A 72,089-nucleotide genomic window follows, 5' to 3' on the forward strand; every position below is an offset into this window, starting at 1 on the left:
TGTAACTCTACACAATTACATTTCTGGTGTTCAACAAATAGATCTAATTGTTTCTTTGATTTCTTTGACTGTTCAATTACTATTTGTCCAAGATTTTGTTACTCATATTTCCTCTTCCATTCATTCACCCTTTAGTTCCTATGTCCCTTTTCATATTTTAACCACTATTTTAACTGGGGTCTTTGGTAGGAAAATGATACATGCATCTGTTTAATTGACAGAAGCCCCCGTTTAATTTTGATGACAATTTATGTGTTTATATTTGGATGGTCAATTTGAACACAATTTTATCTATATATTGTTTGAATAGAATGCTTACACTATTTCCATTCTTCATTAATGTCAGTCCATTTCCATTGTTCATCCCTCCATGAGCTCTATGATTTTCAGACTGAGAACAAAATTTCGTGACCAAATTCTCAGCATTTACCTTACATTTCCATTCTTTCACTTAAACTTGTCTTTTCCTTGACCTTGTTATCCAATTTCGAGGCACGAATTCCCAGCAAGTGTGGCTTTTTTGTCATATATTTCTTGTTACTGGGAAATGTAAGAGTCAGTGTTTTATATTCTCTACTGAAGTCCATGTCATTTGCTTATACCACCCTTCCCCAATAACCATTGCTGTGGTTCATCAACAGACAGGCTACTGTCCTATTGTTGGTGATTCAAATCTTGAGTAACAGTCATCCTCTTCACTCATTAATTACCAATAATGAGAGACAAAGCAAATTGGTATTAAGGCCAGGCCGATCAGGATTGAATTTTAACTGTGATAGTTACCTAATATACTATGATCGATTATTTGCATTGATGGCTGTGATCAATTACCTTTATGTTGATGTTCTTTGCAATGTGACTTTGCTGCTCTTTCCAACAAGTAGTTAACTATTTATAGTGAACTTAAAAAGACTACAGGAGTTACCCAAAGCACGTAGTCTAAAGGCTGGCATAGAGAGTAGGTATTTAATAAATGGACTTATTAGTCTTGTTATTATTCCTCGCAAAACCCCTGTAGCAAATTTGATACTTTTTTGACACCTTGGCCTAATTGTTTGTATCTTAAACACTTCATAACTTCAAATATTCCAATCTTTTTTCTACTTCAACCATTTATCAAAACAATTCTATCTCTCCTTGAAAATTTTCACCTGTAAGCCTCTGTAGTACATTCTCATAATTTCGGGTTGCTTTGGTATCCATTTTGAATACAAGTTTAACTTTCTCATACCAGAAGTGAGATTCAGTCATCCTTGACACAGTTTCCAGTTTTATACCACACCTAAATGATTCAAGCTGGTGTCCAGAGATAATAATTTAGCAGTAGCTCTCCCACCAAGAGTGAGCTCCCTGCTTTCCTGCAGCTTTTTTAGAGGAACAATTCAGATATTTGCCTGTGAACTTAAAGTGGCCCACATCTTACTCCCTTATATATACTGTTAGTTGCCATGTTCTCTCTCTCTCTCTGTCTCTCTCTCTCTCTCTTTCTCTCTCTGTCTGCCTGATTCTTTGTTGCTGTTTTGTATGACCTCCCTACTCATTATACACTCCTTGCTCATTTTCTGTAGGTAAAAATCTTTGAACTTGTCTTCTGTTGTGGTGATGTATTGAATGTGTGGCTTCCATGTGAAGAATGAGAGGCTGCTATAGGCTGGTTTCTCTAGGACACTGGGAAAAAATAAGGCCAGGTTCCCATCACCAGAGCAATAGTCCAGTGGGCCATGGGTCAGACAAGAGCAACGAGTGCATCTGCCAGCATAAACAAGTTTTCCATGTGAGGGTACCCCTCGTTTTGGGTTGGACAACTAGACAGACTGTCTTCCGAGTAGAAGAAGTAACAAGTGAAAGTCACAATGTAAACACCCATGTTCAATTCCCTTTCATTTCCTGTTAGGGCAGGTTGCACCTTTGTCAAAGATCGGTTGACCATAGATATGTGGATTTATTTCTAGGCTCTCTATTTTGTTTCTATTTATCTACATTTGTTTTCATACCAGTACCATATTAATTTTATTATTGTAGCTTTGTAATATATTTTGAAATCAGGAAAGGCGATGCCTTCAGCTTTGTTCTTCTTGCTCAAAATTGATTTGGCTATTCAGGGTCTTTTTTAGATCCGTATTACTTTTAGAATTTTTTTCTTACTTTTTGTAAAGAATGCCACAGGGATTTTTATAGGGACTGTATTAAAACTGTGGATCACTTTGAATATTCTGGACATTTCAACAATATTAAGTCTTTCCATTCAGGAATATGGATATATTTTTATTCATCTGATTCTTCTTTAATTTCTCTCATCAATGTTTTATAATTTTCAGTGTACTTAATTGATGAAGTAAAACTTGAGATAATTCTGCATTCATTTATAATAAAAAGTATCAGCAAGATAGGCATTGAAGTTAGTTACTTCAATATGAAAAAGGCCATCTATGAACAGCCTACAACTTACATCACAATCAATAAGGAAAAACGAAAAGCTTTTTCTTTACGATCTAGTACAAGGTGAGGATGCTCACTCTTGCCACTTGCCTCCAACATAATACTAGAAGTCATATTCAGAGCAATTAGACAAAAAATAAAAACCAAAGGCTTCCAAATCAGAAGAGAAGAAGCAAAAATTTTCTCTGCATGCAAATGACATGATCTTATATGTAGAAAACCCTGAAGACTAAACAAAAAACTGTTAGAACAAATAAATAAATTTGCAGAGTACAGAATTCAGTTTTCTTTCTATACACAAGCAATGAACTACCTGAAGAGGAAAATAATAAAAGAATTCTAATCCCAACAGAAGCCAAAATAATAAAATATGTTGAAATAAACTTGTTTAAAGAGGTGACCTCCCTTGTTCATGCACTTATGCTATTTATGTCTTTTTAGCTGATACATATACATAATCTTAAATCATTGTTTTATTCTCTTTTTCATTTACTTTTCTTGCTTTGAGTCCTTAGGAGACTCCTGAAAGCCTGGAGGAATCCTTTGAATTCTGTGGTTCTACTATAGCTGCAGTTCAGCATTCATCTGTGATACCAACTCCCAGAGGTTACCTAAGAGCCTTAGAGTCTTTTCACTCTCACAACAGTTGCTGCACACCCACTCCTGCTGTCCGTGGCCCAGGTAGGGAGCAGAGAGGCTGGGCACTTTCATACACCCCCCAAGAGAGATACCACAGCCTCCAAATAGAGGAGCAGGCAAACTACATACCACATGACTCCTTGCCTCCACTGCTCCCCGCCAAATGGACTTGCTTGCATCAATGACAGGCACCTTGCAGCCTCCCTACGCCTGCCTGAACACAGAGTACCTCTAACAGCACAACCTTTAGAGACCACCAGTAAGTGTTTCTGCTCTACCTGCTGTATTAGTTGTCATCACCACTGCTGCCTCCCCCTCTGCTAGCCCCAGGTCAAGGAAGTAGCAGAAAGGCTGGACACTTTTACATGTCCCCAACAGTGAAATCAAGCACCACTTCTGTGGGAGAGGAATGTGAGCAGACCACACGCCTCACAGCTGCCACTCTCCATTGCCCCAGCTGAGAAGGCCTGCCCTCCCTTGTAAAAGACTCACAGTCACATGGCTCCCACCAGACTATTTCGGCTGCAGCCTGGAACCTATCAGAGATCCCAGGGCTGTGATCTGCCTTTGGGTTCCCACTGCCTGAGTGCTCTGCTTACCCCAACTTGACAGTTTTGCTAGTGACCCAGGGATGACCACCCTGCCCCTCTCCATCACAACCAGCACCTGAATTCTCTGCTGGCTCAATCCTGTTCCAGCCCCTTCAGAACTCACATGCCATCCAGTGGGCCATCTGGGGCCTGGGACTGGGGAATTATCTAGCCCAGTCAACACTGCTGGCACCTGACTGCTCCCCTGAGTACTGAGATCGGGCCAACCTCATCAGCTAACACCGTGACACCTGACACACACCCGTATAAGCCAACAGGCAGAGCCCTTCCCTTCTCTAAACAAAGCAGTAGCATTACCGCATTAGAAAATAGGTGAGCCATAAAGTTGTATGTGTTGCCCTGAGTAAAGGGGTTCTTCCTCAGAATGACTCCCATGGAAAGCCATGGGACAGGCATTTTCCATGGCTGTCAGCTACACTATGGCCTAGAGACAGAAAATAATTGTACATGGACTGAGATGCCCCAGAACAGAGATGTGAAAGAGAAATAAACTGTGTTCCTGACTATCTAGGACATGGGGCTGGTTCAGCCCCCTCACTCCCTCAGAGAACATGGTGCATTTCACTAGGAGATCCCCTAGTCACCCCCATCAGGGTTGGTGTCTGTGCTCGTCACTGGGGTATTAATGGGAAAGTCACAGGGTCCAGCACTGCCCAGCTGTCTCCCATACTTCTTTGCTGAATAGGAAGCTCAGGTCAACAAGCACTCCATTGTCCAGCCCATCATTTGAAACATAGAATACCTCACAGTAAACAAAGATCAAGTACACACCCATCTGCTTGTGCCACAGCTGGCTCGTATCCATAAGCACTACATACTGGCCTTCAGATTAAACTTCACTGACCAATATAAAACCTCCCAACAAAAGTGTACAGGGCTATAGAAGCAAAACCAAAAGACCCTACCCAACATATTCTACAATCACAGCCTCAAGGTGGGAAATAACAGAGAAAAGAAAATCCCATATGAATGAAAATAAATTCAAAATAAGAAGTGTCAGTTTCTCCAGATGATCAGGAAACATAAAAATGCAGGTACCTTGACAAATCTGAATGTTGTGAAATCACCAAAGGATCACACTAGCTCTTTAGCAAAGGACCAAAATGAGAACTCAGAAATAGCAAATGAAGAATTAAAAGTATGGATTGCAATGAAGCTCAATGAGATCCAAGGGAAGGTTGAAAATCAACACAAAAGCAACCCAGGAAATAAAGGAAGAGGGAAGAGGTATATCTCTTAGGGGAAAAAAAGACTTTCAGAAATAAATAATTACTTAAGGAATTTCAAAATACAGTATAATGGACTGGACCAAAAAAAAGAGAAAGAATTTCAGAGCTTGAAGGCTGGTCTTTTGAATTAATCCGGTCAGACAAAAATAAAGAAAAAAGAATTTTTTAAAAAATGCACAAAGCCTTTGAGAAATATGAGATTTACTATGTAAAATGACAAAACCTATGACTTACAGGCGTTCCAGAGAAAGAAGAAAAAACAAGCAACCTGGAAAACATTTGAGAGAATAATTAACTATAATTTCACACAATACAAGATGAACATCATCAAAGTATACAGTCACCAGACCATCCAAGCTAAATGCGAAAAAAATAAAAATAAAAATCTGAAAGGTAGCTGAAGAAAAGGGTCAAATCACTAAAGAAAAAACTCATCAAACAACAAACTTTTCAGCAGAAAGCATACAAGCCAGGAAAGATTGAGGGCCTATTTTTCGCCTCCGTAAAGAAAAAAAGATAATGGCCAAGAAGTTCATATCGTGCCAAAATAAGCTTCATAAATGAAGGAGAAATTAAGTATTTTCCAGACAAGTAAATGTTGATGGAATTTGTCACCAGTAGACTGAACCTACAAGAAATGATTAAAGAAGTTCAACAATGGAAATTGAAATATGATGTTCACCATCGTAAAAGGACACATAAGTACAAAGCTCTTAGATCTTATAAAGCAATTACACAATTAACACTCTAAAACACCTAGCTAACAACACTGTAACAGGAACTAAACCCCACGTAACAATATTAACCTTGAATAGAAATGGCCCAAATCAAGCTTGTTTAACCTGCAGCCTAACACAAATTTGTAAACTTTTTAAAACATGAAAATTTTTTTTTGCAATTTTTTTAGGTCATCAGCTATCATTAGTGTTCGTATATTTTATGTGTGGCCTAAGACAACTGTTTTTCTTCCATTTTGGCCAAGGGAAGCCAAATGATTGGGCATCCCTGGCCTAAATGATCCACTTAAAAGATACACAGTGGAAAATTTGATTAAAATAATATCCAACCACCAGTTGCCTACAGAGACACATCTATTGGCGAGACACATCTATTGGCTAGACACATCTATTGGCTAATAACACCTCACACTCAAAATAAAAGAGTCCAAAATGATATATCACACAATTGAAAAACAGAAGAGAGGTAGCCATTATCATATAAACAAACCTTAAACCAACAATAGTAAGAACAGAAAAAGAACAATATATAATAAGCATCTTAATACAACAAGAATATTTAACTATCCTAAATATATATGTACTCATCACTGAAGCACCCAGATTCATAAAAAAGAAAAATGCTGCTAGCCCTAGAACAGAGACTGATGGAAATACAATAATAGTAGGGGACTTTAATATTCCACTAATATTACTACAAAGATGACTGAGGCAGAGAATAAACAAACAAATAAACAAAAAACCTCGACATAAATTGGAATTTAGACCAAATGGAGCTAATAGACATTTACAGAACTTTCTACTCAACAATTGCAAAATATACATTCTTCTCATATGTTCATTGAACATTCTTCAAATTTGACCATATATGTGGCTATAAAGCAAGTCTAATACGTTTTAAAAGATAAAAATAATATTAAGTATCTTCTTGGACCACAATGAAATAAAATTAGAAATCAATGCCAAGAGGAACTCTAAAAACTACACTAATACATGGAAACTAAACAACTTGCTCCAGAATGACTGTTGAGTAAATAATAAAATCAAGGCAGAATTTAAAATACTATTTTTTCACCAACCCAAATAATATGAGAAAAAAAGAAAAATTAAAAAATTATTTAAAACTAATGAAAATAGAGACACAGTATACCAAACCACTGGAATACAGCAAAAACAATGCTAAGAGAAGTTTATAACATTAAATGTCTACATAAAAAAGATATAAAAGTCTCAACCACCTAATGTCACATCTCAAAGACATACAAAAACAAAAATAAACCAAGTCCAAAGCTAGCAAAAGGAAAGAGAGAACAAATATCATAGCAGAACTAAAGGAGATTGAGATGAAAAGCCACAAAGGATCAATAGAACAAAAAGTTGTTTCTCCAAAAAGGATAAACACAGTTGACAGACCACCAGCAAGATTAATCAAAAGAAAAAGACAATTCAAACAAATACAATCAGAAATGATAAAGGTGACATTACAACTGACACTACAGTAATTTATACTATCATCAGAGTCTACTATGAACACCTCTATATGTACAAACTAGAAAACCTGGAGAAAATTAATAAAATTGTGGATATATACAATCTCCCAAGATTGAACCAGAAAGAAATAGAAATTGTGAATAGACCAATAATGTGTAATAAAATCAAATTAGTAGTAAAAACTTCCAACAACAACAAAGAAATCTCGGAACCAGACAGATTCATAGCCGAATTCCACCAGATGTACAACAACGAGCTGGTATCCATGTACTAAAATTATTCCAAAAAATTGAGGACCAGGCATTCCTCCTTAACTCATTGAATGAATCTTATATCACTCTGATATGAAAATCATACAGAAACATTAAAAAAGGAGAAAAGAACCAGTCAGTATCCCAATGATCATAGATACAAAGTTGCTCAACAAAATATTAGCAAATGAAATCCAATAGCACATCAAAAAGATAGTTCATCATGATCAAGTGGGTTTTCTTTAGTGGGGAGATGCAAGGATATTTCAACATAAATGAATCAATAAACAGGATTCACCATATAAATAGAACTAAGAACAAAAACCATATGATCATCTCAATAGATGCAGAAAAAGCATTCAATAAAATTGAATATTTCTTCATTATAAAAGCCCTCAACAAACTATGCATCAATGGAATATCCTTCAAAATAATAAGAGCCATAATTGACAAACCCACAGTCAATATCATACTGAATGAGCAAAAACTGAAAGCCTTTCTCCTGTTAACTGGGACAAGATAATAGTGTCCATTCTCGTCCCTCCTATTCTGCATAGTACTACAAGTACTCACCAGAACAATTAGGCAAGAAAAAGAAATTAAAGACATTCGACTTGGAAAAGAGGAAGTCAAATGGTGTCTGTTTGCTGATAACATTATTATATACCAAGAAACCGTAAACACTCCTCCAAAAGACTCCTCCACTTTATAAAGAACTTCAGTAAAGTTTCAAGATACAAAATCAATGCACAAAATCAGTATCATTACTATACACCAAATCAAGAACTTTATCCCATTTACAGTAGCCACAGTGAAAAAAAATACCAAGGAATATATTTAATCAAGGAGATGAAAGATCTCTATGAGGAGAACTATGAAACACTGATGAAAGAAATCAGAGATGACACAAACAAATGAAAAAACATCCCATGCTAATGGTTTGGAAGATTCAGTATTGTTAAAATAACCATATTGCTCAAAGCAAGCTACAGATTTAACACAAATTCTATTAAATTACGAATGTCATTTTTCACATAATTAGAAAAAATAATCCTAAAGTTCATTTGCCACAAAAAAAGCCTGACTAGTCAAAGCAATCCTAAGCAAAAAGAACAAATCTGGAGGTATCACATTGCCTTACTTCAAATTATACTGTAAGGTTATATTAACTAAAACAGCATGGTAACTGGTATAAAAATAGAAACATGGATCAATGGAACAGAGTAGAAAACCCAGAAATAAGACTACATACCTATAACAAACTGATCTTCAACAGAGTCAACAAAAATTAACAATGAGGAAAGGACACTCTATCTGACAAATTATGATGGGAAAACTGGATAATCATATGCAGAAGAATGAAACTTGACCTGTATCTCTCATCATATACAAAAATTACCTCAAGATTGATTAAAGAACTAAATGTAATAACTGAAACTATAAAAATTCTAGAAGAAAACCTAGAAAAAACTCTTCTGTACATTGTCTTGGGCAAATAATTTATGACAAAGACACCAAAAGCAAATTAAAAACCATAAAAAAATAGGCAAATGGGACTCAATTAAACAAAAGAGCTCCTCCACAGCAAAAGCAATAATCAAAAGTGAAAAAAGACAACCTACATACTGAGAGAAAATATTTGCAAATTAGGCCTCTTGGCAAAGGACTAATATTTAGAATCTACAAGAAACTCAAACAACTCACCAGGAAAAAAACAAATAACTTCATTAAAAATTGGGCAAAGGACATGACAAGATACTTCTCAGAAGACGACTAACATACATACATATGAAAAAAATGCTCATCATCAGTAATCGTGAGAGAAATGCAAATTTAAGTCACACTGAGATATTTTATAGCAGTCAGAGTGGCCATTATTAAAAAGTCAAAAAACAACAGATGTTGGCATGAATGTAGAGAAAAAAGAATGCTTATACACTGTTGGTGGGAATGTAAATTAGTTCAACCTCTTGTGAAAACAGTATGGAGATATTTCAAACTGCTGAAAATAGAACTACAATTTAAGCCAGAAATATCACCGCTGAGTGTCAATCAAAAAGAAAATAAGGAGGGTGGATGGCAAGATGGCTGAATAGGAACAGCTCCGGTCTGCAGCTCCCAACAAGATCAATGCAGAAAGTGGGTGATTTCTGCATTTCCAACTGAGGTACCTGGCTCATCTCATAAGGACTGGTTAGATAGTGGGTGCAGCCCTCAGTGGGTGAGCCAAAGCCGGGTGGGGTCATTGCCTCACCCAGGAAGTGCAAGTGTTTGGGGAACTCCTTCCCCTAGTCAAGGGAAGCTGTGAGAGACTTTGCCATGAGGAAGGGTGCATTCCAGCCCAGATACTATGCTTTTCCCATGGTCTTCACAACTCTCAGACCAGGAGATTCCCTTGGGTGCCTATACCACCAGGGCCCTGGGTTCCAAGCACAAAACTGTATGGCCATTTGGGCAGACACCCAGTTAGCTGCAGGAGTTTTTTTCCATACCCCAGTGGTGCCTGGAACACCAGTGAGACAGAACCATTCACTCCCCTCGAAAGGGGACTGAAGCTAGGGAACCAAGTGATCTTGCTCAGCGGATCCCACCCCCATGGAGCCCAGCAAGCTAAGATCCACTGGCTTTAAATTCTCGTTGCCAGTACAGCAGTCTGTAGTCGACCTGGGACACTGAAGCTTGGTGGGGAGAAGGGCGTCTGCCATTACTGAAGCTTGAGTATGTGGTTTTCCCCTTACAGTGTAAACAAAGCCACTGGGAAGTTCAAACTGGGTGGAGCCCACCTCAGCACAGCACAGCCATTGTAGCCAGATTGCCTCTCTAGATTCCTCCTCTTTGGGCAGGGCAGCAGCCCCAGTCAGGGGCTGAGTTAAAACTCCCATCTCCCTGGGAGAGAGCACCTGGGGGAAGGGGTGACTGTGGGTGCAGCTTCAGCAGACTTAAATGTTCCCGCTTGCTGGCTCTGAAGAGAGCAGCAGATCTCTCAGCACAGCCCTCGAGCTCTGCTAAGGGACAGACTGCCTCTTTAAGTGGGTCCCTGACCCCTGTGCCTCCTGACTCAGACACACTGCCCAGTAGGGGTCAATAGACACCTCATACAGGAGACCTCTGGTTGGCATCTAGTGGGTGCCCTTTTGGAATAAAGCCACTAGAGGAAGGAACAGGTAGCAATCTTTGCTGTTTTGCAGCCTCCGCTGGTGATACCCAGGCATCTGGGTCTGGAGTGGACCTCCAGCAAACTCCAGCAGACGTGCAGGAGAGGGGCCTATTAGAAAGAAAACTAACAAACAGGAATAGCATCAACATCAACAAAAGGGACGTCCACTCAAAAACTCCATCTGAAGGTCACCAACGTCAAAGATCAAAGGTAGATAAATCCATGAAGATGAGGAAAAACTAGCGAAAAGGCTGAAAATTCCAAAAACCAGAATGCCTCTTCTCCTCCGAAAGATCACAACTCCTCACCAGCAAGGGAACAAAACTGGAGGGAGAATGAGTTTGATGAATTGACAGAAGTAGGCTTCAGAAGGTGGGTAATAGCAAACTCCTCTGAGCTAAAGGAGCATGTTCCAACCCAATGCAAGGAAGCTAAGAACCTTGAGAAACAATTAGAGGAATTGCTAACTAGAATAACCAGTTTAAAGAACATAAATGACCTGATGGAGCTGAAAAAACAGCTCAAGAACTTCATGAAGCATACACAAGTACCAATAGCTGAATCGACCAAGTGGAAGAAAGGATATCAGAGGTTGAAGATAAACTCAATAAAATAAACCGTGAAGACAAGATTAGAGAAAAAAGAATGAAAAGGAAAGAACAAGCCTCCAAAAAGTATGGGACTATGTGAAAAGACCAAATCTATGTTTGATTGGTGTATCTGAAAGTGAGGGAGAGAATGCAACCTAATTGGAAAACACTCTTCAGGATATTATCCAGGAGAACTTCCCCAGCCTAGCAAGACAGGCCACAGTTCAAATTCAGGAAATACAGAGAACAATGCAAAGATGCTCCTTGAGAAGATCAACCCCAAGACACATAATCATCAAATTCACCAACGTTGAAACAAAGGAAAAAATGTTAAGGGCAGCCAGAGAGAAAGGTTGGGTTACCCCAAAGGGAAGCCCATCAGACTAACAGTGAATCTCTCTGCAGAAACCCTACAAGCCAGAAAAGAGTGGGGGCCAATATTCAACATTCTTAAAGAAAATAATTTTCAACCCAGAATTTCATATCCAGCCAAACTATGCTTCATAAGCAAAGGAGAAATAAAATCCTTTATAGAGAAGCAAATGCTGAGAGATTTTGTCAGCACCAGGCCTGCCTTATAAGAGCTCCTGAAAGAAGCATTAAATATGGAAAACAAAAACCAGTACCAGCCACTATGAAAACATACCAAATAGTAAAGACCATGACACTATAAAGAAAATGCAACAACTAATGGGCAAAATAACCAGCTAACATCATCATAACAGGATCAAATTCACACATAACAATATTAACCTTAAATGTAAATGGGCTAAATGCCCCAATTAAAAGACAAAGACTAGCAAATTGGCTAAAAAGTCAAGACCCATCAGTGTACTGTATTCAGGAGACACATCTCACGTGCAAAGACACACATAGGCTCAAAATAAAGGAATGGAGGAACACTTACCAAGCAAATGGAAGGCAATAATAAAAAAGCAGGGGTTGCAATCCTAGTCTCTGATAAAACAGACTTTAAACCAACAAAGATAAAAAAAGACAAAGAAAGGCATTACATAGTGGTAAAGGGATCAATGCACCAAGGAGAGCTAACTATCCTAAATATATATGCACCCAATACAGGAGCACCCAGATTCATAAACCAAATTCTTAAAGACCTACAATGAGACCTAGACTCCCACACAATAATAATGGGAGACTTTAACACCCCACTGTCAATATTAGACAGATAAATGAGATGGAAAATTAAGAAAGATATTCAGGACTTGAACTCAGCTCTGGGTGAAGTGGACCTAATAGACATCTACAGAACTCTCCACCCCAAATCAACAGAATATACATTCTTCTCAGCACCACATTACACTTATTCTAATAAGTGGCATCATGCTACCTGACTTCCACATACTGGAAGTAGAACAATCCTTAGCAAATGCAAAAGAATGGAAATTATAACAAACAGTCTTTCAGACCAGTGCAATCAAGTGAGAACTCAGTATTAAGAAATTCACTCAAAACTGCACAATTACATGGAAACTGAACAACTGGCTCCTGAATTACTAATGAGTAAATAACAAAATTAAGGCAGAAATAAAATAAGTTCTTTGAAACTAGGGAGAACAAAGACACAATGCACTAGAATATCTGGGACACAGCTAAAGCAGTGGTTAGAGGGAAATTTATAGCACTAAATGTCCACAGGAAAAAGCGAGAAACATCCAAAATCAACACCCTGACATCACAATTAAAAGAATTAGAGAAGCAAGAGCAAACAAATTCAATAGCTAGCAGAAGATAGAACATAATTAAGATCAGAGCAGAACTGAAGGAGATAGAGACAAAAATCCCTTCAAAAAATCAATGAATCCAGGAGTTGTTTTTTTTCAAAAACATAAACAAAATAGATAGAACACTAGCCAGACTAATAAAGAAGAAAAGAGAGAAGAATCAAATAAACACAATAAAAAATGATAAAGGGGATATCACCACTCATCGCACAGAAATACAAACTATCATCAGAGAATACTATAAACACCTCTATGCAAATAAGCTAGAAAAATCTAAAAGAAATGGACAAATTCCTGAGCACATACACCCTCCCAAGGCTAAACCAGGAAGAAGTCAAATCCCTGAACAGACGAATAACAAGTTCTGAAATTGAGGCAGTAATTAATAGCCTACCAACCAAAAAAAGCTCAGGACCAGACGGATTCAAATTTGAATTCTTCCAGAGGTTCACAGAGGGGCTGGTACCGTTCCTTCTGAGATTATTCCAAACAATAGAAAAAGAGGGACTCTTCCCTAACTCATTTTTTGAGGCCAGCATCATCCTGATGCCAAAACCTGGCAGAGACACAACAAAAAAAGAAAATTTCAGGCCAATATCCATGATGAACATCGATGAAAAAATCCTTAATAAAATAGTGGCAAACAGAATCCAGCAGCACATCAAAAAGCGTATCCATCATGAGCAAGTTGGCTTCATCCATGGGATGCAAGGCTGGTTCAACATATGCAAATCAATAAATATAATCCATCACACAAACAGAACCAATGACAAAACCACATGATTATCTCAATGAATGCAGAAAAGCTGTTCGATAAAATTCAATACCCCTTCCTGCTAGAAACTCTGAATAAACTAGGTATTGATGGAACATATCTGAAAATAATAAGAGCTATTAATGACAAACCCACAGTCAATATCATACTGAATGGGCAAAAGCTGGAAGCATTCCCTTTGAAAACCAGCACAAGACAAGGCTGCCCTTTCTCACAACTCCTATTCAACATGCTATTGGAAGTTCTGGCCAGGGCAATCAGGCAAGAGAAAGAAATAAAGGATAGTCAAATAGGAAGAGAGAATGTCAAATTGTCTCTGTTTGCAGTTGACATGATTGTATATTTAGAAAACCCCATCATCTCAGCCCAAAATCTCCTTAAGCTGATAAGCAACTTCAGCAAAGTCTCAGGATACAAAATCAATGTGCAAAAATCACAAGCATTCCTATAAACCAATAATAGACAAACAGAGAGCCAAATCATGAGTGAACTCCCATTCACAATACCTAAGAATATAACTTACAAAGGATGTGAAGGACCACTTCAAGGAGAACTACAAACCACTGCTCAAGGAAATAAGAGAGGACACAAACAAATGGAAGAACATTCCATGCTTATGGATAGAAAGAATCATTATTGTGAAAATGGCCATACTGCTCAAAGTAATTTATAGATTTAATGCTTTCTCTATCAAGCTACCATTGACTTTCTTCACAGGATTAGAAAAAACTACTCTAACTTTTATGTGGAACCAAAAAAGAGTCCGCATTGCCAAGAAAATCCTAAGCAAAAAGAGCAAAGCCAGAGGCATCACGCTACCTGACTTCAAACTATACTACAAGACTAGAGTAACTAAAACAGCATGGTACTGGTACCAAAACAGATCTATAGACCAATGGAACAGAGCAGAAGCCTCAGAAATAATGCTACACATCTACAATCATCTGATCTTTGATGAACCTGACGAAAACAAGCAGTGGGGAAAGGATTCCCTATTTAATAAATGTTGTTGGGAAAACTGGCTAGCCATATGCAGAATACTGAAACTGAACCCCTTCCTTACACTTTATATGAAAATTAACTCAAGATGGACTAAAGACTTAAACATAAGACCTCAAACCATAGAAACCCTAGAAAAAAAAACTTGGGCAATACCATTCAGGACATAGGCATGGGCAGACTTCATGACTAAAACACCAAAAGCAATGGCAACAAAAGCCAAAATTGACAAAATGGGATCTAATTACCTAAAGAGCTTCTGCACAGCAAAAGAAAGTATCACCAGAGTGAATAGGCAACCTCCAGAATGGGAGAAAATTTTTGCAATCTATCCATCTGACAAACGGCTAATATTCAGAATCTACAAGGAACTTAAACAAATTTAAAAGAAAAAAACAACCCCATCAAAAAGTAGGTGGAGGATATTAACGGATGCTTCTCAAAAAAAGACATTTTTGTGGCCAACAAACATACGAAGAAAAGCTCATAATCACTGGTCATTACAGAAATACAAATGCAAATCACAATGAGATTCCATCTCACACTGGTTAGAATGGTGATCATTAAAAAGTCAGGAAGGGCAGACGCGGTGGCTCACGTCTGCAATCCTAGCACTTTGGGAGGCTGAGGTGGGTGGATTGCCTGAGCTCAGGAGTTCAAGACCAGCCTGGGCAATATGGTGAAACCCCATCTCCACTAAAAATACAAAAAATTAGCCGGGCATTGCGGCGTGCACCTGTAGTCCCAGCTACTTGGGAGACTGAAGCAGGAGAATCGCTTGAACCTGAGAGGTGGAAGTTGCAGTGAGCCGAGATCACGCCACTGCACTCCAGCCTGGGTGAAGAACGAGACTCGGTCCACCCCCGCCAAAAAAAAAAAAAAAAAAAAAAAAGTCAGGAAATAACAGATGCTGGAGAGGATATGGAGAAATAGGAACACTTTTACACTGTTGATGGGAGAGTAAATTTGTTCAACCATTGTGGAAGACAGTGTGGTGATTTCTTCAGGATCTAGAACCAGAAAACCATTTGACCCAGCCATCCCATTACTGGGTATATATCCAAAGGGTTATAAATTATTCTACTATAAAGACACATGCACAAATATCTTTACTGCAGCACTATGTACAATAGCAAAGACTTGGAACCAACTCAAAAGCCCATTAATGATAAACTGGATAAAATGTGGCACATATACAACATGGAATACTATGCAGCCTTAAAAAGGATAAGTTCATGTCCTTTGCAGAGACATGGATGTAGCTGTAAACCATCATTCTCAGCAAACTAACACAGAAAAGCAAACACCGCATGTTCTCACTTATAAGTGGGAGTTGAACAATGAGAACACATGGACACAGAGAGAGGAATATCACACACCGGGGCCTGTTGTGGGGTGGGGGGCTAGGAGAGGGATAGTATTGGGAAAAATACCTAATATAGATGATGGGTTGATGGGTGCAGCAAACCATCATGGCACGTGTATACCTATGTAACAAACCTGCACGTTCTGCACATGTATCCCAGAACTTAAAGTACAATAAAAAAAAAAGGAAAATAAATCATTATGTGAAAAAGACACCTGCCCTTGTATGTTTATTACAGCACTATTCACAACAGCAGTTATGGAACCAATTAAGTGTTCATCAGTTGTTGATGAACAGAGAAAATATGGTTTATATACACCATAGAATACAATGCAGCTATAAAAAAGAATGAAATCATGTCCTCTGCAGCAACATGGATGAAACTAAAAGCCATTATCCTAAGTGACCTAACTCACAAACTGAAAATCAAATATTGCATGTTCTTACTTATAAATGTGAACTAAACAATGGACACACATAGACATAAAGATGGAAATAACAGAAACTGAAGTTTCCAAAATGAGGGAGAGTAAGAGGGGTTTGAGGGTTAAAACTTTACCTATTAGATACAATGTTCAATATTTGGGTGATGGGCACACTAGAAGCCCATTCTCCATCATTACCCATATAACAAACATGCACTTGTAACCCCTGAATCTAAACTAAAAAAATAAACTCTGACTCTTTATTCATTAATTCATTAATTTAAAAATAATCCTCAAATACCTGCTATATGTCACATACTTTCCTAGCCTGGAGACATGTAACTGTGAACAGGAGAGAAAAGTTCTATATTTCTTTCAGGTTTGTCTTACATTGGACATAAACAATGTAACAGAGAATGCCAAAACGTGATAGGATTATAACAGGAATTTCCCAGAGGCCCACGCGAGTATACAAAAAAATACATATCCCATACTAGAGGGATGGAAATGATCAAAGAAAAGTGTATGATTTGCGGCATGGCCATAAGATAAAATCCCCTCAGATAGCTTAAAGAGAGTTAGTGAGGTGACTGCTTCCAGAGATAAGTTCGATTTTAGAGACATCAAGAGGCTAACAACAGAAACAAGTCATTATTATCCCCAAGGTTGAGGAGAAAAGAAAGAAATAGTGTTACTAAAGTCCAGAAGGAACTGGGGCACTGAAAGGTCAGCCGTTTGGGAGCTATGGTCATAAGGGTCACAACTGCAGTACTGAGAGGAAAAATACCTAGAACTCTTGTTTCCCCACTTTTCAGTCTCCTGCCCATGCTTGTCATTGACCAAACTTAACTAGAAGTAAACTTTTAGAGAGTACACGTGATACATATTATGCTATCAACCACTTGGAGTACAGAACAAAACAGAGAATGAATGGGTTAGGGTGGGAAAGCATGAAATACAACCAGTATAGATTACATCTCTTGCTACTCAGCATTTGTTCTTGCCATTTAATCAAATGAAGGAATTCTCATTGACAACATAGGTGAGGCATAACTTCCATCAGACTAAATAATGAGGGATGATGTTGGATTGCTTTATTTTCATGCAGAACCCAAATGATAATAATACATATCACCATTATTCTTCATGTTGGTTGGCCTGAAAAATGAGGCAAACAAATAATCAGAAATGATAAGTTTAATTTCTGTAGACCCTGATGCTTGCTGGTTATGGGGTCAATATTAAGATTCATAACTTAACTTTACTATCGTTTATTTTGTATCCTTCTTTTCCTCTATCACTTTGTAGAGTTTCCTCATGAGATAGGTGACCTAATTTATTACTCTCATGTAGTCTGGGTAGCAAGTCATTCTGTCTTTATTGGATTGTCCCATTTTTCCATTTACTATTATTAATGAACTTAGAAGCTCTAGAAGGCACACAAGTGGATTTCCTAGGTTCCAGGTACAACATTCCTACTTTCCAATGTGTAGCCATGACCCAATTTTCCCTTGTTAATGGGGAATAATTTCCACAACCAGTAAAATAATCTTGATGCCTGTTGATTCTAGAAGATGTATAAAGCCGAAAGACCTGTAAACATGCTCAGCATCCATGAATGTGCTCTCTGGCAAAAGTGTTTCTCCATTAAGACCTCCAAACCTGTTGTATTATTCTGCTATTTTTTTTTTATAAGCACATGTGACAGAAAATCCTAACACCTCTTTAGATTACAACAAATGTGGCTTCTCACTGGTGAATTTTCAGTCTGTATGTTGTATTCAGGTATCCTCTACATGTGTCTCCTGTAAATAGCAGCGAACCATAGCATACACTTATCCTAGTGGTGGACATAAGACCCACAACTGCCACAGAGATGCATTTTACATTGGGCCCAGTTAAAACTGACAGACTTGTTGCTTACCAAATAAGTAGACAGAATAGCAGACATCAAACATAAATAGGCTCACCATATGTTGTAGCAGTGCAAGATGTTGCAAATTATCACTCATTTCAGAGAAACATCTTGACATTCTAAGAGCATTGGAACCCTAAAACTTCACTAATGTGATAGACCTCTAAATTTGTGTTGGGGTTTTTCTCTCATCCTCTAAAATATGTCACACTACTATGCCATATAGAATACTTGCTACTTTTAGCTCACAAAGTAAAATAATGTCATCAATGTAATGTTCAATTATGATATTTTCTGGGACACTTAAATGTTCTCGTAGGTCATATGTGACAGAATGCAGTGGATTTGTTCTGACCTTGATTTAAGACAGTAAAGACATATGGCTGTCCCTGCTAAGTAAGACAAATTTCTGGTTGTTTTAACTAATTGGAAAACTTTTAAGAGAAATTTGCTGAGACAATAGATGCACATTGGGTGTGAGAGACCATGCCAATTTGGAACATGTTTAGATTATTATTGTAGTGGTAGAAGATTGTCAACTTTCAGGGGATTATTCTTCATTTAACTTGCTTCTTCCCACTGATATAGCTATATTACACAGGTGAAGGAACAGAAATACGTTTTCTACTACTCATCAAATATTTTTATTTTAACTACACTTTCAGACACTAGAGAAATAACCATTAGATCCACTGGAGAATTGGATTCAGGGCACAATTTCATCTGTCATGTAACCTCTATAATTAACCATACTGATGACTGAATCATGGTAGTGTTTCTGTTTCCTAGGAACAAATGTTACTTTCGACTGACCACTCAATAACTCCCAGAAGGTTCTATGTATTTCTATCATAGCCATGTACAAACATTATTGTATGTGTCCACAGGTTCCTCTGGTAATGGCTTGGAGGAAGATTTAAAATATGCATTTGACCCTCCACTGCAGAGTGTTACCCATGATGAACTAGCCTTGCTCTATAAGTAAGGGGTTCTAGGTACATGAAATGGCTCAGATATGGAACTCAGTAAAACTACACAAGTTCTGAAAACATGGTTTTCTCTGAATACATAGATGAACCAACATCATAATGACTACTCATCTCTTTCATTCACAGGGATTTAATAATCAATTAACTACTGCCACAGATCTTGTGGTTAAAATATTTTGAATGCAACTTTGTCCCTCCAGTCTTTTGTGGCTATCTTGTCTCTGATCATTAGTAGATGCCAACCTCTAGCTTCTGTAAGTTTTGGTCCAATTGTTCACATTGATGAAGAGTGCAGTTAAATGGCACATTAGCATCTTCAGTTTACAGTGGGATAACATCAAAGAATTTTAGAGAAAATGCTGGTGCTCCACCAGAAACTTTTTTGAATAGCCTTTGGGTAGGAATATCTTCTAGATCCTCCAGATGTGTACATTTTCTCTGCTGTATGTGTCAGGGAAAGTTGCATACAATAAATCTGCTCTGATATTATCATATCCTTCACAGTATTAAAGACAAGTTCTGGAATCTTTATCTCATTGATGGGAAGCCACTGTTGAATTCAGGCTTCAAGTAACCAACCAAGAGAGCTCATAGAGCATTGCAAGTGTTTCAGGTAAACAAACAAATTCTAAGTAAATTTCCCAACATTGAAAAGTCTGTTATTATGTAACATCAGGTTTTGTTTTGTTTGATCTAATAATAACAGAGTCAATTCTAACACATAGTCTTCAGGGAAAGATCTTGCAGATATGTTTGTATGTCCTCTTTGTACTCTTGGAAAAGATCTTGCAATTTTCCCTCTGTGAAATGCTAGTATTTAACTCAGCAGGCAGTGAGGGGTGTAGAGTTTGTGTCTTTTGGAAAAGTGGTATTTCCTTGAGAGATACCTACTCCAGCCAAAGTCATTGCAAGATATTTAAGCAAAGAAAGATTTGACTTGTCCGTTCAAATCATTAATGTGTGCTCAAATGTCTCTACCTCAACTCATCAAGGATCTACTTCTTCTAGTCACTTTCCTATCCATAGCATAAGAAAAGACTTGATGAGTTTATGCACTGGCATAATAACTGTGAAATACAGATAGTCAGTTTCAGACACAGATGCTTAGCCCTGTCAGCCCTGTAGCTATTGGAATAAATCGAATTTTTTTAAGGCCCCATAGAAGTCTTTTTTTTTTTTTTTTTTAAGGTTCTCTTCTTTACTCTTGAATTGGGTGCATGAGTTCCTTGAGACAATGTTTTATGTTTTCCAGTACTGTCTGATGATATCAGCCTACATTCTTTCTATTCATCTCTGTTGCCATAACAATGAATAACATGAGCCACATGATCACCCAAGTATTTATGGTCTATTGCTAATCTATTCTGAACTACAACCAGTGGTAACCTGGATAACTGTGGTGCAATGCATGCTGCAAATTAGGATTATTACCTTTTTCCCTGACTGGAGATCATATGTTCATCAAATATGTGAGCAACACAGATCCAGAATCTTGTGGTAGTCATCAAATTTCTGGGACCACTCCTCGTATCAATTACAACATCAACTAGGTATTGGTACTGCAGAGGTTCACTCAGAGAGAAACATTAATGAATGTATTTCAAATAGAGTGTGTGCACAATTAACTAAACAGAGGATGTTGAGATGCCTAGAGACTAGTAACATTACAAAATGGTTACCTTTCCTAAGACTAAAAGAAAAGAGGAGAGAACATAGTCTTATTGGAGTCACAGAACTGGGGCCACTTGATGGAAATTGTTATTACACAATGATGTAACTACTGCCAGAGAGTAGCGTCAAAGAAGGGGGGAGAAAAGAACTACCTTGACCTTGATGTCTCTTTACTTCTGCCCACTGATCTGTGTGTGTCTCCCATTAGAAGAGTGCAACTGGAAGCCACAACACACACACAAAAAAGACCTCTAGTGATGCAGTTATAAGGTCAACCTCCCAGAAATAGTGAAGCACAAGAAATGTTAGAGAGTACATCAGAGGTGTGGAAACAAAAAGGAATAATTCATTTAGGAGGTAACAGTTACATCAATACCTAAAATGAAAGAGCAAAAATGTGTTTTTCAGAAGAAAGTTAAAGAGAAGAATATTCCATGTAGGAAGAAAAATCATGAAAAGAGCTGGGCATTAAGACATTGTACATTTGTAAAGTTGAAGGAAGATTGGTATGGAAGAGACGTAAATTGGAAGGTGGTGATTTAGCACATCTTAGGTGATGCAACATCTTTTATACCAAGTTGAGATATTTAGACTTTTTTTCACAGAAATGACGGGAAAGCATTCAGTGGTTTTAAGAGAGACATGATAAGGTCATTTTATTTCAAGAAAGGGCATTTAACCAAATTGGAGAAAATAGATTGCAAGAATAAATGCAAGGAGAGAATTAGAAAATAACTGCAGTGTTTTAGGTGATAAACAATAAGGTCTAGAGTAAAACTAATTACTTAAAAGTAGATGAGATATGGAGAAATATTTAGAGAACATAAACAATGGCTGGGCAAGGTGGCTCACACCTGTACTCGCAGCACTTTGGGAGGCCAAGGCAGGTGGATCACCTGAGGTCAGGAGTTCAAGACCAGTTTGGCCAACATGGTGAAGCCACATCTCTACTAAAAATACAAAAATTAGCTGGGTGTGGTAGGGGGTGCCTGTAATCCCAGCTACTTAGGAGGCTGAGACAGGAGAATTGCTTGAACCTGGGAGGCGGAGCTTGCAGTGAGCTGAGATCGTGCCATTTCACTCCAGCCTGGGCAACAAAAGTGAAACTCTGTCTCCTCTGTCTCAAAACAAACAAACAACAACCAAAAAAATAAATAAAAACAAGACTTACACACACACACACACACACACACACACACACACACACACACACGGGCAGAGAGGAGGGCAGGATAGAGAATAACAGAGAGAGAGAGAGAATTAAGCAAGATATCTAACTTTGAAATGTAGTAAAATGTAGGCATTTTACTCTCTCTCCTTGGGGCATTCTCCTCCGTTTTACAATGTCTTCCTTGTCAAATTTATTTGTAATTAACACTGCTTCTATTATGTCAGTGAAGTTATTTCCAGCCTATACCTCCAATGAACACTTTTTTAAAAAATCTAACCTCATCTCAGTAATTTGTAAGATATTTCTACCTCATCTCTGAAACTTGGCATATTCTAACTGAACTTGCTAGTCTTTCATTCTTCATCTACCCATTTTTCTGGTTGCCTATATTATTTTAATGGTGCCATCATTCCTCAAATTCGTCATCTGCTAAATAGCTTTCATCATTTCTTCTTTGTTAATTTATCATATTCAATTAGACAAATGTTGTTAGATTTTACTTCTAGTAACTTGCATCTGTTCCTTTTCCTTTGCATATTTTGACTCTAACCCTACTGCAGTTTAGACCATTGTTTCCTCTCTAGTGGACAACTGCCACGTCCCTCTAATTAGTTTATTGTTTCTTTCCAATACATTTGATAAAATTAATATCGCCAACACAAAATATTGGCTATGTCATTGATCTGATCCAAAATTACCAAAATCACTCCTTACAAACCAGTTTAAAGATATAACTGCTATCTTTTCACTCATTAAACTTTTATTTTCGCCTTTTCATTTACTTTGCTTAAAAATTCTTTTAAAACTCATCAAATTTGTTCTTTGACTGAAGTAATGAATTATTTGTCATAATGCAGTGACTATGTCTACTCCTTTCTGTTAAGACTAATTCCTGATATTAAAACAATTATTTTTAATCAGAGATGTTACATATTTTCTAAATAATGGGTTTTGACATCAACATATGATATCGATATAATATATAATAAATATAATAAAACTATGGATATTTAGCTATGTGAACCATATAGTTAGTTAAATTGGTGAAAGTTACTGAAAAGATTGATTCTGTACTGTTTCTTCAGACAGAATTGTTTCAGTGCCTCTTAATAGTAAGAGTTTTTTTAGTATAGCACTATGATAAACATGAAGGAATTAATCATAATTGCTTCGTGAGAAAACATTTGACTTCTTGGAAATGAGATTTTTATATCTGTAAATGGGATAATCGCACTTGCCCTGCATACTTGACAGAATTGTTTTGAAGGCCAAAAGAGATTTAAGAATGCAGACAACTTTAAAATACAAGTATGCTATGTAGAGATCTCATATCTGTAACTTCGACAATCTCAAATCCATATAAATATCAGAAAACTGCTTGTTTTAAGAAAGACTGCTATTAAATTCATTTCTTTTCTGAAATCACTAATTAGGATGCTATGCGTATTTAAATAGTACTTCAACTCACCAAGGCAGTTTTTATATTTGAAAAAATGACATGAGATTAGTATCTAATACTCATCTCTGGAGTCACTGTACTGTGGTAAGAGGTTCTTAAGTCTTAGTTTATACAAATCTGTTTGTAATAGACACAATAGACCAAAACACGTTAAAAAGATTACATGTAGTAAAACGAAGTATACTCATAGTTGATTTAATGATGTCTTTCTGCTATTTTGAAAAAAGTCAAAGAAGCTTAATAACTTTAGTTTCTAACAAGTTTTCTAGCCCATATTAGGTTAAAATAGTAAACAAATGAGGATCGACTGCTTGAAACAGATATTATTTGTACTACAATGAAATATGATATATAGCAATTAAAGATGTAAAAATAATGTTTAAACATGGAAGAGAGGGTTAGCATTCTTCTAACTATGTTCCCCATATCTCTATCTGGCTTCTATGAATGCACCTAAAGGGTCTTTTGGGGTAGAGGGGAAACCAAACAACAGAACTCTGGACCAACCACTCAGCTTCCATTTAAGTAGCTTGTTTTTAAATGTTTAATATGCAGAAGCTTTTCCCAAAATCCTCTTTTGAGAAAAGGTTTCTCTTCTCTGTTCCCCTCCCTGCCAGCTCACATAGTAATTCCATTCAAAACAAACAAACAAAACAAAACAAAACAAAACAAAAAACAAACCTTGAAAAGCTCTGTGGTAGAGAAAGGCATCTCTTTTCTGCAACGGATATTACTCTATTACATCCCTCTGAAGTCGTTGACTTATGTAATGATGATGTTATGTCATTAAGAAAAAGTTAAACTGTGTTCACATAATTCTCTGTCAGAATGCAACAGAATATTGGCGGTAGGTTGAATAACAGCCCCCAAATGCCTCCATGTCCTAATTCTCAATACCTATCACTGTTACCTTATATGGAAAAGCAGACCTCGTAGTTGTGATTAAATTAATAATCTTGAGATGGGGAGATTATTCAGGTGGGTACTGTGTAATCTTCATGATTATGTAGTCATCATGTAATCATAGTAATCATTTAAAGGCAGACACAGGAGTAGTCAGAGGAGGAGGATAATGAGATTTGATAAGGGAATCAGGGTGGATTGATGAACCAACTCTTCAAATATCTTGATTTTAGCCCATTGACACTGATTTCAGATTTATGCCTTTCAGAATTGTGAGGGAATGAGTTTGTGTAGTTAGCCTACTAAGTATGTGGTAGTTTGTGGCATCTTCTATAGGAAACTCATATAGTATGCAAGACATTTGAGTGTCTAGTTGTGATAGCTTCATGTGACAACATTCTCTGTGAAAGTTTCTGTGAAGTTTCTCTTATTCATACATTCATTTATAAACTAGATCCATATTAAATATCATTTGCTATTTTAGGTTTCACAGATGTACAAATTATCATTCTATAATACGAGACCTTGAGGAGCTAGGAGTCTGGTAGAGGCGACAGATATTTAAGATATAATTATGATCATGTGTTAAATTATGTGAAAGAAACTTAAACAAAAGAACTTTGTAGGAACCTAGGAGAGAACCTAAACCTCTCTGGAAAAGGTTAGAAAGATTTCATGATATGTGGGTTAAGTGATAAAGAATCAGAAGAAAATTTCCAGGGCAATTAAGTCTAAATAGGAATTTATAGGCAGAAGAAGTGCTAATGCAAAATATGGTGACCTGAATATTTTAGCTTGTTTAAGCAACTACAAAAATAAATGGAAATTTGGGGAATAAAGAGTGATCTGAAAGGATTGCTGATTAATGCTGATAAATGCATGCAATGATATACTGCTCACATATTATCTTTCACAAATAATTCTAAATATAAGGAAATCATTCCTATTGAGTTATAAATGAAGGTGGAAGAAATGACTAGTTTGTTTTATGACAACGTGAAACCCAGATTTTAAAAATATGCCTTGTGTTTACAAGATGAGCACCAATGTTCCTTTAGTTCTGTACTTACATAATTCTGTTACATCTAAGTGAACTTTATCCTAAGTTCCTAAGTTGGTAGAAATAAAGCTTTTGAATACATCACAAAAAATGTGCGTTTGATAGAAAGAATGTAGTTTATTTGTGAAGAACCTATTATTAGTATATTTTTTGCATGGCATTAAAAATAAGAAGTTGTTCAAATATTTGTATGTTACCATGTAAACAAATATCTGCTTGTTTAAAAAGGGTTATTTGTTGCTGCTGTTGTTTGCTTATTTTTTGTTTTGTTTTATTTGCTTTGCATTACTTTACATTAGAATGTTTCAGGGTTATATTGCTGTAGTCAAGGTTTTTATTTATTTTGTCCTATTCAAGTTAACCTCTTACTTTAGCACTGATAATTTCACAATTCTCATTCCTTTCTCCACCACACTTTTAGTGAAGTATGAATGCCTATTGTTTGCCACTGCTGTTATTCCTCTCATGTGAAGGCCACCTGTCATTGAAAAGAGTTACCATGCTCCAGTGAGGCAGATAAGATATTTTTAAATATATTCTAAGATTTAGTTAATAGGATTGACCTTTCCAGAAATTGTCCTTATCCATCATTATAGTACATGATCAATCATTTTATACTTCATCATCTACAAAACAAGCATTAATAACAGGGGAAAGAGTTTACATTCTATTTTTCTCTAGAGATTTATATCAAAACGTTTTGGACAGCTCTGCTAATTAAGGATAAGAAACTAAAAAATGTTGACCAATCTTACTATCTTAACAGGGTCAGGGTCTTAACTGAACTTTCTGTTAATCAATGTTTTACTTTAGATCTTTAGGGGCATAAAGATTGAGACCAGTAATATTTCTTTGGGTAAATCCATAATCTATTTGAAGAAATATGCCTTGATTTCTCAGTTACTTATTCTCTCAGTATTAACTTTAAAAGTCAGGTAGTATTTATTATTTTTCAAATATGTGAAATAAACAGGTACAGAAAACATTAGTGAATCACCTGTATGCTCTGACCGCATGCTGCCAAAAATTTACCTGTTTAAAGGTTGACTTTATTATTTTGGCCATGACTACAGTCTCATTCCAATGTTTAGACTGTGAAACGTGGCCTTCTTAGTGAGTTTATTTTTAGGATGAATACTTCAGAAGGCGTAATTTTTACATCAGGTATTTTACCCAAATTAAAGTTTGGTCAATTAAGTATCAACGTAAAAAGAAAAAAAAGATGCCCATATCCTAAAAATTGTAAAGATACTTCTTGAGCAAGATCTGGTCTTATTCCAAGGCAACTGATATCCATGTCTATGGGAACAAAAAATTACTCTATCAGTCAGTATATGAGCTCACTAAACACTAGTAAGGTTAATAAATGTCAGAAGAAAGGCTAGGGTACCTTATTACAGTCTCTGCTATTCTGATTTTAAACTACTTAAAGAGCAATTGATGGAGCAGCAGAAGTGACAGTTATGTTTTTAAAATAAAACACAAAAAACAAACTCAACTCTATTATTCTCTATGATAAAACCAAATACAGTGAGAAATAATATTGGAAGGGGTGGGGAACAGTGCAGAGGCAGACATATCTTGTCTCTGTTCTGAGTTATTGAAGACAAAATATAATGCAGAAATGTTATTTCTAGTGTTATTGTAAAAATAATGTGTACGTTTAGCCATGTGTATCATCAACATTCAAATTTAAAGATCAAAGCACTCTTCCAGTTAATAATATGAATAACCTACATCCAGCTCCGAAGTAGAGCAGATCCCATTCTGATAAGCCTCTGGGAATATATTCATACTTTTAAAGATTTTTTAAAATACCCGTGTTTTATATAATGAAATTTCACAAAGTGATAGCAATACATATGATGTTTTTATCAGTCTGGTTCTCTAAACTAAATATCCATTCTGGATCTATATCTGCACAAATTAATAAGCTAGAGATTTTCATTATCTAGTAAAAATAATGATTATCGATATGCTATGGCTATTTTGATAGACATCTAAGTTATTTATATAAAATGCCTAAATATTTACAGGGAAAATAAAAACAACAGCAACAACCAGAAAAAAAAAATGTATTCATCTTCATCCAGATGTTTTCCTTACATGAAACAAATATTTGAAAACATTTGGATGACTAGATCTTTCACTTTTCATAAACAAGTGAAATCACAGATATATATGTTAATCTGTCTATAATGGAATAAATTCTGAAATATATTCACTAGATAGTGGAACATCCTAAATGACCTTGAAAGCATTATTTATTTTTACAGAAAGTCATTCTCTCTGCTGCACAGTGATTTTCTCAGTAAGCTTTTGACTTTTTCTTAGCTTTTAAAGTAAGCAATTAGAAAATAACCTTCTGATATCTCCATATTCATTTCCACATGAACTAAACATGAAAATTCAACTTTACTCACAATATCTACATACAACTCAGACAAATAACAAAGAACAAAGACAAAGAATGTGATTGATGCTAAATTGATGAAACAGCTGTGAAATGCAAGATATCCCATGGAGATACACCTGAATCCATATCAATCATATGTTTTTTCTTCTATAATTCGGTTATATAGAAACAAAATTTCTTACTTCAGTAGTTTTTCCGTTAGCATTCCATCAAACTTGTATACTGTTAATTAACAATGTTGGTTCCTGATATGTTGCATGTTATAATTTGAGAAGATTTTGTGTAATTGAAATTTAGGCAGGGAATACTATTCTGTTTTTAGACAAGTAAACTAGTACTCAAAGAAGGGCAAATAACCAACTGGATATCTAGTACCAAGTGGGTCACACATTTCTTAAATTTGAATTCAATTATTCTTTTTCCCAGGCCTTTATTCTCTGCACTATATTAAGTTGCCTTAAAAATAGCTGAATATTAGACCATTAAAAACTGAATACTAACATTATTAAAAATGTCAGAATTTGTTTAATTAGAATGGTAATATAACTTAGAATTTAAAACATGTCCTCAATAAACAAAGAAAATACTTTTATTATTATTACCGTATATGAATATAAAATAACGATAGGAAAAAATACTTTCCAGCTGCTTCATGGAGTGTGGATATTTGTATTCTTGTAAAAAGAATAAACACCTTATAGGTATGCTAAATAACTGTAAATTAGTGATTTTTAAATAAGTTTATATCATAGAAAAGATAGAAGTAATCTACTTAGTTTGTTAAATTTAAAACCTTTTTGAATTTTTTTACTTAATTACTTTTAAAAGCCCCGAGTGAAGATTTTAAAGAACCAAGTCTATTATTTCTTTTAAACTGTTTATCTGGATGTTCAATAAATCAAAATATTTTTTACTTATCTTAAGAATTCAGACGAGAATTCTCTGGTCCCAAAGCTATTACCTTAGATATAGATTATGGCTTATACACCTGTAAAACAGAAAGATGTTTCAACTTAAAACAACTAGTTGGTAAAGGGCTAAGATGTGAAGATGCCTCTGGAAGGTAAGAACACTGAATAATATTTGAGAAACTCCCCAAAACAATAAAGCCAGAAGTCTCAAAGGGACAGAAGTCTGGAGGACAAAAATATATGTAGATAGGAATATGAGAAACCAATCTCATATTAAATTATGGGTCAAAGAGTGATATGGTTTGGATTTGTGTCCCCACCCAAATCTCATGTTGAATTGGAGGAGAAGCCTGGTGGGAGGTGATTGGATTATGAGGTGAATTTCCCCCTTGCTGTTCTCAGGATAGTGAGTGAGATCTGATGATTTAGAAGTGTGTGTGGCACTTCCACTTTGCTCTTTCTCTCTCCTGCCACCACTGTGAAGAAGGTCCTTGCTTCCCCTTCACCTTCTACCATGATTGAAAGTTTCCTGAGACCTCCCAGTGATGCTTCCTGTTAGCCTATGGAACTGTGAGTCAATTAAAACCTCTTTTCTTCATAAATTGCCTAGTCTCAGGTAGTTCTTTATAGTATGTAAGAAGAGACTAGTACAAAGAGTCAGGTAGTAAGAGACAAGGCATCCACAGTTCAAACTATCCAAGTAAACCAGAGACAAGAGAAAATTCTAGTGAAGATAAAATTTAATAAATACAGAATAGTTTGAATTGGCTCATAATAGGAGATAGAAAAATAAAAAATATTGCTACTCTGTTTATGTCAAACTTAAAGGTTAGTATTTTCTTTATAATTTCAGTATTGGTTTGTAGATGAAATTTATAGGCCAAAAATAATATACTTCAATGACTCCTATATGACATATTTGTTACTTTGGTTGCTTCAAACTGAATGACCATTTTAAACCCTAATGATAAGGGCAAACAATTTATTGACCGAATGAATCTTATCCTTCTGTTGCTGGGTAGAAGCAGGTTTTTCAATACGATTCTTCATCTACCCAGGATTTTAGTAGATGACAAACACAACTTTTGGTATTTAAATTTACTTTTAATTTTTTAATTGCAAACTTGATTGCTGTCGTCAATATTTCTAATCCACTTTATTTTTTTAATTAAAAATTCTAAAGTGTCAGACAAGACTAGTTACTTAAGCTATAGTGGATATGCGGCCTAGATTGGCCTCTTATAAGGTGGCACAACAGTGATTTGGGGGTAGTTTAAAACAACAAAGAAAAGACAAATCCCAACTCGAAAGGCATCATTGATATATTCTGGAAACATCACTGGAACTTTCCCTTGAAATATAGAAGGAAGCTAATAATTTTAAATACATAATAGTCAAACACTTTCCATTTGAGATCCATGGTAGGGACAGCATGAAGTGTAGAAGCTTGAAAGTCAGGGATACCTTGAATCAAATTCCAGCTTCATTAGCTAGGGTGAGTTATTTGATCTCATTGATTCTCAGATATCCCATCTTTAAAAAGGAGATTATGATTTCTCCCTTACAGGCCTACCAGAAGAATCAAATTAGATCATTTACTTAAAACTTTTAGCAGAATGTCTAGCACAAAACTTTGAGAACATACTAGTTCTTTTGCCAAGTAATAGAAAATGTAAGTATATTTGTGGCTGAACGTATGAGAAATACTGTTCCTGAGAGTGGACAGATTCAAATCTCTTTTAGAAATGCATTTTGAGTTGAGATATCCATAATAACTCATTTAAAAATATATAAACGCATTCTTCAAGATAGAAAGACTTTATTTTTGTATATGATACATAATTTAAAATAAACAACTTAGAGATAATCTTCCAGTGCCAAATATAGCAATTTCTTTATTGTTTCAAAACTTCAAATATTTCATTAAAATACATTTGAAAATTGCATATAAGTGCTCATACTGCACTTGTACTTTTTGTATTTTAAATCAGAATTTTCAAAACTGTTTTTGCACAAATAGCTCAGTTACACCCACAAATCACTGAATCTATTTAGCATCTTTTGAAGAGGTGTAATTTTTTGAAAAATGTGACATTTGTTTTTGTGCCAGTGCATTTGTCAACATTAGTGTAATTAGCTGAAGTTTCATCAACTAGCTTGTGCAATCTGTTCAGAATGCAACTTTGAATTTTGAATAGTCTTAGGGACTCCACTTAGAGTTTAAGCCTATTGAATCTGATTTAAGTTCTTATTTGAAAAAAAGTCTTTAATAAAGTCAGCATAATTTTTAAAAATTCAGGTTATATATTATAGAAAGAAGCATCAGGATTATTTAGTATTAATAGAAATTTTAGGAAAGTTTTACAAATAATATCCATAAAATTTCCATTAACCAAGAAAGAATCATTATTTTGTTGCATAACAAGTAACCTCACAGTGTGTTCTTAATGCATTTATTTTAAATGTAAGAATAGTCTAATTTGGCTTAAGTCAGAATAAAAGAACAAAGACACTAACAATTATATTCATTATTGATAGGAATTTGTCTCCACCATAAGGCAGCAGAAGGAAAGACTCAGAAAAACTTTTAATAATTATTTCATCAAGATACATTTTTGAGATGAATTACAGTTTTACTTTTTCACATTCTTGGCACAGATGGTATCATATTTGGAAGAAGGATTTTAGAAAGTGTAAGAGAAAAGGTTATTTGGTCTTTTCTGTGCCAATATTAGAATATGCTTAGAACAAAAACCATATTTGAGAAACAAAGAATAGAAAGATCTCTAAAAATGAAAAATTTATCCTCTGGCAATATCTGATCTAACAACTAGATGGCCTCTCAGGTTCTATGGCTAAATCTAAATGGAACAAGAGGGAGAAGTTAAAAATACTCTTTTTTTATACCAAATAGGCCTGATTTAAGAATATAATTTTTAAAAATAATCAGGCAGCTATCCAACACATTTGCTGTCAACTTCTCTGTAAGGACACATACACAAACACACATGAGAGAGAGAGAGAGAGAGAGAGAAAAACACAACGCCACGGTCTCTTTGTTTTCAAGGAGTTTATGCTGAAGTAGGGGAGAAAGATAGACATGGAAAAAAAACTTATTAACAAAGTCCCAATTATAATACAAATATGTAGCTGCATCAAAGAAGAGATAATCCGATTCAACCAATTATCTTAATTGTCTGAAATGCATCTTTGCACGAGAATGCTGGGTGAAAGTCATGATGGTAAGTATATTGGTGGGAAAATACAAGAGATCAAATTCTGTAAACTTGTGGGAGTGAGTTAGAGGTCTTAAGTGTACACTCATTTGTTCATCATTAAATAAACTTTGAGAATCTGCTAATTTTTAAGTCCTATCTATATTTTAGGCAGTCCAGATGATTGGCATAGACTTAGCTCTTGAAATACTTAACATACTAAGACATGGATAGAATGTAAATGTCCCCAATCATGTTAATAAGGCAAATTAATTTCATAAAATAAGAAATACAAAAACCATTGTGGGGTGGTTTTTATGGTGGTGAAAACATCTTCAGCATAAAAGGTAACGATAGAGGTAGCACTGGGACAGCTTTGAAGGATAAGTAGAATTCACCTATTGAGTGGTCAGTGGTGATAGGCCCCAATTTGTTGTCTTCCTGACAGTGTTCCATTCACCTTTTTTAATCTCTTAGCACTCAATTCAACTGTGAGGAAATGAGGATTGATTTAGTTTTGGGGAAATTCAATTATAAAGGAATTTACTGAACACTGTATCATAACAGTAGTGAATGTTGAATGTTGACTGAATGTGGTGAGAGTGGATATCCTTGTCTTGTGCCAGATCTTAGGAGCAAAACATTCAGTCTTTCACCACTTAATATGATATTGGATGTATTGTATACATGCCTTTTATCAGGTTGAGGTTGAGGGAATACACTTCTATTGCTAATTTGCTGAGAATAACTATCGAGAATGAAAATTGTATTTTGTCGATTGCTTTCATCTGTTAAGATAATCATGCGTTTCTTCTTTCTTTGGACTTCTAATATGGTGGATTATATTGATTGATTTTTTTAAATACTGAGTCAGCTTTACATTTTTTGGGTAAACTCCACTTGGGCATGCATGATATTCTTTTGATATGATGATGAATTTCATTGGATAATATTTGATTAAGGATTTTGCTTCTATGTTTACTAGAGAAGCTATCCCCTAATTTTTTGTTTGTTTCTTTGTTTTTTTGCACTGTCTTTGTGTGATTTAGGTATCAGGGTAATCTTAGTCTTGTAAAATGAGTAGGAAGTATTTCCTCTTCTTCATCGTCTGCTACTAGAAGAAATGCTATAAACATTTCCTAAATGTTTGGTAGAATTCACCAGTGAGATCATGTATGCATGGAGAATCCTTTATAGATGACTTTACCTACAAATTCAGTTTCTTTAATAGTTATAACAGCATTCAAATAATATATTTTATCTTGAATGAGTTTTAATAGTTTATAATGTTTCAGGAATTGGTCTATTTTATCTAACTTGGTAAATTTATGTACATAGAGTTGTTTGCAGTATTCTATTTTCAATAATATTACTGTAGGATCTGTAGTAATGTTCTTATTTTCTTTTTAATAACTTCATCTAAGAGTCTATAGTGACATTCTTTCATTGCTGATATAATTTGTTTTCTCACCTTTTTTGTTAATATTGCTAGAGGTTTATCAATTTCACTGCTCTTCTCAAAGAACCAACCTTTTTTTAAATTATTGCTTGTCTTTTGTGTTTATTTTCAATTTTAATGCTTAAAATTATTTATTAATTTGTCTTAAGATGTAGCCTTAGGTTATTAATTTGAAATGATTGTTATATTAATAGTATAAGCATTCAAATCTATAAATTCTCTCTGAGTATTGCTGCAGTTGCATCACACATATTTTAATATGTTGTATTTTTATTAAATTAAATTATTTTCTAATCTGCTCTGAGACCTCTTTTACCCATGGAATTTTTAGGACTCTGTTGTTGAATTTCCAAGTGATTAGCAATTTTGCCAATTTTGTTATTGATTTCTGGTTAAATTCAAATATGCTCAAAGAACATACTTTGTATTTTAAGTGTTTTAATTGTGTTGTCTTGTTTTATGATCAAGGTATAATCTAGCAGGTGGAATTTACCATGTCCACTTGAAAAGAATGTGAAATGAGATACTGTTGAGTGTTCTATAAATGTCAGTTAGATTCAATCAGTTGATGAGGTTGCTCAGTTCTATAAACTTGTTGATTTTTCTCTCTACTAGTTCTATTACTGAGAGAAAAGTTTTAAGGTATTCAAGATTTCTCTTTTCAGTTCTGTCAGCTTTTGTTTTATGTATTTTGAAACTCTGTTTTTAGGTAAATACATTTTTAATATTTTTATGTCTTTTTAGTGAATTGACACTTCATTTAATATGCAGTATCTCTATGGCTCTCTCTAACCTTGGTAAATTTCTTTGCTCTGAAGTCTACTTTGATAATGATACAGACATTCCAGCTTTCCTTTGATTAGTGTTTGCAGGGTATATCCTTTTCTATCATTTTATTTTTTTAAATTATTTTTGTCATAAAGACACTTAGTATGAGATACAGTTTCCCGGCAAATTTTTAAGTGTACAATGTATTATTTGTACAATGTTGTAGAGTAGATCCAGAGCTCATTAGTCTTGCTTAACTTAAATGTTATGTCTTTTGATTAGTAACTCATCACTTCTGTCTCCCCACCAGCCCCTGAAAAACACCATTCTGTAGTTTAATTCTATGAATTTGACTATTTCACATACCTCATATAAATGAAATTATGCAGCATTCATCTTTCAGTGACTGGCATATTCACATGACGTCTTCAAGGTTCATCCACATTGTCATATATTGCAGAAATTTTTTAAGGTTTAGTAGCATTTTGTTGTTGTGTATATACCATATTTTTTCCATTAATGTGAGGATGGACAGTTAGGTTGTTTCCACATCATGCTATTGTAAATAGTACTGCAATGAAAATAGAAGGGCTAATATCTTTTTCATATTCTAATTTCATTTCTTTTGATTAAATAATCAGAAGTAAGATTGCTGGATAATATATGCTATGGTTTGGATATGATTTGGCCCTACCAAATCTCATATTGAAATAGAATTCCTAGTTTGGCAATATTGGGAGGTAGGGCCTGGTGGGAGATACTGAGGTCATGGGGGTAAATCTCTCATGAATATATTAACGCTGTCTCTCAGTTCTCACTCTATTAGTTCCTGCAAGAGCTGGTTGTTAAAAAGAGGCTAGCACCTACCTGCTCCCTCTTGCTTCTACTCTTGCCATGTGATCCCTGTGCATGCCGTCTCTCCTTCACCTTCCACTATGAGTTGAAGCAGTGTGAGGATGTCAACAGAAGCACGTGCCCAATCTTGAATTTTCAGGCCATTCATAAGCATGAGCAAAACCTTTTATTCTTTATGAATGACACAGCCTCAGGGATTCCTTTATAGCAACACTAAACAGACAAAGACAATATGATGGATTATATTAATTTTTTTCAGCAACCTCAATACTTTTTTTATATTGTTTGCACCATTTTCCATTTCTACCAACAGTGTGCAAGGGTTTCATTTTTTTCACATGCTTAACATCTGTTGTCTTTTTGTAATAGTAGACATAGATAGGTTTGAAATGATACCTCATTGTGGTTTTGATTTACATTTCTTGGATAGTGTGATCTTCAGCACTTTCTCATAGACCTATTGGCATTTGAGTGTCTTCTTTGAATAAATGTCTCTTCAAGACATTAGCACACTTTTAAAATTAGGTTATTAGTTTTTCTCATTGTTGTTATTGACTTTATATATTTCTTACATATTCTGGAGATTAATTTCTTAACAGAAATGATATGGTTTGGATGTGTACTCCCAACACAATCTCATGTCAAATTGTAATCCCAATGTTGGAGGAGGGGCCTGCTGGGAGGTGATTAGATCATGGAAGTAGATTTCTCCCTTGCTGTTCTTGTGATAGTGAGTGAGTTCTCATGAGATCTGGTTGTTTAAAAGTGTGTAGCACCTCCCCCTTCACTGTCACTTTCTTTTGCTCCAGCCATGTAAGACATGTCTGCCTCCCCTTCACTTTTGTCCATGATTGAAAGTTTCCTGAGGCCTCCCCAGCCATCCCTCCTGTACAGCTTACAGAGCTATGAGTCAATTAATCCTTTTATTTAATAAATTTCAGAGTCTTAGATATGTCTTTATAGCAGTGTGAGAATGAACCAATATATAAAATTGGTACCAGAGAAGTGGGAACATTGCTATAAAGATACTTAAAAATGTGGAAGTGATTTTGGAACTGGGTAATAAGAAGATGGAATAGTTTTGAGGGCTCAGAAGAATACAGGAAGTTGAGGGAAAGTTTTGAACTTCCTAGAGGTTTGTTGAATGGTTGTAACCAAAATTCTGATAGTGATATGAACAGTGAAGTCAGGGCTGAGGAGGTCTCAGATGGAGATAAAAAACTTTATTGGGAATTGAAGTAACGATCACTCTTACTGTGCTTTAGCAAAGAGGTTGTCAGCATTGTGCCCCTGCTCTAGGGATCTATGGAACTTTGAAATAAGAAAGATGACTTAGGATATATGGTGGAAGAAATTTGTAAGCAGCAAAGCATCCAAGATGTCATCTGGCTGCTTTTAAGAGCATATTCTCATATGCATGAGCTAAGAGATGATCTGAAACTGGAACTTCTATTAAAAAGGGGAGCAGAGCAAAAAAGACTGGAAAAGTTTTAGCCTGACCATGTGGTAGAAAAGAAAAACTCATTTTCTGGGGAGGAATTCAAGCCAGCTGCAGAAGTTTGCATAAGAGGAGTAAATTCCTAATTGTCAAGACAATGGGAAAAAGGCCTTGGAGTTATTTCCTGGAACTCTGCAGCAGCCCCTCCCATCACAGGCCCAGAGGCCTAGAGGGAAGAATGCTATTGTGGACCAGGTCCAGTGCCATGTTCCTCTGTGTAGTCTTGGGACATGGTGCCTGCATCTTGAACTCTCCAGCTCCAGTCATGGCTAAGAGGGACCAAGCTACAGCTCAAGCCACTGCTTCAGAGAGTGAAAACTATAATCCTTGATGGTTTCCACATGGCTTAAGCCTGTGGGTGAATGAAGGGCAAGAATTGAAGTTTGGGAGCCTCCACCTAGATTTCAGAGGGTGTATGAAAATGTCTGGATGTCCAGGCAGAAATCTGTTACATGGGTGAAGCCCTCATGGTGAACCTCTACTAGGGAAATGCAGAAGGGAACTGTGGGGTTGGAGCCCCTACACAGAGTCCTCACTTGGGCACTCCCTAGTGGAGCTGTGAGAATAGGGTCACCATTTTCCAGACACTAGAATGGTAGATCCACTGACAGCTTGCACTGTGTGTGCAGAAATGAAGGCATTCAATGCCAACCCTTGAGAGCAGCCATGAGAGATGAGTCCTACACAGCCACAAGGACAAAGATGTGCAAGGCCTTGGAGCCCACCCCTTACATCAGCATGCTCTGGATGTGAGACATGGAGTCAAAGGAGATGATTTTGGAACTTTAAGATTTAATGACTTCCCTTCTGGGTTTCAGACTTGCAAGGGGTCTGTAGCCCCTCTCTTTTGGCTGATTTCTCCATTTTGGAATGGGTGTATTTAACCAGTGCCTGTAGCCCCATTGTATCTTGGAAGTAAATAAGTTGTTTTTTATTTTACAGGCTCATAGGCAGAAGGGACTTGCCTTGTCTCAAATGAGAGTCTGAACTGTGGACTTTTGAGTTAATACTGAAATAAGTTAAGACTTGGGGGACTGTTGAGAAGGGATAATTGTATTTGCCATGTGAGAAGGACATGCAATTTGGGAGGCACCAGGGATGCAATAATATGGTTTGTACTTGTGTCCTCTACCCCAATCTCATGTTAAATAGTAAGCCCAATTTTGAAGCAGGGACCTGTTGGGAGGTGACTGGATTATGGAAGCAGATTTCTCCCTTGCTTTTCTCATGCTAGTGAATGAGTTCTCATGAGATCTGGTTGTTTAAAAGTGTGTAGCACCTCCCACTTCACTTTCACTTTTTCCTGCTCCAGCCACGTAAGACGTGTCTACTTCCCCTTCACCTTCCACTATAATTGACAGTTTATCGAGACCTCCCAAGCCATGCGTCCTGTACAGCATGCAGAATTATGAGCCAATTAAACCTCTTTTCCTTATAAATCACCCAGTTTTAGGTATTTCTTTATATCAGTGAGGAAAAGAACTAATACAAGATATATGGTTTGCAAATATCTTCTTTCATTCCATAGGTTGTCTATTTAGTCTGTTGCCTGTTTGCTTTGCTGTACAGAAATTTTTTAGTCTGGTATAATTCCACTTGCTAATTTCTGCTTTTGTTGCCTGAGCTTTTGGTGTGATATCACTCCCCACAAAAAATTTGTCAAAACGAAAATCAAGGATTTTTTTTCTGTTTATTTTATTTTATATTATATTATTTTATTTTATTTTTCCTAAGAGTTTTAAGGTTTCAGGTCTTACACTGAGGTCTTTAATCTATTTTGACTTACTTTTCATATATGGTGTAAGATAGTGGTTTCATTTTATTCTTTTGCTTATGAATTTCCAGTATTCCCAACTATTCAAAAAGACCCTGTTCAAAAAGACTATTCTTTATTCATTGTATATTCTTGACAGGCTTTAGAAGATCAGTTGATATATTTAGGTTATTTTTTAATCCAATCTGACAATCTCTGTTTTTAGACCAATTTATACTTTATATTATTGATATTTTTGGAATTAGTCATGCCATGTTATTATTTGTTTTCTCTTTCTTTCTCTGATTTTATTCCTTATTTTTCCCTTTCTTTTATGTAAGAGGTTATTTCAACATTCTAGCAAATTATTTTGAATTTTTCACTTTGATTTTGACAAAATCTCTTTCTTTAATTGTTTTAGTGGTTGCTGAAAAGATTGCAAAAGACATAGTTCTCTTTTCAAAGGCTATATGAAAATGATACTTTGCCACTTCAATTTTAATGTAAAAATTTTACAACCACATAGATTCCTTTGTTCTGTCTCATTAACACAATGGTTTTCTTATATGTCTACAAATATTGAAAAGCCAATGTGACAATGTACTTTTTACTTTCAATCACTACATAAAATTTAAAGCAACCAAATGTGAGAAGCAAGTATGTTGTATTTACTCAGATATTTATTATTTCATTTGTTCTTTCTGATTTCCATGTTTCATGTTTTCTCTGGTATTATTTCCTTTTATTTGAAGTTCCTGTAGCATTTTTTAAAACAAGTTTTTTGTTTGTTTGTTTGCTTGTTTTTTGGCTATGAGCTTTCTTAGTTTTCTCCCTCTGAAGACGTTTCAATTTACTCTATTCTTGAATATATTCACTAAATAGTATTTTGGGTTTGATAGCTATTTTGTTTGAACACTTTAAAAATGTATGGTAACTTTCCTGGGCTTTAGTGTTTCTAATGAAAATCCTACAGTTATTTGAATTATTGTTCTATAAGCAGTATGTTTTTCTTCTCTTGCTACTTTTAAGGTTTTTTTTTCTATGTCTTTAGTTTTCAGCAATTTGATTTTAATATATCTAGGCATAGGTTTTCTTACATTCATTCTATTTAGGGTTTACTCATATTCTTGAATCTGTAGGTTTATGTATTTTTCTGAACTAGGAAATTTTGTGTCATTATTCAAATATTATTTTTCCTCTGCTACAGTTATTATATTCTTTTTCTGGGACTGCTATCACACTACTCTAACACTAAATATCTAACACTGATGTTAGATTTTTTTGGTGGTGTTTCACAGGTCTTTGAGGTCTTGTTTTCATATTTTTTCATAATTTTCTTCTTGTTTATAGTTGTTGATTTCTATTGCTTTATCTGCAAGTTTACTAATTATTTTCTCTGTCATTTTCATTTTGCCATTGAATCAGTTTTGTGATTATTTTCATTTTAACTGTTGTGTATTTTAGCTCTATAATTTCCATTTGGTGTTTTGCTATGGCTCTATTTGCTAATACTTTCTGTTTTTTCTTATTTGTTTCAAGAGTATGCACAATTATTCATTCAAGGAATTTTATAGTACCTACTTTTGAGTCTTTTTCTGATAATTTCAACATGGATGTAATCTTGTCATTGGACTCAGTTGATATTTCCATGTGACTGGTCAGCTTCAAAATTTTTTATAACCTAAGTAATTTTCTATTGTTTCCTGTATATTTTGAATATTGCATTATGAGAAGGTAGGCATTGCTTAGGTATTATGGAGAATGTTGATATTTTTGTTGGAGAGAGCTGACCTTGTTAAACTGAAGCTAAAAATTCCATCAGCATCATTTCAGCTGATGATCTAATATCACTACAGTTTTCAAAGCCTTTCATTGTTACTCACATTTGCTCCATTTTTGAGTCACCTGGTGGTGAGTCTGGGACCTGGGTGGACATATGCTCTTTAGTTCCATTCTCAAAATCTTTGATATGCTAATTTGTATCAGATTCACAGGTCTGCAGTTTGGAGGTGAGTGCTGGAGTTTCTGATTAACTTTATGAAATCACTTTCCCTCTGCTATCTCCCAAGTACTTTCTGTTTCCCAAGGGCTCCTTTATTTGGTGTGCCAGGAGACACTGCTCATTTCTGTGACCACACTGTACCGATAGACATGTGGCAGAGACAGAGACCTACAGCAAGAGTAGGAAACAGAGAAACAAAATAAAGAAATGCAGTAGGGTTTTTCCCTGGTCTTATAGAAACCTAGGCTTACTGAATGGAGAGGAAGTTTTCCACTCCTTAGAATGTTGCTTTCTACAGGCCCCTATTGTCATTGTGGGATTGTTTGGTAGCTATGTACAGAAGAATCGGAAGAAATGATAAACCAAATAAGACATTTTTCTTACTCTCTCTCAGTTTTAGGAGTTCCCTTTACTTCTGAGAATATTTCTGTTTTTCTCTGTCTGCCCAATATTTCTTATTTCTTTCTGGATTCTTAGTTGGGTTAACTTCCAAAAGGAAGATACCAAAGGAAGAAACATATAGTAAACTTATTACAGATTTGGTGGTATATTGAATTCTGATGTTCTTCTCTAAGCTGCCTGTTGATAGTTTATTTTTAGTATTCTCAAATAGTTGGGCTATGAATTCTATATGGGCTTTAGAGTTGTATTATTTGGGCGTAAAAGGAAAGCATTTGTTTACTCCACCTTCCCTGGAACTGCAACCCCTTGATGACATTGTGAAAATCTGGTATAAAAATTTTTCCAAGATTCAGATTCCAGATGTAATATTAAATGCTTATTTATCTATTACTGATAAAAATTATTTCTCATAACATCTAATGATGATGCTTCCATTCTTCATTTTTCAGTCACTCACATTCTGGCTGTGAGTAAGCTCATATTTGTTTTAGTTTCTTACCATACAGGAGCTTTCATCATTACCACCTCATTTTTTCACCCAAGGAAAGATATTTCTAAGGTTGCACTGGAACAAGACCTGTGTAAAAACTCTGTAATCATAAACCTCTCCCAACTACATGTGCTAGTTGAAGCCATTTTAGCTAAGCCTATACAGATGTAGTAAGCCAAGAGCAGGAAAAAATAACCGATTTATCTCCTATGTGTATATGCTTATTAGTGATAAAATATTGAGCACAGTTGATATCAAAACTTAATTGCATGTCACTAAGCATTTTCATGAGAATTTTAAGCCTATCAATCTGAAAACTAAGGAATGTTTATTTGAAGTGGTAAGAATCATATAAATTGATGTTTGAATGGAGAGCAGCAAGAAGTTCAATTTGCCTTCTTAGAAAACTGAATGGAAAAATTACTTAGAGTTATAATTATGGAATACCTTTAATGTTAGGATCTGGATTGGAAAGCCTTTGAGGTTGTCATAAGTGTCAGCTAAATTTTTTAATATATGTGAGTAATTAAAATTAGTCATGATGGGCTGGGTGCAGTGGCTCTCACCTGTAATCCCAGCACTTTAGGAGGCTGAGGCAGGTGGATGACGAGGTCAGGAAATCGAGACCATCCTGGCTAACACGGTGAAACCCCATCTCTACTAAAAATACAAAAAATTAGCCGGGTGTAGTGGCGGGCACCTGTAGTCCCAGCTACTTGGGTGGCTGAGGTGGGAGAAGGGCATGAACCCAGGAGGCAGAGCTTGCAGTGAGCTGAGATTGCGCCATTGCACTCTGGCCTGGGTGACACAGCGAGACCCCATCTCAAAAAAAAAAAAAAGAAAAACTAGTTATGATGAAAAACAAAAGAACATAGCAAATCTCAGGACTAAAGAATGTAATGAAATACTAAGCAACTTTATGATATGTTGGTAGAGTATAAAATTATTCATCCAAATTTCATTATGCATGTTCAAAAGAATTTAAAAAGAATGATTTTACAATGATAACCACTTCAGAAATCAGTGTTTTAATTTTATTTGTTAAAAACTGTTTTTTCATGTGTTTCCATTGGATATTAAGATGTGAGTTACCCAAAGGAAAATAGTAGCTAAAACTTAGCTTGTTTATCATAAGTCGGGCACACTTCATGTATATGAATACATCGATACTCACAGCAAACTAAAGATAGACACAATTATCTCACGTCAAAAATGATGAAAACTGAGGAACAGGGATATGAAAGGGCTTGTCTAGTAACTAAGCACCCTAAAAGGAACAGATTTTGTAAAAGGTTTCAGCATACTATGCATTTATGTACTCCTAAATTAAAGACCAGTTTGAAAAATCCACTGGAGAATAAAATATAAGCAATTCATCAAGCAATTGTAGTACACACTTAAAAGATGGTAAATACATTTACAGAAACAAAGGCCCTTTATATCTGTGATAAGCACGCACACACACACACACACACACAAAACACATGCACACTAATCTTTAAGAAAAAAATATTGATTGAAATGAGGAAATTGCTGAAAACTCCATAAGAAAATGTATAATCATCTGAATAGAAATTCAAAGACAAAATGAAAATTAAAATACAAGCCAATCCATATATCTACTCTGATTATCAGAAAAAAAAATAGAAAACAAGAAACTATATTTAACTGTTACATAATCTGTTATGCAATCTGGTGTGCTACTATTCAAAAATGTCTAGAAGCACTAGCCAAATTACCTTATTGATAATAGCAATTCTGTTATTTGTTGTCAAATGTCCACCTACGTGACATTCACTTCTGAAAATATGATCTCATAATTTTCAGGTAAATAAACCCATGTAGACTATGTGGTCATGAAGTATAATCTTCCATTTTAAAGATTCTAAGTAAAAGGGATTCTAGTCAATGTCAATATTACCTTCAAGTGCTCTTTGACTTCTTTGATTTCTGCTGTTATAATTAGATTTTCTAGGTCTTTCAGTACATTGTGTTATTTATAGACATCTCTATTAAACATACAGTTCCTCACAGGGACAAAGAAACCCTCATCTTCTGCACTGTCTTTTTTTTTTTTTTTTTTTTTGAGATGGAGTCTCACTCTTTCGCCCAGGCCAGAGTACAGTGGTGCGATCTCGGCTCACTGCAAGCTCCTCCTCCCGGGTTCACGCAATTCTCCTGCCTCAGCCTCCCAAATAGCTGGGACTACAGGCGCCCACCACTGCGCCCAGCTAATTTTTTGTATTTTTAGTAGAGACGGGGTTTCACCTTGTTAACCAGGATGGTCTTGATCTCCTAACTTCGTGATCCGCCCACCTTGGCCTCCCAATGCACTGTCAGTCTTAAATGTGTTCTGCATTAACTTATTTATCCTTTGTTGCTGACAAATAGCTACAAATTTAGCTTTTGTAATATTCTTCAATTTTTTAAGTTAAAAATGATCTCTATGTTCTGTTTGCATTTTACTACAAGGCTAGCTAAAATTTTCCAGTCTGGGTTCTCAGAAAAAAGTGGAAAAAGGTAGGGTTGTTTGTTTTTTTCTTGTAAATTTGTTTAAGTTCCTTGTAGACACTGGATATTAGCCCTTTGTCAGATGGATAGATTGCAAAAATTTTCTCCTATTCTGTAGGTTGCCTGTTCACTCTGACGATAGTTTCTTTTCCTCTACAGAAACTCTTTAGTTTAATTAGATCCCATTTTGTCAAGTTTGGGTTTTTTTTGCCATTGCTTTTGGTGTTTTAATCATGAAGTCTTTGTCCATGCCTATGTCCTGAATGGTATTGCCTAGGTTTTCTTGTAGGGTTTTTATGGTTTTAGGTTTTAGGTTTAAGTCTTTAATCCATCTTGAGTTAATTTTTGTATAAGGTATAAGGAAGGGGTCTCATTTCTGTTTTCCACATATGGCTAGCCAGTTTTCCCAGCACCATTTACTAAATAGAGAATCCTTTCCCCATTTCTTGTTTTTGTCAAGTTTGTCAAAGATCAGATGGTTGTGGATGTGTGGTGTTACTTCTGAGGCCTCTGCTCTGTTCCATTGGTCTATATATCTGTTTTGGTACCAGTACCATGCTATTATGGTTACTGTAGCCTTGTAGTATAGTTTGATGTCAGGTAGTATGATTCTTCCAGCTTTGTTCTTTTTGCTTAGGATTGTCTTGGCTATATGGGCTCTTTTTTGGCTCCATATGAAATTTAAAGTAGCTTTTTTTTTTTCTAGCTCTGTGAAGAAAGTCAATGGTAGCTTGATGGGAATAGCATTGAATCTATAAATTACTTTTGGCAATATGGCCATTTTCATGATATTGATTCTTTCTATCCATGAGCGTGAAATGTTTTTCCATTTGTTTGTGTCCTCTCTTATTTCCTTGAGCAGTGGTTTGTAGTTCTCCTTGAAGAGGTCCTTCACATCTTTTATAAATTGTATTCCTAGGTATTTTATTCTCTTTGTAGCAATTGTGAATTGGGGGTTCACTCATAATTTGGCTGTTTGTCTATTATTGGTGTCTTGGAATGCTTGTGATTTTCACACATTGATTTTGTATCCTGAGACTTTGCTGAAGTTGCTTATCAACTTAAGGAAATTTGGGGCTGAGACAATGGAGTTTTCTAAATATATAATCATGTCATCTGCAAACAGAGACAATTTGACTTCTGCTCCTCCTATTTGAGTACCTTTTATTTCTTTCTCTTGCCTGATTTCCCTGGCCATAACTTCCAATACTATGTGGAATAGGAGTGGTGATAGAGGACATCCTTGCCTTGTGCCGGTTTTTGAATGCTTCCAGCTTTTGCCCATTCAGTATGATATTGACTATGGGTTTGTCATAAATAGCTCTTATTATTTTGAGATACGTCCATCAATATCTTGTTTATTGAGAGCTTTTAGCAAGAAGCGGTGTTGACTTTTATCAAAGGCCTTTTCTGCATTTATTGGGATAATCGTGGGGTTTTTCTCATTGCTTCTGTTTATGTGATGGATTATGTTTATTGATTTGTGTATGTTGAACTAGCCTTGCATCTCAGGGATGAAACCGACTTGATTGGGATGGATAAGCTTTTTGATATGCTGCTGGATTTGGTTTGCCAGTATTTTATCGGGGATTTTCGCATCAATGTTCATCAGGGTTATTGGCCTGAAATTTTTTGTGTGTTGTGCCTCTGCCAGATTTTGGTATCGGGATGATGCTGGCCTCAAAAAATGAGTTAGGGAGCAATTCCTCTTTTTCTATTGTTTGGAATAGTTTCAGAAGGAATGGTACCAGCTCTTCTTTGTACCTCTGGTAGAATTTGGCTGTGAATCCATCTGGTCTTGGGCTGTTTTTGATTGGTAGGCTATTCATTACTGCCTCAATTTCAAAACTTATTATTGGTCTATTCAGGGATTTGACTTCTTCCTGATTAATCTTGTGAGGGTATATGTGTCCAGGAATTTATCTATTTCTTCTAGATTTTCTAGTTTATTTGCATAGAGGTGTTTATAGTATTCTCTGATGGTTGTTTGTATTTCTGTGGGATTAGTGGTGATAATCCCCTTTATCACTTTTTATTGTGTCTATTTGATTCTTCTCTATTTCCTTCTTTATCAGTCTATCTAGAGATCTATCTATTTTGTTAATTTTTTCTAAAAAGCCAGCTTCTGGATTCATTTATTTTTTGAAGGGTTTTTCCTGTCTCTATCTCCTTCAGTTCTGTTCTGATGTTAGTTATTTTTTGTCTTCTGCTAGCTTTTGAATTTCTTTGCTCTTGCTTCTCTGGTTCCTTTAATAGTGATGTTAGGGTGTCAATTTTAGATCTTTCCAGCTTTCTGTTGTGGGCATTTGGTGCTATAAATTTTCCTCTTAACACTACTTTAGCTGTGTCCCAGAGATTCTAGACCATTGTCTCTTTGTTCTCATTGGTTTCAAGAACTTTACTTCTGCCTTAATTTCGCTATTTACCCAATAGTCATTCAGGAGCAGGTTGTTCAGTTTCCACGTAGTTGTGTAGCTTTGAGTGAGTTTCTTAATCCTGAGTTCTAATTTGACTGCACTGTGGTCTAGGAGACTGTTATCATTTCCATTCTTTTGATTGCTGAAGAGTGTTTTACTTCCAATAATGGGGTTTATTTTAGAATAAGTGTGATGTGGTGCTGAGAAGAATATATGCTATATATTCTGTTGATTTGAGTTGGAGAGTTCTGTAGATGTCTATTAGGTCTGTTTGGTCCAGAGCTGAGTTCAAGTCCTGAAAATCCTTGTTAATTTTCTGTCTCATTGATCTTTCTAATATTGACCGGTGGGTGTTAAAGTTTCCTTCTATTATTGTGTGGGAGTCTAAGTCTCTGTGTGTCTCTAAGAACTTGCTTTATAAATCTGGGTGCTTCTATATTGGGTGCATGGTGACAAAATCCCTCAGCATTTGCTTGTCTGTAAAGGATTTTATTTCTCCCCTTCACTTATGAAGCTTTGTTTGGCTGGATATGAAATTCTGGGTTGAAAATTCTTTTCTTTAAGTACGTTGAGTGTTGGCCCCCACTCTCTTCTGAATTGTAGGGTTTCTGCAGAGAGATCCACTGTTAGTCTGCTGGGCTTCGTTTGTAGGTAACCTGACCTTTTTCTCTGCAGCTTTTAACATTTTTTCCTTCATTTCAATTTGGAGAATCTGACAATTATGTGTCTTGGAGTTGCTCTTCTCCAGGAGTACCTTAGTGGTGTTCTCTGTATTTCCTGAATTTGAATGTTGGCCTGCCTTGCTAGGTTGGGGCAGTTCTCCTGGGTAATATCCTGAAGTCTGTTTTCCAACTTGGTTCCATTCTCCCCATCATTTTCAGATATGCCAATCAATCGTAGGTTTGGTCTTTTCACATAGTACCATCTTTCTTGATGGCTTTGTTCAATACTTTTCATTCTTCTTTCTCTAATTTTGTCTTCATGCCTTATTTCAGTAAGTGGATCTTCAATCTCTGATATCCTTTCTTCCATTTGATCTACTTAGCTATTGGTATCAGTGCATGTTTCACAAAGTTCTTGTGCTGTGTTTTTCAGCTCCATCAGGTCATTTATATTCTTCTCTAAACCAGTTATTCTGGTTAACAGTTCCTGTAACCTTTTATCAAGGGCTTTAGCTTCCTTGCATTGAGTTAAAACATGCTCCTTTAGCTTGGAGGAGTTTGTTATTACCCATCTTCTGAAGCCTACTTCTGTCAATTCATCAAGTTCATTCTCCATGCAGTTTTGTGCCGTTGCTGGAAAGGAGGTGCAATCATTTGTAGGAGAAGAGACATTCTGGTTTTCAGAATTTTCAGCTTTTTCTTTTTTTATTTTTGCTATTTTTTTTCTCATCTTCATGGATTTATCTACCTTGATCCTTGAGGCTGATGAACCTTGGATGGGGTTTTTGTGTAGGGGTCCGTTTTGTTGACGTTGTTGTTATTGCTTTCTGTTTGTTAGTTTTTCTTCAAACAGTCAGGCCCCTCTTCTGCAGGTCTGTTGTAGTTTGCTGGAAATCCACTTCAGACCCTGTTTGCCTGGGTATTGGCCAGTGGAGGCTGCAGAAGAACAAATATTGCTGCCTACTCCTTCCTCTGGAAGCTTCCTCTCAGAGGGGCACCAACCTGATGCCAGCTGGAGCTCTCCTGTATTAGGTGTCTGTGGACCCCTGCTGGGAAGTGTCTCCCAGTCAGGAGGCAATTGAGGAGGCAGTCTGTCTCTTGGCAGAGCTTGAGCACTGTGCTGAGAGGATTCTCCTTATCGGGATCCGCTTCTCTCTCCAGAGCCAGCAAACAGGAACGTTTAAGTCCGCTGAAGCTGCGCCCACAGCCTCCCCTTCCCCCAGGTGCTGTGTCACAGGGAGATGAGAGTTTTATCTATTAGCCCCTGACTGGGGCTGCTGCCTTTTTTCAGAGATGCCCTGTCCAGTGAGGAGGAATCTAGAGAGGCAGTCTGGCCACAGCCACTTTGCCACACTGTGGTGAGTTCTACCTAGTCCAGGCTTCCCGGCCCCTTTAACACTGCTATGGGAAAACCGCCTACTCAAGCCTCAATAGTGGTGGATGCCCTTCTCCCCACCAAGCTCAATTGTCCCAGGTAGACTTCAGACGGCTGTGTTGGCAGTGAGAATTTCAAGCCAGTGATCCTTAGGTTGCTGGGCTCTGTGTGAGTGGGACCCTCTGAGCGAGACCTCTTGGCTCCCTGGCTTCAGCCCCCTTTTGAGGGGAGTGAACTGTTCTGTCTTGCTGGAGTTCCAGGCACCACTGGGTATGAAAACAAACAAAAAACTCCTGCAGCTAGCTTGGTGTCTGCCCAAACAGCCGCCCAGTTTTGTGCTGGAAACCCAGAGCCTGGTGGTGTCAGCACATAATGGAATCTCTTGGTATGAGGATTGCAAAAACCATGGGAAAAGTGTAGTATCTGGCCTGGATAGTGCAGTCCCTCATTGCTTCCCTTGGCTTGGGGAGGAGATCCCCAGCTCCTTGCACTTCCTGGGTGATTCTACACCCCACCCTGCTTCTGCTCGCCCTCTGTGGGCTGCACTCACTGCCTAACCAGTCCCAATGAGATGAACTGGGTACCTCAGTTGGAAATATAGAAATCCTCCAACTTCTGCATTGGTCTCGCTGGGAGCTGCAGACCAGAGCTCTTCCTATTTGGCCATCTTGCCAGATCTCCATATTACATATTCTGAAAGGTCATGGGCTATACATAAAATGAAGTGTATTTATACTTATATATGTGCAAACATACATGTATACAGATATACCTGTGTACATGTATATATTAAAGTATGCATATATGCATAAGCATATTTATATGTGCTATAATTTAATTTTTTTCCTAGACAAAATGGGATCTGGATTGATTATTTGATTCAAATAATTTATTGGTCTAGTCTTTTGTCAATACTGAATTTAGGTAAGTGGATTTATAATTTATTTAACAATTAATAAGTCTGTTCTCACATTCACTATTCATTTCCTGTTTTGTCATCGTTTCGAATCTTCTCTGTCATCTGTCCTTCTGTATAAAATTAAAGACTTGAAAATATGATTACCAATTTATTTGGAGTTCTAACTGGAATATCTATAATTTTATTATATATATATATGCATCTCAGTATAATTAGCATTTTGTGATATTAAGTATTTCTGCCCAAAAACATGGTTTGCCTTTCAATTTTTTCCTTTCTATTTACATCCTTTATTAAGAAGTTTTATTTTTGAAACATGGCTCTTGTGCTGTTATTCTTACCTTTATTTCTGAGTAATTCAGTTTTATTTTAAAAACTTTATAGATAAAAATTTTTACATTTCTAATTTTGTTATTGCTAATATTGAAAAATCATTGGCTTTAAATTTTTTGTATACCTAGACAAATTTCACTGTTAAGTAAATTCAAATCTCAGGTAAAACTAGAGCTTGGTTTTTTGAGATAAATTATTTGAAGAAGAAAAAGTGTTTTCTATACTAATATCTGCACTTTTTTAAAATTTTATGTTTTTATCTGATTTGCTAGAGCTTCAAAAACAATGTTAAGTAATAATAGTGACAGTAGGTAGCCTTATCTTTTTCTAAATTTTAATAGATATAGCTTTAAAAATATTTTCCCATTGAAATAAAATTTGCTTTGTTTTAATGTATATGGATTTTAGGGGTTATATTTAGGAATGGATGCTGAATTTGATGCATTTTTTTTAGACATTCATTACTTTAAATATTAAAAAATAACTTTCTTGATAAATTTTCTGATTGCTAATTTCAAAATTTATTGGGGGAGAATTTTACCTTTCTTTTTCATGGTGTGACATCATTGTTAAGAGACAATGTTATTTAAAGGTGAAATATAACTAAAATGAATACTTTGGATGGATGACTTTCAAAACAAGCAGTCACCAGTCACCGTTCCCTATTTTCAGATAATTCAGTGATTCTAATTTTCTAATTCTTGTTTATTTAGATTTGATTACTTACACATTGATAATCTTTTCTAGTATTGCAATTCCCGTGTTAGTTTTTTTTAAAATAACATTGCACTTGATGTTCTTTTATAATTGTTTTAAGTATTTGTTCATTTTCTATTTTGAAAAAAATTCTTTTCTGTAAATAAAATTAAAGGTTGTCTTTTTAAATTTTTGTTTCATTGATTTTAGCTTTAAAAATTTTTAATTCCCATTTTCTACTTTTTTTGCTTATGTTTTTGTTATTTTAATAGTTTCTTAAAACATAAGAGGTTTACGGCTGGGCACCGTGGCTCATGCCTGCAATCCCAGCACTTTGGGAGGCCGAGGCAGGTGGATCACGAGGTCAGGAGATCGAGACCATCCTGGCTAACATGGTAAACCCCGTCTCTACTAAAAATACAAAAAATTAGCCAGGCATGGTGGCGGGCGCCTGTAGTCCCAGCTACTCGGGAGGCTGAGGCAGGAGAATGGCGTGAACCCGGGAGGCAGAGCTTGCAGTGAGACAAGATCGCGCCACTGCACTCCAGCCTGGGCAACAGAGCCAGACTCCATCTCAAAAAAATAAAGAGGTTTACTTTAAGCTTTTAGTTATTTAATAATGTAGGCATTTAAAACTTTTATGCAGGGTTTATTTAGAGGAATAAACTTCAACTCAACAAAACATCAATAACTATGAAGATCCTGTAAAAAATAATCCTTATTTTGAAAGACAGTTTTTTTGGGGGGGTCTCACTGTGTTGCCCAGGCTGGTCTTGAACTCCTGGACTCAAGCAATTCTTTCACCTCAGCTTCCCAAAGTGCTGGGATTACAGGCATAAGCCACCATGCCCAGCCTTGAAAGACAATTTTATCTGTCGAGAAGAAGAGAGTCCTATAATTTAGCATATATCAGGATTATAAAATATTTGTTAATCCCTGTGCATGAATATTTGCCCAGGTACCAAGAATAAAATTAAGGGTACAATCATTTTATCATAGATAAAAGTAGGTTTGTGTTTTAATGAGGACTAAAATACCAAAACTCAAATTTTAGAAAATATCTATTACCCAGTGCTTGGGAAAATCTTTTCCCGTAAGACTGAAAACACCAATTTATAATTTTGTAAAGCTGGGAATATTTGACTACATAAATGTCTTTATTTTTATATTTATTTAATTTTTTCAAATATATCACAAACTCAAAAGAAAAATAACAGAAAAAATTTTGAAATACTAGTGATAGATTGAAAAATTTTTTTTGTTTTTTTTTGATACAGAGTCTCGCTCTGTTGCCCAGGCTGGAGTGCAGTGGTGCAATCTCGGCTCACTGCAAGCTCTGCCTCCCGAGTTCATGCCATTCTCCTGCCTCAGCGTCTCCGAGTAGCTGGGACTGCAGGCACCCGACACCACGCCCGGCTAATTTTTTGTGTTTTTAGTAGAGACGGGGTTTCACCGATGTCTCAATCTACTGACCTCGTGATCCGCCCGCCTCGGCCTCCCAAAGTGCTGGGATTACAAGCGTGAGCCACCGCGCCTGGCCAAAAATATTTATATCAAATAGAAATACATTAAAATGATTTAATGAGAGAAAATAACAATAGAAATCAGACAACGTTTATTACTTTAGCAAGAAGAATATGTGTATGGCTACTAAAACTCTTAAACATGTTCAAACTTGAGTCTGGCTGATGATGAAGATGGTGGATATATAGAGGCCAAATATTATCTCAATTTGAGCCCTACAGGGTCATCTAAACTTCAAAGTTCATGGCATGAGCAACTAGTACTTCGTTGCAACAACACTACAATTGATCTTTATTTGACCCATTCCTTTTTTTTTCCTCCCCCTCACTCCTCTATGGATGTTGTTCCTCTGAGTACTTCCCAATAAATCAATTTATAAGAGGCCATATCTCTGTATCTAGAGTACCCCAACCTCTGATAATATCTAGTAAGAGATGTGTGTTATAACAGGTTTAACTAATTATTAAATGTTTTTAAGTAATAGTTCATGGAAATAAACAAACAAAAAAGATTGAGGAGGGTAGAGAAACACTATTAGGTGATATAAGAAAGGACTAAATGCTTGGAAGAACACTTGCAAAGTGGTAACAATGTAAAAAGGAAGAACGAAAAGTAGTGGTAATCTCTGTGTCAGAGGTGAATAAATTTTGAGGACATAGCAAAATGGCTGGCAGATGTAGACTTAAATAAGAGCATTACACATAAAAGAACAAAGAACTGAGAAACAAATCCATAGAATTTTCCCATCTTCTATCGATACTAGAAGATATTGGAAGAAGAGTAAGATAATGACCCAAGTACTAAAACATTCAATGGATAATAAATTGTCATAGAGAGTTCAGAAGATAACAACCATAAAAAGAGGTGATTGACACAGCCATATTATATTAACTTTAAAAGGAGCACAGTTTTGTATTTGAGTGGCCAAGTAATAGTCTGAAATTAACACGGAGAGGGAAGAGTGTGCCAACCTCCAGTCGCAAACCATGTGTTGTAGAATATGGTGAATGAGAGATTAAATAGCGTTCACTAGATGGGACATTAATGGGACTGCAGTCTAAAGGAAGACCTAGTTTCCAGTTGTAGTGGAAATGTACTCATTTAAGATGAGTATTTCTGAGGGTATCATGAAAAAAATGTTGTGATTTAGAGTTAGCTGTCCAAAGACCATTTCTGCTACATTCAAATGATCTTGTCCCTTTCAAATCCCTACATTAGAAGCTTAATTTCCAGTGCAACAGAGCTGGGAGTTGGGCCTAATGGGAGATGTTTAGATTATGAGCACTCTGCCCTCACGAATGCATTCATGCTGCTATAAAAAAGGATCGTGGGAGGGGCTTCTCTCTCTTTTCTTGCTCTGCCACATGAGGAACAACATTCCTCCCCTCTGGAGGGTGGGGCAATCATGGTATCATCTTGGAAAAGGAGACTGGGACCTTAGCAGACATCAAACCTGCCAGTACCATGACATGCAGTTCTCAGCCTCCAGAACCGTGAGAAATAAATTTCTGTTCTTTATCAATTAGCAAATCTGTGTAATTCTGCTATAGTAACATAAGTGGACTAAGGAAAAATTGGACAGTTTTCATCACTGGGCCTCAATGGGAGTGCAGTCTTAAGGGAAGAGCTAATTTCCAGCAGCAGTAAGGATGTAAAGTGAGACCTTTAGTGAAGAAGCAGAAGTGGTGAGAAAACCTATTTAGTATAGGTCCTTGGACAAATCTAAATTACAGTTTGATCAGTTTCCTCAAAAATACTTATACTGTCATGTACTACCCCCACCTTGCCTTTGCCAATAAGACAAAGCTCTTGGCATTTATGTAGAGAGCACCTTTCCCACTCTAATCTATCCATTGGTGCTTAGTATGCAATAAGGAAGCAAAAGGGTAGTATTTAAAACCTCACCTCAGTATACTTGAATTGTCTAAGATGCCTAGAGGAGTAGCGAGACAGTGTTTCTGCTAGCAAGTCTTGGCAATGGCAGCATGAGCAGTGAGTTTCTACCTCATCTGGTTGTATTTATACAAGCAAGAGGAAGTGCTGTATTTCTCTTTTATGACACTAACTGAATTTCCCTGTGATACTAAGTACTTATCTCTGAGTCTGCCTCACCAACTCAACATGCTTAAAATTCAAATCTATATTTTACAAAATTAGGCCTATGAGCTTGCACTAATTTAAGCATTGTACTTAAAGTAATTTCACTGCTAACTACTTGAGGAGATACACACATTTAGATTCTTCTAGAATTTTTTCAGTTATGAGAAATGGTAGTAAGAAATTTGTAAGTTTGGTCAGGGAAAGGAATCTCGAAGCATTACACAAATAACAATGTAGGAAAAGATAGATGGGTGGATGATCTTTTATATTGGATGATGAAGAATCACAATGAGTATATGAGGCATGATGAGTATACCTGGACAAGATTAGAGAAATAATGAACCCCTGCAATCTCCTTGTATGTAAGAGTTCCTTCATCTATGGATGCTGAGGACACTGTACGTACATGTCTGATTCGTTGCCCAGCTCTGAGAGGTGACTGACTCTGACTCTGAAATAAGACTGAATTAGGATAGTGGAAAGAGAAAGGAGATGTCAAAGACATGAAGCCCTGAGGAAGTACATCAAGCACTGTGACCACAAGCACTCATGCTGCAAGTTCCTAGCATCATTATTTAGAACATGCCCTTACACCCTTGAAATATCTCAGTTGTTATAATTAACTATCAGTCTCCCTCATTAACTGCCAACATATTTGGTAAGAAAGTTTCTATTTCCCATAAATATAAAAAATTAAATATTTTATACACTGTTCTCATAAGTAATTATAACTGTATTAAATATTATGCAGACCCTGACCTTTATTGTTCTTTTCTAATAGAGCAACAGGTTTTTACTCTGACACAATAACCTCCAAAGTTTTACGTACATAAATTGGTCTGCTGAAATGTTTTGAAATTTGGACTTTGTTTTCTCAAATTGTTCAATTGGAAAAAAAATTGAAAAATTTGGAAAATTCAATTGAATTTTTCAAACCGTGAGGGTATATGTGAAAGTGTGATACTATGTTAAATCTGTGAACTTTATGTTCAGAAAGAGTTAAAAGTTAATGATAACTACAAACGTTACTAGTTTTATGAATTTACGAAGTTTCCACTCTAAATCTTAGCTGTCACTTTTGCTTCTTTATTAAACTCTGCCTCAAATTACACACTTTGAGTATGCCATCTATTTCTTTCTGGCGAACTGACTTTTTGCCTGTATGACCATAATAATTTTTTAAAACCTGCAAAATTTAAAACTTGTCACTCTTACTCCTAGAAAAATACTAAATATTGTTTTTCTGCTCGTTACACCTGTGAGTTAAATATAGGAAAAAATGTTGTAGAAGTCATGAATTTGCATATTCTCACACATTAACATTGCATGTGATGATTCCTGAGTCCAATGATGGAAAGTTATTTGGAGCATATATTCTTGGTGGCTTTCATCCAAGATTCAAAGTGTGTTTGCTCCTTCCTGATTATGCTATGCATGCTGTATAGATTATTTACCCTAAGGGTGAACTGAGAGCATTAAAAAAACCCATTTTGAAATTTTACTGAATTATTAAATGATAGTTGAATTATTGTGATAGCTGAACATGACTAAATTATTAACTAAAAACTAGAAGATGAATAGCTACTTTATTGGCTCAGCTATCGACTGTGAGATCAAGTGATGTTTTTAATGTAAAGACTATAATTTAAAAAGGGCTATTTCATGATATCTTTCAAACTCTAATGTTACTGCAACCTTTTTTTCCCCTCTGTCTGTACCTATTCTTTGGTTATTTCACACTTTAATGCTTTAAATTCTATATCCACGCTCTTATGTACTCTTGTGTAATCCAGATCAATTTAGACAACTACTTGATCCTTATTTCCAACTGATTGACAGGTAAGCACCCAAGATTTAGAACATCACATTAAAACTCTTTTGTTACCTTCAAACATGTTTTTTCTAATATAATTAAATGACATCTCCATCTCTCCCCCCAAAAATCAATTTTTCTCTATTTTCAAAATGCCTAATTAATAAAACCAATTCTCCTTGCTATCATTGTAACACTAACTTGGACCAGTCTCTCATGACTTGATTATTGCTATAGCCTCCTAACCTGTTCTATTTCTGCCTGAGTCTTTTTCTGTCTATCCTTAACACAACAATGAGAATCATCATGTTAACATTTGGATCAGATCATGCTGATTTTCTTTACTCAAAACCTTCCAGTGGCTTCCTGCCTTACTCTGAGTAGATGATGAACTTTGAAGGTCTCCCTTGATCTGTTCTCTTGTTAGCTTCCTGACTAACCTTGGCTCCCATTCTTCTTCTCCTTGCTCACTCACTCGCACTATGCTTGTCTTTCTTGATGTCCTGGAAGATACCAAGAATGCTTCCTTTGTAGATACTTTGCACATCATCTTCTTACGGCCAGGATCACTTTTTTTCTGTGTATCCACACGGCTTCATGACTCGTTGCTTTGCCTCTAGAGACCTTTATTCACATCACTTCAATGTGGTCTTTATTGACTACTTTAGCAAAATCCCAAACACTCTCCATTTATTGCAGTTTATTGTTTCATGTTTATTTTTCATCCTTTTTATAACTTTTATTTTAGAATCATGGGGTACATGTGCAGAATTATTTGAAAAGACATATTGCATAATGCTGAGGTTTAGAGTATGACTAAATCCATCATCCAATAGGTAGTTTTTCTAACTTTGTCCTCGTTACTCTCTCCTTTATCTTATAATCCTCAGTGTCTACCGTTCCCATCTTTATCTTCACATTTACCCAATATTTAGCTCCCACTTATAAGTGAGAACATGCAGCATTTGGTTTTCTGTTTCTGCATTAGCGAGTAGGATAATGGTTTCCATTTGCATCCATATTGCTGCAAAGAACACAATTTCATTCTTTTTATGGCTGCATAGAATCCCATGGTGTATGTTGTACCGCATTTTCTTTATTCAACACACTATTGATGGGCATCTGGGTCGATTCCACATCTTTGCTATTGTGAATAGTGCAACATTCACTGTATGCAATGTGCATGTGTCTTTTTGGTAGAATGATAGAGGTACACGTGTCTTTTTGGTAGATTGATTCATTCATTGATATGTACCTAGTTATGAGATTTCTAGGTTGAATGGTAGTTCAACTCTTAGTTTTTTGAGAAATCGCCGAACTGTTCTTCACAGTTGCTGAATTAATTTACATTCCCACCAGCAGTGTATAGGTGTTCTCTTTTCTCCATAGCCTTGCCAACATCAGTTATTTTTTTACTTTTTAACAAAAGCCACACTGACTGGCATGAGATGATATCCCATTGTCATTTTGATTTGCATTTCTCTGATAATTAATAATGAGGAGCATGTTTTCTTATGTTTGTTGCCACTTGTATGTCTTCTTTTGAGAAGTGTCTGTTCATGTCTTTGCCTCCTTTTTAATAGGGTTGGGGTTTTTTGCTTGTTATTTTGTTAAGTTCCTTATAGATTCCGAATATTAGACCTTTGTTGGATACATGGGTTTGTGAATATTTTCTCCAATTATCCAACTCAATAAATAGTGCTGGGATAACTGGCTATCCATATGCAGAAGAATGAATCTGTACTCCTGCCTATCACCATATATAAAAATTAACTCAAGATGGATTGAAGACTTAAATGTAAAACTTCAAACTATAAAAATCCTAGAAGACAACCTAGGAAATACGCTTCTCAATATCAGCTTTGGCAAAGAATTCATGGCTAAGTCCTCAAAATCAATTGCAACAAAAACAGAACTTGACAAGTGGAACCTAATTAAACTAAAAAGCTTCTACACAGCAAGAGAAATTATCAACAGAATAAACAGCTATTTTTTATAGTCTTTATCATATCACATTCCATACTATGTATTTTGCTAATATGTACTTAAAAAATATATTAAATATAAAATATATCTGTTACTACCTGTCTGACCCTTTCAGTCTATAAGACCCATGAGTGACAAAGATTATTGTTTTTATTACTACCGTATCCCCAATATCTAGAAGGATACTAGGCACATACCAGAAACTTAATACATAATTGTTGAATGAATAAATGAATCTAGAACATCAGTCACAAAATCCTAATTATAATCTCGGCACTGTGTGCTTAATTCTAAGCCATTTTATTTCTACTACTCAGTTTACTTTCTGTAACCTAACTCTTAATTCCATTGAGTGAACATTCCTTGAAGCTTTTGGTAACAATCATTTTATTTTTAGGCTAAAAAGATTATTGCAAAGTTCCAAGATCATTAACCTTATAATTCTTATCACTAACTAGTAGTTCAAGGCTTGACTCACCTATTGGGATAAGTTAGATCTGCCACTAATTCTGACAATAAATTATTCATATTGGGTTTCTATGTTCACAAGTAAGGATATTTCATCTGTCTGTCTATAAGTATAAGGATGTGTCTGTCCTTGGTGGTATTTACTACTTCAGACATGCAATCAGATAACTTGGAAGAGCAGAGCAAAATTTATTTAGAAAATAGGTTTTCCAGCTCTTCAATCGACCGAAATTACAAAAATACTCTAAGATGTTTTAGGTTTCATAAATGTTCAGAAAATTAATTCAACTTTTATATAGTGTTATCAATCCTATACTTTAGTGTTTTTTTCACAAGTCAACACCTTTTAGAGAAAATATAGAGAATAATAATAAAATAATAAATATGGCCATTACCAGTTGTTGATATGTTGAATTATTTACAGAATTAATTTACTCACCATCATTATTATATTTCATTAACTTTAACAATTTCTTTCTGGAATCTAATACTCCTATAATTTTAAAGATTTGTCTTAAAAATGCACACCAAACCAGTTCAAGTAGATATAAATTTATAAGGTATTTCATATGAGAAAGTACCATCTGGGTTCATATCATTACCACATAGTGGACATCACCAGCTCAAGTTCATTGAATATGCATTTTCTCTATAGTACAAATACCAGAATGATGCAGAAATAGCTTTCTGCTTATCTGGATAAATAAGAAAATAAATGAGAACTAAAAAAGTTTTTATAAATCACCTAGGTCAATCTTCTTCCTTTATATAGTAGGGAAAACGAGGGCCAGATAGAAGATATTTAATTTATTGAAAGCAAGTCTCCATCATGTTAATATTACTAAACCATATTTACACATGAAATAACTCAGAAAATACTTGTGTCATTGAGTATAGAAAATCACAAGTTGGCAATCTGATGAAACTCTGGAATGACCTTTTCAAGGCACAGCTAGGACACTGTCTTAAGGATTACATCCTGCTATTCATCAATATGCAGTACATATATTTTTAAAAAGCCTGTGACATGATTCTGTGTCCCTTATAGCTAGATTAAAATGGTCCAGATGCCAAATGCAGGAGTCAGGGATGACCACTCTCACAACTCTTCACATATTACATATTACAGAATATGTGCTTCCCACCCCTATATCTTCAGAAGTGATGAGATTAAATATTTTGGTTCTTGAGGTGATAGGAAATACTTCTGTAACAATACAAGGAAAAATAATGCTGTGGTGGCTGCTTGAGGGCTATTAGGGAAAGAAGGGAAGTAGGTACACCGGCAGGATAATTGATCTTTATTATCATTAGAGTCTAAGATTGTTGCTGCTTACTGGTGCAAGGAAGAGGCTGTATGAATTCAGTCATTTTGTGGGATGCCTCTTGGTGTTTTTGCTTTGGTGATAGCCTTGAAAGGTTGATTGAAGCATCGGAAGCCAGACAGGACATGTCAATAGGAGCCCGATCCCTCCCAGAATGCTCTAGCTTACCCTACTTGTCAAGCAATCAATTGCAATAGTGGGGATCTGTAGCTTTTCCCTGTAACACTTTTGCTTTATTTTTAGCATTTTATCATTTATTTAGATATATGACTAACCATCATCTTAAAGAATCAGTAGCAGTTAAATTAAATGAACTTAATGTGGGCAATGAGTAGCTCTTAGTCATGCAAAGGTACTCTGTGGCAGATAAGGTTAGTAGCCAGTGCTTTTCCTGTGTGTCCAAATCTGATGGTTTCTTACTGAAAACACCGTTAATAAATTGACAGTTAAATACTACAGTTTTCTCAGGGCTTGTATGGGACAACTCAGGTATTTTCTCTCAGATTCCCCAGATGTTTTCATGACATTTGAGCCCCAGTTGGCCATAGCAGTAACCTGCTCTTTAATGCATCCTGTATTAATGTCCTTTCTCTGTTTCACTTCTCTTTTCCTCTACTAGTGACTTCTGGGATCACTTTTCTCATAAATTATTTGCACTCAAACTTTTGTCTCCATGTCTGCTATTGGCAAAATCTCATCTAAGACCTATAGTATGTCAGATAAGCCTTAATAAATAAACAGCAGGATTGGATAACAAGTGTTGGAGACATTGTGGGGTATTGCAATTTTAAATTGTTTTCTTTGGGAAAGCCTGATTAAGAAGTTGATCTTTAAACAATGATCTGAAAAAGGTGAGGGAATCTGACAGTGTCTGCAGGAAGAATACACTAGGCAGAAGAGGTAGCAAAAATCATGAGATTGGAACATTTCTGGCATGTTCTGGAAATAATAAGGTAGTGATAGACTCTGAAAGCAGAAAGCATAAGAGAAAGTGAAAGTAATAAGAGATAAAATAGAAGGAGGTGAGACATTGGCAGCGTTGAGAGAGACTGTATTAGGTCTTTTATGTCACTACAGGATTCTTACTTGCTCTGAAAAAGAAGAGATGCCATTGGGAAATTTTGAACAATTAATCTATATTAAATTTTTAAAGATTTGATTCTAAGATATTGATTTCTGGCTACTGAGTCTCTGGAAGCAGGTGATAGATCCTAAATAGGGGCTGAGGGTATCTGGGAAGGATTATTCAGATACTGTTTTGCTCTTTTTCTGCTTATAACTTATCCATGGAGAAAACTGTAGAATCAGGAACACAAGATTCCTGGGATTAAGTCTTCTGAACATTAAGGCTCCTGGGCTTTAGGTACATTCTCAAAGTTAGCTTCTAGTTCCATTTCTTCTCTGTTTGCCCATTAGAATAACTCCACAGTGGCTATATTCTCTCCTTGCCACTAATAACAGGGTAGAGATACGGGTGGATTTTCTACTAAATACTTCTATGTTTCACTATCTAGCAAGACAAGATTATTCTAATGTATAAGTTATAAGGGAACAATTCTTCTTGTAAAGTAAAACATTTTTCTCAATCTCATGGACTCTCAAATATCTCATTAAGGAGTGATTCTCTTATTTTCAGTAGTTAAGGAAGGTCACCCTTGACCTGCCACCAACCCTAAGGTATGAGAAATAAATAAATGAGTATATCACCACAGATGTTCCTGTTTCCAAGTAAACAGCATATACCTTAATAAGGAAGTGTCAAAAAGTATATTTGCATTTCATAGGAACTTAGTGTGTAATGCCAGAGCTGAACAAATTATCACAAAATTACTTTTCATATTATTTAGAGAGGCTCTGAAACTCACTGAGAAAAAGTGTGCCAACTTACCATTATCATTGATTTTTCCTGACAATTAGGTAAAAGGTCTTACTATTTTAATACGAGGAGGTAAGTGATCTATAATGTAGATTTATAGACATAAACTGTAATAATCCATCAGAAAAGCCAACTCATCAAAATTTTAACCTTTGATATGCTGGATGGTCATGTTTCAAGATAATTGACATGTTCTGATAGTCTCCAAAATCGAAAAAAAAGTTGTTATTCACTTCACTATACAGGATAGACTATGTGGAATCTCCTGCTACTGGTACTGTAATAATCTGGATTTGACTATTCAAGTCCAAAAACTGAGTCATCATAATCATTTTATGGAGAAAGATAATTTTTAAGGATGCTAATTTAGTCTATGTAAATTTGAATGGTAAGTCTGAATTATGTGTCACCCCATTTTTTTTTAATTTCCCACATTCAAAGAAGTTTATATCTGTATTACCTGGGAAATAATTGCACATGTATTATTTTTCTACATTTGTCAAATAGTGGAGACGAGGGGTTTGTGTTTCTGTTAAATTTATGTCATATGTCATATGTCATATGTCATGTATTTCTGCCTACCTTCCTACCCAGCTGCATCATTATTCTGTTGGACAAAAAGTGGTTTGGCATAGAAGTGCCTAAAAATGCTCACACGCCACTAAGCAACTCCTATCTTAGCACCCATCTTTATGTTGCCATATCTATGATGCATTGATATTCTTATATTATTATGCATTTGTTTTAAGTATTTGTGAGATATTATATGGTACAGCTAAAAAGAATAGTACAAAATGTATGTGCATTGTAGAAAACATAGAAAATAGCCAGTTAGGGAGGTTTGTTATTTATTTTGTTGGCTTTGTCTTTATTTTTTTAAGAGACACGTCCACCTCTAATAAAAGTCACATGAAATTTTTGGTATATTCTTTTTCAGTTCTTTTCCTTATTTATGTTCTTTCCTGTTAATTTTTTTCTAGAAGGCACAGGCTGAGGTTGCATCTGTGATACAATGACTCCCTCAACGAGCATGTGTCTGCTTCCCTTTTCTTTGCGAAGGCAAGGGGTTCTCATTGTTCCACTGTATATACACTCACGAAAATGACATGACATAAATTAAGCCAGTAAGAAACTTTTCTAGGGAGAGCCTTTTCCTTTGTGGATACAGACGTTTTCATACACTAACACCAATGTGTTAGGGGTCAGGATTCCTTCTGTGTATAGCACTGTGCCTATAAAAGACAAAAATGAAGCCAACATTCACAATAAAAGAGAGAGAGAGAGAGAAACAAGGCAAAAAATAGAAAGACTGGAGGCTCTGGGGTCATTGGTTATTAGTCTTTGTATTGCTTCAGGCTGCCTTGGTTTCACCCTCCTTAAGAGGTTTGAATTTTACTGAAGTTGCTTATCAGCTTAAGGAGATTTAGGGCTGAGACAATGGGGTTTTCTAAATATACAATCATGTCATCTGCAAACAGGGACAATTTGACTTCCTCTTTACCTAATTGAATACCCTTTATTTCTTTCTCCTGCCTGATTGCCCTGGCCAGAACTTCCAACACTATGTGGAATAGGAGTGGTGAGAGAGGGCATCCCTGTCTTGTGCCTGTTTTCAAAGGGAATGCTTCCAGTTTTTGCCCATTCATTATGATATTGGCTGTGGGTTAGTCATAAATAGCTCTTATTATTTTGAGATCCGTCCCATCGATACCTACTTTATTGAGAGTTTTTAGCATGAAGGGCTGTTGAATTTTGTCAAAGGCCTTTTCTGCATCTATTGAGATTATCATGTGGTTTTTGTCTTTGGTTCTGTTTATATGATGGATTGCATTTATTGATTTGCATATGTCGAACCAGTCTTGCATCCAAGGGATGAAGCCAACTTGATCTTGGTCAATAAGCTTTTTGATGTGCTGCTGTATTTGGTTTGCCAGTATTTTATTGAGGATTTTCGCATCAATGTTCATCAGGGATATTGGTCTAAAATTCTCTTTTTTTTGTGTGTCTCCGACAGGCTTTGATATCAGGATGATGCTGGCCTCATAAAATGAGTTAGGGAGGATTCCCTCTTTTTCTATTGATTGGAATCGTTTCAGAAGGAATGGCACCAGCTCCTCCTTGTACCTCTGGTAGAATTCAGCTGTGAATCCATCAGGTCCTGGACTCTTTTTGGTTGGTAAGCTATTGATTATTGCCACGATTTCAGAACCTGTTATTGGTCTATTCAGAGATTCAAGTTCTTCCTGGTTTAGTCTTGGGAGGGTGTATTTGTCGAGGAATTTATCCATTTCTTCTAGATTTTCTAGTTTATTTGCGTAAAGGTGTTTATAGTATTCTCTGATGGTAGTTTGTATTTCTGCAGGATCTGTGGTGATACCCCCTTTATCATTTTTTATTGCATCTATTGGATTCTTCTCTCTTTTCTTCTTTATTAGTCTTGCTAGCGGACCATGAATTTTGTTGACCTTTTCAAAAAACCAGCTCCTGGATTCATGATTTTTTAGAGAGTTTTTTGTGTCACTATCTCCTTCTGTTCTACTCTGATCTTAGTTATTTCTTGCCTTCCGCTAGCTTTTGAATGTGTTTGCTCTTGCTTCTCTTGTTCTTTTAATTGTGATGTTAGGATGTCAATTTTAGATCTTTCCTGCTTTCTCTTGTGGGCATTTAGTGCTGTAAATTTCCCTCTACACACTGCTTTGAATGTGTCCCAGAGATTCTGGTATGTTGTGTGTTTGTTCTCATTGGTTTCAAAGAACATCTTTATTTCTGCCTTCATTTCATTATGTACCCAGTAGTCATTCAGGAGCGGGTTGTTCAGTTTCCATGTAGTTGAGCGGTTTTGAGTGAGTTTCTTAATCTTGAGTTCTAGTTTGATTGCACTGTGGTCTGAGACACAGTTTGTTATAATTTCTGTTCTTTTACATTTGCTGAGGAGAGCTTTACTTCCAACTCTGTGGTCAATTTTGGAATAAGTTCAAGGTGGTGCTGAGAAGAATGTATATTCTGCTGATTTGGGATGGAGAGTTCTGTAGATGTCTATTAGGTCCGCTTCATGCAGAACTGAATTCAATTCCTGGATATACTTGTTAACTTTCTGTCTCATTGATCTGTCTGATGTTGACAGTGGGGTGTTAAAGTCTCCCATTATTATTGTGTGGGAGTCTAAGTCTCTTTGTAGGTCTCGAAGGACTTACTTTGTGAGTCTGAGTGCTCCTGTATTGGGTCCATGTATATTTAGGATAGTTAGCTCTTCTTGTTGCATTGACCCCTTTACCATCATGTCATGTCCTTCTTTGTCTCTTTTGATCTTTGTTGGTTTAAAGTCTATTTTATCAGAGACTAGGATTGCAACCCCTCCTTTTTTTTGTTTTCCATTTGCTTGATAGATCTTCCTCCATCCCTTTATTTTGAGCCTATGTGTGTCTCTGCAGGTGAGATGAGTCTTCTGAATACAGCACACTGATGGGTCTTGACTCTTTATCCAATTTGCCAGTCTGTATCTTTTAATTGGAGCATTTAGCCATTTACATTTAAGGCTAATATTGTTATGTGTGAATATGATCCTGTCATTATGATGTTAAGAATAAAACACCTAAGAATCCAACTTACAAGGCATTGAAGGACCCCTTCAAGGAGAACGACAAACCACTGCTCAAGGAAATAAAAGAGGACACAAACAAATGGAAGGACATTCCATGCTCATGGATAGGAAGAATCAATATCATGAAAATGGCCACACTGCCCAAGGTAATTTATAGATTCAATGCCATTCCCATCAAGCTACCAATGATTTTCTTCCCAGAATTGGAAAAAAATATTTTAAAGTTCATATGGAACCAAAAAAGAGCCCACATTGCCAAGTCAATCCTAAGCCAAAAGAACAAAACTGGAGGCATCATGCTACCTGACTTCAAACTATATTACAAGGCTACAGTAACCAAAACAGCATTGTACTCGTACCAAAACAGATATAGACCAATGGAACAGAATAGAGCCCTCAGAAATAATACCACACATCTACAACCATCTGATCTTTGACAAACCTGACAAAAGGAATGGGGAAAGGATTCCCTATTTAATAAATGGTGCTGGGAAAACTGGCCAGCCATATGTAGAAATCTGAAACTGGATCCCGTACTTCCACCTTATACAAAAATTAATCCAAGATGGATTAAAGACTTAAATGTTAGTCCTAAAACCATAAAAACCCTAAAAGAAAACCTAGGCAATACCATTCAGGCCACAGGCATGGGCAAGGACTTCATGACTAAAACACCAAAAGCAATGGCAACAAAAGCCAAAATTGACAAATGGGATCTAATTAAACTAAAGAGCTTCTGCACAGCAAAAGAAACTACCATCAGAGTGAAGAGGCAACCTACAGAATAGGAGAAAGGTTTTCCAATCTATCCATCTGAGAAAGGGCTAGTATCCAGAATCCACAAAGAACTTAAACGAATTTACAAGCAAAAATCAAACAACCCCATCAAAAAGTGGGCAAAGGATATGAACAGACACTTCTCAAAAGAAGACATTTATGCAGCCAACAGACACATGAAAAAATGCTCATCATCACTGGCCATCAGAGAAATGCAAATCAAAACCACAATGAGATACCATCTCACACCAGTTAGAATGGTGATCATTAGAAAGTCAGGAAACAACAGATGCTGGAGAGGATGTGGAGAAATAGGAACACTTTTACACTGTTGGTGGGACTGTAGACTAGTTCAACATTGTGGAAGACAGTGTGGTGATTCCTCAGGGATCTAGAACTAGAAATACCATTTGACCTAGTCATCCCATTACTGGGCATATACCCAAAGGATTATAAAATCACGCTGCTATAAAGACACATGCACACGTATGTTTATTGCAGCACTATTCACAATAGGAAAGACTTGGACCCAACCCAAATGTCCAACAAGGATAGACTGGATTAAGAAAATGTGGCACATATACACCATGGAATACTATGCAGCTATAAAAAAGGATGAGTTCATATCCTTTGTAGGGACATGGATGAAGCTGGAAACCATCATTCTAAGCAAACTATCACAAGGACAGAAAACCAAACACCGCATGTTCTCACTCAGGTGGGAATTGAACAATGAGAACACTTGGACACAGGGTGGGGAACATCAACACTGGGGTCTGTCGTGGGATGGGGGGAGGAGGGAGGGATAGCATTAGGAGATATACCTAATGTAAATGATGAGTTAATGGGTGCAGCACACCAACATGGCAAATGTATACATATGTAACAAACCTGCACATTGTGCACATGTACTCTAGAACTTAAACTATAATTTAAAAAAAGAGGTTTCAATTTTTGTGTTTTCTTTACTTCTGTGAACAACTCTACTGTCTACCAGTCCCATAATAATAAGCGAGTCAATTTTAGTCTATCACTTGCATCCAAAAGAGTCCAGATCAATAAAAATACCACATATGTAAATATCCATTCTGCTTTTTTTTCTCAAATGTCAAACATGTTCAATCTTTCTTAGCTTGTAAGTTTGATATCAATTACATTCAGGATAAGATTTTTGGTGTAAGCCTTATAGCAGAAGTATTTTATTTCTTATTAAAATAAATGAATGACTGTGTAACATTATGTAATGTTGTATCATAGTTTAATTAATCTTCTCCATATTGTGGGACAGCTTGTACAAATTACAATTCATGTTGAATTAGACACTTGCTTATATTGCTATTTCCAGGTTAATATCATAAGATAGATTCTCAAATGTTGGATTAATGTGTCAAGGGGATAAACATATTAATGGTTTTAAATTCCTATTGATAGATTGCTTTCTAAAATGAAAGAACTGATTTATTTTCCAGCAAGAACTATTTTCAACATCAAGTAGTATTACTTTATCAATATTTCTAATTTAGAAAGTGAAAAATAACTCATTGATGTTTCAATTTGTGTTTACTTGATTACCAGTGAGGTGAAGCATCTTTATATATGTTATGCTGTTTAATACATTTGACCTATTTGTATAAAAATCAAATACATCCTTAATGAGAAAAACTGCTCATATATTCACTTTGTATAAATACAAGTTAATAGTTACATAGAACTTTAAGGCATGGACACCAAATATATCAAGCTTATTTCTTTTGTTAATAACAAGACTTTTTTACTTCCATTTAGACATTGATGACAGGGAACTAATATGCAAAATTTTAAGCATACTACATATGCTGGAGGTCCTTAAGTGAAAATTTATCATTAAAATATTGTCTGACATACATAGATGAACTGTGGTGGTTATTCATTCAAGAGTGAACAGAATAAATGTATTTTAGAGCTCTCTCCATTATCATGGGCATCTTAGGACTAAGAAAATCATCACTCCCAGTAGCAGGGTTTTTTTCTTTTTTAAAAAAAAATAACTCTCCCTCCTAACAGCAGCGTGACTTTTGACACTTTCAGGCAGATTAAGAACTGAAGTCACAGTGGGCAGCCATAAGAGTCTAAACACATTGAGCAATGGGTCTCCCCATTGAGGGGAGGAAATTAGTGACTAAAGTCCTTAAAGCCATGAATCAATGGTGGTGATGTGCTACAGGGAATCTATGAACAAGCTTCTTTCTTTTCTGTCTCACGGGGGCATCAGTACAGAGTGTGATCCATTGAAGTCAATAGAAACCATTATGAAAGTAGTATATATGTTTAGATTTAAACCAACCTGAGGAATAAGTAAAGCAAAATAAAATATATGTCTAAATATATGGTAATTTCTTCCTACATTGGTGTAAAAAAAAAAAAAGCTTCTAGACATCCAACAAAATGAGAATAACAACAAAATCCACAAATGTGCAAAATCATGTTTTGTTTCTGAAACGAGCTGGTTGTAAAATAATTTCATTTCAGGAATAATAGGGAAGGCATATGCTCTTTCTTCTGACTTAATGGAAAATGACAGTCTCTGGTGCATCATAACTGACATAGTATTCACAACAATATGCTAGAATGCCAAAAGTGTAGAAGCAAATATGCAGCTGAATTCAAGTCCAGATTAGCCAAATTAAAATTCATTACAGGTTGGAAGCTACCTTTGTGTTGACACACTGGGGAGCTTTGGAATTTTCCTGTCTATCCTTTTCTTAACCTGAGTTCTCCTCCTTGTACCACTACTTTTCTGGACATGAATAAGAATAGCAAAAGAATGGCTGTTGAGTTGCAGGTAATGGAGGAGGTAAGGCTGAAAACCAGTTGAGATGAGAGAAGAAAGCTTTAGTGAGCCGTTCCTGACTATTAAGTCCCACTCCTTCAAAAATCATAATTTCAGCTCCTTTATCAGATACTTCTAAGAGTTACTATCACAAATTAAAATGCCACCCCCCCCACGCCAACCCACCCACCCACACACAGACATGGATATATACTTCTGTTCTTATTCTTGTCCAGAAAACAATATATATACATATATACACACACACACTCACTATATATATACATATATACATATATACATACATATATATACATATATACATATATATATACACACACACACACACACACACTCTCTCACTAAATCTTGATCTGTCAATTTTGGGTATTATTTTTGACTTCTAGTAATAAGAGACAATTGTATTCCCTTACATAACCCCCTTTTTTCCCTCATCTTTCATCAACTTTGATACACATATTTTATATTAGTTAAATCTCTAATCAGTGACCATTTAAATAGTGTCACTTAAAGAGAGAGAGAAGGTGTAACATAATTATGATTCTCTCTAAGACCAGGATTGTCTTTCTGTCTTTCCCGAGTTATTGGTCTAATTCCTCATCATAAACCCTTCCTAAATGTCCACTTATACTATCTATTTCACTTTTGTAATCCCAAATTCTCCATCTAAAGCTCCAATGTTCATTTAGTCTACATTGTATTTGCTTTTCTCCAGGCGTGATCAATCACTGCTTTTATCTCAGACCATATTTTTGTTGCTATTTCAGGTTTATTGTTTTCTTTCTATATCTGTATCTGTATTTAATACTTTTTCTTACCTTTTTACTTTATAAAAGCACATTCTCAGATGGCTCATTAAGAAAAAAATGAGTAAGAGCTAAATGTTCTGAGTTCTTACATGACTAATGATGTCTATATCCTATCTTATATAATTGATTGCCAGTTTACCTGAGCATGGAATTTGATACTGACAATCTACATTCAGAAGCTCAAAGTTAGTATGATTTTTACTGCTCTTTGGGTGACATAGACAAAAATTTTAAATATTTTTCTTGTCTTTGTTCTGAAATTTCACAATGATGTTCTGTGTTTTAGGGTTTTTTTGTTTTTGTTTTTTGTTTTTTAATTTATTTTCCTGAACACATTTTGATATCTTTTCCTCTGAAGATATGTGTACTTCAGATCTGGGGCCTCAATTTGTATTATTTCTTCTATAATTTTCTTTCTTTAATCTTGTCTGTTTTCACTTCCCGGAGTTCCCAATGTTCTGATATTATAACTCTTAGATTGATGTTCTATTCCTGTGTCTTGTCTTTGATACTTTCAGTACCTTCTCTTTTTTAGTCTAATTTCTAAGAGATTTAATTGGCTTCCTATTTCATTAAAATAATTCAATTTTTTTATTTTAAAAGTATTTTATTTTCAATTTTCATGAGTACATAGTAGGTGGTATGGTTTGGCTCTGTGTCCCCATGCAAGTCTCACCTTGAATTGTACTTCCATAACTCCTACATGTTGTGGGAGGGACTCAGTGGAAGATAATTTGAATCATGGGGGCTGTTTCCCCCATACTGTTCTTGAGGTAGTAAATAAGCTTCATGAGATCTGATGGTTTTATCACGGGCTTCCGCTTTTGTATCTTCCTCTTGTTCTCTTGCCGCCGCCATCTAAGAAGTGTCTTTTGCCTCCTTTCATGATTTGGAGGCCTCCCCAGCTATGTGGAACTGTAATTCCAATTAAACCTCTTTTTTTCCCAGTCTCAGATATGTCTTTATCAGCAGCATGAAAATGGAATAATATAGTAGGTATATATATTTATGAGGTATATGTTATGTTTTGATACAGGCATGCAGTGTGAAATAATCACGTAATAGAGGATGCGGTATCCATCCCCTCAAGCATTTATCCTTTGAGTTATAAACAATCCAATTACACTCTTTAGTTATTTAAAAATGTACAATTAAGTTATTATTGACTATAGTCACCCTGTTGTGCTATCAAATTACTTTTTTTTTCATTTCAGCAATCACATATTACATTTTTAAGAGCTAGTTTGTGTTCTGTGATTGTTGAATTCTGGATGAAATATTTTCTCCTATCACATCCAAAGATAAAATTTTTTCAGTTTAGCATTCTTCATAGTTTCTTCCTTCTACATAATTATATTTTCTGTGGCACCTCTACCTTAAATTGAAGTCTTTTCTTACATGTCAGATATTCTTCAGCTATGTTTTAATGTATGAACCAAAGATTTTTGTTTGGGTATCTGTATATGGGTGTGCCATGTTAGCTAGAGGGATCTGCTTTAATATTTGTGGGTAGGGTCTTGGATATTTCTTTGGAGGATTTCTGAATATAGTGAAGTATTTTCTTTTACTCTTTTATCTGGAACGGAAACTTCAGCACTTCTACCTGAGGAGGTATAACCTCGCAGTGGGTGAAAAAATATTGTAGTATATTCAATATACAGACTTGATTTTAATTCTACAGTTTTCATTTTTTTTTCTGGCCTTTCTTATACCAAGTATTTAACATCTTCGAAGTTTTTCTCTTTTGAGGGTGCAGGGGCAACTTGGTTACCTTATTCTTTCTTTTTAGTAATCTCTTCTAGGCTGTATAGTGTTTTTACCCAGGCATTTCAACTATCATTTATCTCTCCACTTTTCATCCTCCATAGGTATATGGAAATCTCTGTCACTGTTATGTTTTACATTGATTTTGATTTATGAACTTTTTTTTTTCTTGAGACAGAGTCTCGCTCTGTTGCCCAGGCTGGAGTGCAGTGGCACAATCTCGGCTCACTGCAAGCTCCACCTCCCGGGTTCACGCCATTCTCCTGCCTCAGCCTCTCCCAGTAGCTGGGACTACAGGCGCCCGCCACCACGCCCGGCTAATTTTTTGTATTTTTAGTAGAGACGGGGTTTCACCGTGGTCTCGATCTCCTGACCTCGTGATCCGCCCGCCTTGGCCTCTTGTATATCTTACTTTTATTACTATAGTTGTCCTGGAAGGATAGGAGATGTGCATATGTTGTCACTCTATATTAGAAATTCTTCATTACACTTCTTTTTTTCCAAAAGTAAGGTGGAAAGAGTTAAATTTTTTTAAACAAAAATAAATGTAATACAAGAAACACCTTAACCTAGAACCTTGGAAAATTTATGATCTAAGTATTGTCTTTTATTTTAGTTAGCTTAATGTCCTAGTACATATCTTCATAAGGCCTTCGGTTTTCCAAAGAATCATCATGTTATTTCACATGTTTGTGTTTTCTGTTCCAATTACCTCCTGTTCATTCTTCAGGATGTACCATATATAGCAATTCCCGGGAACCTTTTATGATTCTTAATATGTATAAAATAATCTTCTGTGATCCAATTGCATACTGTTTTATTTTATATATTTATATTTATGTTTTACTAACTATATTGATATTCCTATTTTTCACAATCTGTATCTTCCAACCACCTAACACAGCTTTTAAACAC

This window comes from Symphalangus syndactylus, chromosome 5, assembly GCF_028878055.3.
Source record: "Symphalangus syndactylus isolate Jambi chromosome 5, NHGRI_mSymSyn1-v2.1_pri, whole genome shotgun sequence".
NCBI lineage: Eukaryota > Metazoa > Chordata > Mammalia > Primates > Hylobatidae > Symphalangus > Symphalangus syndactylus.